This window comes from Macaca nemestrina, chromosome 16 (assembly GCF_043159975.1).
Source record: "Macaca nemestrina isolate mMacNem1 chromosome 16, mMacNem.hap1, whole genome shotgun sequence".
In the NCBI taxonomy this organism is placed as follows: Eukaryota; Metazoa; Chordata; class Mammalia; order Primates; family Cercopithecidae; genus Macaca; species Macaca nemestrina.
This window is the reverse complement of record NC_092140.1, coordinates 80158620-80230708: the sequence shown is the minus strand read 5'-3', so window position 1 is coordinate 80230708 and position 72089 is coordinate 80158620. Positions and strand designations below refer to the sequence as shown.

At 38.2% G+C, this 72089-nt stretch overlaps 2 protein-coding genes across 8 annotated transcripts in view; one reads left to right on the top strand and one right to left on the bottom strand.

Moving 5' to 3' along the window:
- Positions 1–9651, top strand: part of LOC105490674 (leucine rich repeats and calponin homology domain containing 1) — a 204122-nt gene extending 194471 nt beyond the window's left edge. For 3 of the 5 annotated variants that reach the window (XM_011756543.2, XM_011756545.2, XM_011756547.3), the window contains one exon: positions 1–378. This exon is cut by the window's left edge and continues 1533 nt beyond it. Coding sequence is in view for 2 of the 5 variants with exons in the window: in XM_011756544.3 (XP_011754846.2) it covers positions 7340–7450 (111 nt within the window). In the remaining 3 variants the exon portion in view is untranslated. Of the gene's footprint in view, positions 379–7339 lie in introns of those variants that run through there. The other 2 variants (XM_011756544.3, XM_011756546.2) reach the window with 1 other exon arrangement.
- A 14881-nt stretch (positions 9652–24532) lies between these two features.
- LOC105490675 (esterase D) lies at positions 24533–51680 on the bottom strand. 3 transcript variants are annotated; one of them, XM_011756549.2, is made up of 10 exons: positions 51616–51680; positions 47392–47439; positions 45336–45410; positions 41053–41141; positions 37960–38058; positions 36344–36468; positions 35183–35302; positions 33617–33715; positions 31240–31407; positions 24533–24779 (listed from the first exon to the last, which is right to left on the bottom strand). In XM_011756549.2, the coding sequence occupies exons 3-10, from the start codon at positions 45401–45403 to the stop codon at positions 24699–24701; spliced, it is 849 nt and encodes a 282-aa protein (XP_011754851.2). In that variant the 5' UTR covers positions 45404–45410; positions 47392–47439; positions 51616–51680; the 3' UTR covers positions 24533–24698. The 3 variants fall into 3 exon arrangements, with proteins under 3 accessions (XP_011754851.2, XP_011754850.2, XP_011754852.2); XM_011756548.2 differs by lacking the exon at positions 51616–51680 and adding an exon at positions 51117–51259; XM_011756550.3 differs by lacking the exon at positions 51616–51680 and adding an exon at positions 50718–50742.
- Positions 51681–72089: the final 20409 nt, after the last annotated feature.

Here is a 72089-nt window from a genome sequence, read left to right as displayed (position 1 = left end):
TCTAGTTTATTAAGATGCAAACAGCCCTCATAGATGGCTACTAAGAAGAAAATCTTATTTTTCTGAACATTTTCATGAATCCAGGGGACTTGAAAATATGGAAGACCCACATAGTTAGAAGAATATATTTATAAAGATTCCTTGCTACTAAGTCAGATCAGATTTGCTAACAGGAAACATTCTTTACATGACAATATCTTGAGTTATGTGAGTTTTTTTTTTCCTGCCGACTTTGTGTTGATTGGTGAAATACAGGGTATGTGGAAGTTATCTAATTAACCTCAGTTGTATATGAATAACCCACAGATGTACTGAATTACTTTTGGTGCTATCTTGTACTCTTCAACCTGTAACACAATAAAATCCCTTTGTACAATGTCTAATGAGCACCCTGAGCCATAAATTGCCTAATAAACACATTTTGGGTGATTATTCCAAGTTTTTACCAACCCATTGATACATGTATTAATGAGCTCTCAGCATTCCCATCCAGCTCTGCAGTGCATTGAGGCTTCTTTTTAATGGTCACCACTGTGGTGGTTTTTCCCTTCTTTCTGGGGAGAAAATGGGGAAAAAAAGAGAAAACTTACTGGGTTGCCACCTTAAAATAATATCAATAAAAACTGAGTAGGACACTCATGTAAGAGTAGATTTAATTTTCAGTGTTGACAGTTCAATTGAAACATGTTAAGGACAAATTAAAAGATGTTTATATTTTAATTCTGGCATCCAAAGTATTCTTTGGACACACTTTGATTTTTTTGTGTCATTAATTTGTCTGTACTCTAATGCGCTGCACTTCTTGGGATTTATTGGATATTTTTTCATTAGTAGTATGGTAACTAGCAGAACACAATTAATTTAGTCCTTTAGGCAAAAATTTGAATGAACTGTTCTGTCCATTGCCAAGCCATTAATTTCTAATCAGAATATTAAGCTTCTCTGTGGTTTTTCTCCAAGGTACCCGTGCACCAGCCCATATGCTAACTGGATGCCTGCAGATGCCTGCCCTTGCAGCTTGACTGGGGATACCTGGCTGACCTCCTTAGAGTCTGAGAAGTAGGGATGTCACTGAATGGTTTATTGTGCTTACTAAATCTCCTCCTCACAAGAAAGACCATTTTTTCAGTATTCCCCTCCAATGTCAGATAAAAGGAGCCAAGTATCTATTTACATCTTGTTTTTGGAATAGCCAGTTGTATTCTTTTTCTCCAGTTTCTCCAACTGGTGGCAACTCTCCACTCAGTGTCAGAATTTCCAAAATGTGTGACACCTAATTTCTAATCATCTTTTCTATTTGTGGATTTCTGGTTTGCTACTTTTAGGGGGAGACACTTATGAAATGGGGCTGGTGGGAAGGGGCCCTGCAGAACTACAATGTATGGCAATTGAGTATAAATTTCATCAATGAGAGAGATAAATAAAGGCACTTGATAGCCCGCTGCTATTTGTTTGTAAGAAATTAAAACTAGTGCGTGGTGAGCTGGGTTCTCTCTCGAAACCCATGTAGATGCCTGATTGAGTCATAAGGACAAAGGGTTTTTTTGCCTTTGCCTATGGGGAAAAAGTAGGGATGATATTTTAAAATTTTAGGAAACTGAAAGTTGTTTTGGATTAGGTGACAAATACTTTAATATGATTTTATTTCAGAAGACTTGATTTTTAAGAATTAGGCTTCATATTTCAAAATTGGTTCTCAATAAACAATCAATTTGGTATATAGAATGTGCCCTTTTTTTCTTCTTTAAGGTGGTCAGAGTCTAGTTTCCTGGCTTTTGACTGCAACTTTGTACATTTTTGTGTTCATTCATTCATTCCATAAATACTGAATGAGCAATCTCTGCAAGGCCCTGGGGATAAAAACGTCACCGGGACACATGACCTGGTCCTCAAAAAGCTTACAGTCTGTACCAAGAGTCTCCAAGCTTGTTTTGTAAAGGGCCTAGAGGAAACATTTTAGGCTTCTCGGGCCATGCAGATTCTGTTGGGATTACCCAGTTCTGCTTGTGTACCATAAATGCAGCCATAGACGATACATCAAAAATGGGTGTGGCTGTGTGCCAATAAAACTTTATTTACAAAAACTGGCTGCGGGCTGGATTAGCCTGCAGGCCATAGTTTGCCAACCCTTGATCTAGTGGGTCCTTAGACAAGTAAAGAGGAATTCAGGTGATAAGGACCTGTGGTGGAGCAGGTACAGGATTCTGGAAAAGAGAACTGACCCTGATGGGGAATAGGGCACCATGAACACATCCTGGGATGGTGGTGTTTCTGCCGAGACTTAGTGAAGTTGTAGGAATAGCCAGGTGGAGTGGGCAGAGGAGAGGGACTGGGGTTGAGGCATATGTGTGTGTAGAGAATGAAGTTTTCTAGGGAGAGGATGGACTAGACGGTAGCATGGTTGCAAAGTAAATAATCCAGGGAGGAGCAACAAGAAATCTCTGTAAGATGTTGGATGGTCTCCATTTCACACTGAAGAAACTGATGCAGGAACTTAAAGCTCTCATACATTAAAGTAACGCACAGATAGTTTTAAGGCTCAAACAATATAGTGCCAGGATTTTATATATAAGAAGCAACCTGAACAAAATGAAATATGCTGGTGGGATGATGCCATTTTAGGCTAGTGGCTGGCTTAGAAGTAAGTGTGTATCTCTTTGGGATCATAAGAAACTGTAGAAGGAGGAGAGCCAGGCAGTGACGGCTCATCCTGTTCCCACCAGGTGTTTGCTGCCAGGATAAGATGAGCTGAGTGTCAGAGCGAACCCTGACACTGAATTGAGGATTCGCTGGTCCCACCTGACATTGAAGTTGATGGGACTTGCCATCAAAACACTCCAGGGGCCACGGGACCTCTTCCTAAATCATGACCACAGACCTAACATATTCACCCATTAAGTAAGGGATTTATGGGAAGAGGCATAGTGTTATGTAAAGAGCCCTGGCTCTAAGATACATGTGGTTCAAACCCTGGTTCCAGGACTTACCAGCTGTTTAATGTCAAAAAGTTACTTCAAGTCTGTCTCTGTCTTAGTTTTCTCATCTGTGAAATGCAGATATTAATGTCTGTCTTGCAGGGTTATCATAAAGAAATCACCAATGCAAATCGGTAGTGTTGGTGCCAGGCATGTAAGAGGTAGCCCAGAAGGTTTTGAAAGTTAGCGTTTAGTCTTTATGGCTTGTTTTTTCCAACTTCTTTTGCTGTGGCTCAGAAGGGTGGATGAGGCGATATGGGTGAACCTAATAGATTCTACCGTTGGAGAAGTAACTTGAAGCATGAGTTCTTCAAAGACGGTCAGAAGCATTATTTTATGCAGGAGACTACTTCATGACTCTGCTCGGTACTTTAAAAAGAAACTCAACAGAAAAAGCCCATGGGCAAACTAAGAGTCTGCAGTCATGTTCTCAACAAAAATCTCTGGGATCCTATAACAGTGCAACTTAAATTCATTTCAAGTCAATATAAAGGTACAGCTGTCTCTGCTGTAAGTCCGTTATGAACAAGGGGCCGGCTGGAAGGGCCACTTTACCTGCCTGATCCTTAGAAGGCCCTTCTCTTCTGAGTCATTCCTCATCCAGCTGTAAACCTACCATGATTCCTTCCTAATTCCAGCTTCTGTGCACACTTCAAGGATCACCCACTCTGTGGGAGATGCAGTGTCCTGGCTGGTGTGATGGCAATGGCCCTGACCCCTTCTTGGGACGCCTCCTGGTTGGAAGCCTCCCCTTGGCCATCCTTCCAGCCAGCACCTCAAGGTGTAATTCCCACCAGAGTCTTCATTCCAATCCTGTGATAGAATAACCAGAACGTCCTTGCTTGTATAAGGTTTCTGTTTTCCTGTGCAAGTCTTCTTACATCCCTCCAACCTCAGCAAAGTAATCTGAGGACACTTCTGGGCTTCCTCAGGAGATCTGAAAAGAGGCAGGAAGAATTCAAGGGGTACCTTTTTATGTCTTCTGTTTACTCCTCATCACTAGCCATACAAGCAGGAGGGAGGATCTTGGACTCTGCACCTGGCTTGGAATGTGGAGACCGGGAAGGCGAGAAACAGTGCTTGAAAAAACAAGGGCCTGGGAAAGAGGGTGCCCTTCACCTAACTCAGTCTGTGAAGTGTCCAAGTGTCCTATTGGCAGGAGGCTGGGGCCTCGATACCTCTCCATCCCTGTTTCTGTGGAGCCCCCAGCCTTTCCCTCACATGGCCTTCAGCTCAGGACCCTGAAGGCCACTGGAGCCACTGCTCATCAGGCACTGGGGTCAGTCTCTCATTGGAGGACACATGCCACTCTCTTTTCAGGACGCAGGATAGGACACCTTGCTCCATATAAGCTGTGTTGTTCGCAGAAATTAGGCTCTATGGAAATACTAGTGCTAGAATTCAGGCACATTCTAGACTACACATAACTAAATGCCAAGGTTGAAAAGCAAAATGTCTTGCTGCATTGCCTGAAGCAAATCCCTCATTCAGCAATTTCTATTCACATTCCTTGCCCAGTGGTCTATTAATTTCTTAGTGTTTTTCCTGCTGATTTGTTGAGCTTATGTGTCATATAAAACGCTTTGTAATTTTTTTTTTTTTTTTGAGATGGGGCAAGGCTCTATTGCCCAGGCTGGAGTGCAGTGGCATACTCATAGCTCACCACAGCCTCAAATTCCTGGGCTCAAATGATCCTCCCACCTCAGCCTCCCAAGTAGCTGGGACCACAGGTGCACACCACCGTGCCCAGCTGGTTTTCTTTGTTTTGAAGAAATGGGGGTCTCACTATGTTGACCAGGTTAGTCTTGAACTCTTGGCCTCAAGTGATCTTCCAGCCTCAGCCTCCCAAAGAACTTAGGTTACAGGCATGAGCCACCATTCACATTGTTTCCTTTGTAATTTGATGCAAACACTTTTTTATTTAAGTGTTACTTATCTTCTCATTAATCGGGTTTGTTTTTTTAACACATGGAAACTTTAAATATTTAGGTAATCAATTGTTTTGCTCTTTTCCTTTGTGACTTTTTCATAATGCTTTTTTTAGCTTAGAAAATCCTTCCCCATCCATTTATCAGAAAAAAAGTACTAAATATTCACCTTTGTTATTGGGAGGAGTGTTGTAGATTTTTTTTTTTTAACATCCAACTCTTTATTTCATTTCAAATTGATTTTAACATATGGTATGAAGTGAAGACTTATTTTACCCAAGTAATACCTGGCACCAGGAGCTTAACTGTACTTAGCAGCCATTTGCAATTTCCTGCAAAGCCAGATGTCGACTTGGGTGCTGTCAGAGCCTATAGAATGAGGAAGACATGTCTTTGCCCTTGTGGAACCTGCCTTAACAATGAAATGCCAGATTCAAGTGATTTCACAAGCCCATGGCAGATGGTGCCAGGGGAGGCTGAACACTGTCATCTGGCCACAGACATCCCTCACCATGTCACAAAAGGAGGCACCATCGTTAACAGCCTGGCTCACAGCTCACAACTCAGTCAGAACTCCCCCATCCTTTCTCAGGTTGATACTTGGCTAATAAATTGTCAGGCAGCATGAACCTGTATGCTCACCTGATATGCCATTGACAAGATAATCCTAGTTTGATACACAGCAGTGACATGAAATCACGGTTAAAATTGTCGTTTAAAGAATCAACTGTCTTCTGTTGACATGGGGCCATCTGTTAAGGCCTAGGTTAAAGTCTGAGGTTCTCTGAATTTGCTACAAGTAGGGAAGTAAGATGGTGAGAGAGTAAGACCCACTGACAATTGAGACAGTGGAACAAGTTATTGGAGATGTCATGGCATGTCCTTTGAAAGTTTTTAAAGCCCAGCGTGCCTGTGTCTGTGGTAATTTTTGGAGAGTTGTGCATTGAGGCAGCAAGAAGATCTGGTTCCTCAAGCAAGTGTCACGTGAGAGGAAGCCCTTCCTTGCAGAGCACACCAATTGGCTTCCTGCTGAACAGTGACTCCATCACCTGGGGCTGGATGCAGATCCCACTGAAATTCTCCTTCGAAACAGCGCCACTCGGCCTTAAAAAGAAGGAAATCCCGTCATTTGCAACAACATAGATGAACCTAGAGGATATTATGCTAAGTAAAATAAGCCAGGCACGGAAGGACAAATACTGCATGACCTCACTAATATGTGGAATCTAAAAAAGTTGAATTCACAAAAGCAGAGAGTAGAATGGTGGTTACCAGGGGTTGGGTAGGGAGGTTGGGATAGGAAGATATTGGTCAAAGGATACAAAATGGTGACTATAGTTCATCATAATGTATTTTGTACTTGAAAATTGAGAACAGACTCGATTTTAAGTGTTCTTACCAAAAAAAACAAGTATCTGAGATAATGCATATGATAATTAGCTTGACTTAGCCATTCCACAATGTATACTTTTATCAAAATATCATGTTGGACACCATAAATAAATGCAATTTTTTTTTTTTTTACCTGTCAAAGAAAAGAAAAAAGAAAAAACAAACATTGGGCTGTGGAAAACACACTGTCCTCAAGTAGATAAGAGAATATTTGCCGTGGTGTCTTTTCCCAGCCAAGGAGACACACCCTGGAAGAAGTTCCCTTGAAAGATATCAGATCAGGGTGAAATAACAATGGTGGAAAATTACTTCATTGTGTTATTCTGTAAACTGGTTTGTGGAGCATGAAAGGTTCTACACACAAGAAGTGACTCACGCTTATTGTTTTTCTTAAATAGTATGTCCTGGACATTTCCCAAGAGCAAAAATGCAACATGGGAGAGTAGCAGGACATTTGTGCTTTTGACAGTTTTATGAAAGAGTCTTGAAGGGAGGCTATTGAGGACTGTAGTTATAATTACCAATTTATAAAGACTGTTCATAAACCACGAAGAAAGGCTGCCAGTCCACCCACTTGCCTGCGTTCCAGAGGTCACAGGAAGTAAAATGAACTCAATGAAGGTGTATGGTCAGTATAACAATGTGTGATCGGTACAAATGAGTATTTGAGTGCCTTTAAAATGTGTCAGGGGCTATTTGCAAGTTTGCTTTATAAGAATAGAAGCTATTATATTCTTGATGTGTGCTCTCTGACTCCAGCTCAAGTTATTTAGTGTAAAGCTTTCTTAAATATTTAGATCTGCAGACTTCATGGTGATTAGGAGCCTTTTTGAAACAATCTGCATGTGTGAAAAATCATTATTTTATCTGCAAACATAGAAAAGGTCTTTGCAGTGGGTTGAAAGCAAAGGAAGGAACTTGGCTTAGGTGATCAAACAGGCATACTACAGAGTGTTCAACCTAACTTTCGTCAATGATGTAGCAGGATTTTATGATGAGAGTACTATCATCTAAAAATTGATGTTTTATTCTTTTTCCTTTTAGGAAAAGCTATGTCTACCCCACCACATCCTTGAAGAAAAAGGCCTGGTCAAAGTGGGCATTACCATTCAAGCATTACTAGACATCACCGTAACGAAGGCTCTATTCACATGAAACTACCCCTTCTCCACTGGGGGCTCAGACTCTGCTGTCATCCAGGATCCTGAACTCTGCTCCAGGCACCTGTTTAACCCTCTCTCCCACCCACTGCCTGTCACTTCACTGACTCCAGTTACATTGAAACAATTTTCAGTCTAAGGGAGGATTTTCTACCTTTCAGAGCCGACCTCCGACTTTAAGACTTGACAGGTATTTATCTTGAAACCAGAGAGGGAGCTGGAGAAAAAAAAAACTGAGCAGCACATCAATGCCTTTTCCACCCTCCTTCATCCTTTCCACACTCACCAACTGCCATTACCAAAATGCCAAGCACAACCGTTTTGCAGCAAGATGCATTCGTTTTATTAAAACCAAACTCATCATGTATTTAGTCGGGGGTGGGGGGAGGGGGGAACAATCAGGTTTTTCACCACCAAATTTTTCAAGAAGTTTCTTGAGACCATTGCCTTTTAAAAAACTATTTTCGACATACAAAATATTTATATAAATATTATTTATTAGTGAGTTGTTATTCATCCTTTGGATGCAAATTGTAAATTAGGAAACTATTTTATTACTGCTTTTTTGTGGTTAAACACTTTATTTTAATATTATAAATATTGAGTTATTTTCTATCCTCTTTGGTGTGCGGTAGTTTAGGTCTCAGTAATCATGTTTCTGGTGTATATGATTCCAAAAAAAAAAAAAAAAAAAAAAGCAAAAAACAGGTGCTTTTGGGACACAACTTCTCTGGGGAGGCAGTATTGACACTTTGGTTTGTGGAACGTCAGTCTTATTTATATTTCTGCATTCCATCCAGTTTCCTACATTCCAGCAGCCCTCTGTCCCCCAATATAACAAACTGACTAAAATCAAGAGAGCACCCCAAAGTTATTTGTAAATAGCTGTGATGGAAAAAAAAAAGACATATTAAACTTGAAGATAAAATGTGAACAATTATTTTTTGGATTCATACTTCTTTTGCTATGCACAAAACATTCACGTTTTAACACAAAGAAATAATAAGTGTTAGCGTCATCTGTCTTGAAGTATACTTTTGCACTGTAACTTGGGTTACATTAAAGAGAGCTTTGCACCAAAGGTAGATAATGAAGAAATGGTATAGGAAAGTGGAGATGACGAAAAGTTGATTGTTGAACCAAAAAGGATTTGAAGGGAAGCTTCGATTGAGTATCCGAAATTACTTAAGGCACATAGGACCTGAATCAGGAAACCAGCACTTCTTACAACTGCCAGTTTTAAAAGAGGAAATGATTCTGAGATGTGCTTATGTTATTTTAATTTGGTGGTTGGTGGTTTTCCACGTAGTCTGTAAAATCCTGCAAGATTCACAGTCTCTGGTGTGAAACCTCAGAAGTGAGACATTGTGAACCTGTGGGCAGTACCACCAAGGCAGGCTAAGGGGAGGGTGCAGTAAGTGGAGTTTGTGAGGCTGAGTGGCTGAGGAGGGAGCAAGTGCAACAAAATAGGGCTAGAGAAGAACCAGCCAAGGAATGGAACCCATGCTGCTCTCAGAGATTCACAGATGGCTTCACGGAACACGGCAGCCTTCTGCAGGCAGTTCCACGCATGCGCACTCACGCTGCAATCACAGCTGTCCCAGGAATTAACCTTTCTAAGTCTTGCGAATGCTGACTGCACTTTCACCTCCTTGAAAAGCCATTAGAAGTTTTTAGAGCAGCAGCAGGCACAGTTTGTAAGACAAATGTAGAGGGGGACGCAAGAGAAAAGGCACCACCAGGAGGAGGATTCAGTGTGCAGTCAGCACAGACCAACATCAACCAAGACAACGGCTGCCCTCCGCTCTTGGGAAGATGGGGGGAGATTTCTGAAAACAGAAATTTGGATTGGCAGCTAGCAGTTATTTCCTATCAGATGTACTGTGCACTTTAACCTAACTTAAAATGTATTTTAATATTTTTCTGTACTGCACAAATACCTGTTTTGTCAAATAGCATAATGATGTAAAGAAACATTTTGGACAAAGAGTGTATACAATTTAAGCAACATTCAAAAGTTGACTATATAAGTAGGAATTTAGCCTGCTGCACCTTCACGGGCATTCAGAATGCGGGGTCCTGAAATATTTTTTTACGTGTATATATGGTGGCATGAAGCTCTGTAATCATTGTTTCGAGAGACTTTTTTTTTTTTTTTCAAAATTAAAGTATTTCTTTTGATATTAATTTTTATTATTTTCTTGAAGTTGGCTGTGTAATGTAAATGGCTTCAGTCTTCTGTAAAATTGCTTTTTTTTCTTTTAAATGCCGTCCGTGTATGGCTAAGACATCTTCAAGATCCTTGTACACTGTTTATATGTGCAATAAAATGCATGGCCAGCTGACAGTACCATCAGTGGACAGAATGTATATAGTGCAAATATCCTTCCTTTATTATTTAACAGCCATTAAAACTTCAGATTTGTACAAACCACTTTGTGATTGACTTACCCATCAAAAAGGTTGACCCTAGTCACACACACACACACACACACACACACACACACACACCCATCATAGGGTGTCACTGCTGAAAGAGATTGTAGCAATCATGTAATGTATATATATGCATCTGTGCACATATGTATATGTATGTATGTGTGTATGGAGAAAGAATATATAGTAATGCATCATGTGACAATCTGATAAATGTGTCAGGTGATTTCATCATTGTGCAAACATCATAGAGTATATTTACACACTTAGTAGTATAGCCCACCACACACCTAGGCTATGTGGCCTGTTGCTCCCAGGACACAAACCTGCTCAGCATGATACTATACTGAATAATGTAGGTTGTTGTAACACAATGGTTAGTATTTGTGTATCTAAACATAGTTAAGCATAGGAAAGGTACAGTAAAAATATGGTATTATATAATCTTAGGAGACCACTGTTGTATATTTAGTTCATTATTGACCAAAGTGGTGTTATGTGATACATGACTGTATATTCATGTATAGCTATCAGAAGAATGACTCCAGCTATCTGTCGACACACACACACACACCCCTCACGATACTCTTTTTTTTTTTTTTTTCCTCCTAAACTAAAACTTATAGCATAACATAACAGGAGTAGCAAATTTGCTATGATGGATTTGGGGTTCAGGTGACGCCTACCTGTTTTTTGGGCATATTTGAGAACACTTAAGATTCCTTGACCCGTGTTGTAAAAACCACAGAATCTGGGCCTCCCTCCTCAACTGTGATATCTGACACCCAGAGAATGAAGTGGTAGCCTCAATTATACCACTAGATCTGGGCCAGTCTTGTTTTCCCTATATGGCTAGCCTACCTTGGGTAGAGAGCAGCTGCCTTCAGAAATTCAAGTGAAAATAGTAACAGATCATTTCCATGTTCTCACCCCACCCCACATAAAATATACACAGACCGGATTCCGCTAGCCTGAGCAGGGCCTTCAGGGAGCAGTGTCAGGGCCGTTGCATTTAAGATCCTCCTTCATTGAGTTAGGACACTCTACACATAGCTCATGGTGTTTTCCTTTGAGCTGCTGCAACTGTGCCAAATCCCAAAATCTTAGATGTCCCTCTACATACTACAGAAGTCCAGCTCTTCACAGACACTTTCCATCTTAAGCTTGCTGGAGCAACAGGGAGATGTGTAATTCATTGAGTAGCTACTGTGGGTCAAGTGTTATATCTCAACTGTGTGCCCCATTAGAACAAGGCTGCTTGTCTGTTTTGTTCTTTGCTGATTCGCCAATGCCTAGAACAGTGCAGCAGTGTCTACTGAAGAGGTGAATTAAACTTTACATACATTAACTCAAAAACTTACATAACCCTGTAAGGAAGAGATTTGTAGTGGACACCATGAGACTGTCCACTTAACACCACATACTCCTAGGAGTAGGAACTACTCCTGCCTCATATACCACAAGGGTTTGTGGCCCACACATAGCGCTGCCCACCTGGCAGAGGCTCAGCTAGGTCAGGTCTGTACCCTCACTGCACAGAAGGACTTCCCAGCAGAGCTGACTCAATTGAAGTTCCTAAAGTCAAAAAAAAAAAAAAATTCCTGGGCAATTATTGGAATGTTTAAATGTAGAAAAGCAAGCACATGCACGTGCTAAAACCTGATCAACTGAGTCTATCTGGACTAGTTTGAATGCTAAGACATATCAAGGCCAAACCACAAAGCAGGATAAAAGGGATTTACTGAAGAAGCAGCCTCTACTTTCAATGCCATTTCTCTCCTTGAATTTAATTCAATATTACTATATTGTTGTTTTATTTTGGAATCTTATCCCTGTTTATCAAAGTGATGCATGCTTAATATAGAAACTTTGGCAGGTAGAAAAGAAGTTGGGGAAAATTGTCCAGAATTCCACCTTATAGGGAATGATTAAACCTCTGAGATATTTTCTTTGAGACATCTTATATATTTTTACATACTACAACTTTACATATTGACCTTTTTTCTTGTTCATATTAGATTTTATAAATTCCCTGAACCCCCCCAAATCCCCACTGGGCAGTATTGTTTACTATAGGCAAACGTGGAGTTCCCTGGAAAGGCACTGACAGAATATTTTGGAGGCTTCCTTTACAAGTATACAGACCTAAAATAAAGACATGGGCCCTTAGGTCTTTGAGGGGCACTGGGAGCCAGCTTTGGAGTGAGGGAGGTACTGCAGGAAAGAGAAAATGGCCAGTAGAGGGTGTGTTACTAAACCAGCTCCACAGGGAGTGACTGAAGCCCCGCCCTGCAGGAAGCTCTGGGAAGTGGCACAGAATGTCTCATACCACAGAGGTATCCCAGCCAAGATCCCAAGAGAGAACTGACGTATTTACACACACACACAAAGAAAACTTCCCTCAACAACACGCCTAGAAATGTGTAATAAAATAAACACATACTTATTTTAATGTTTTATCATAAGAAAATTAGGGAACTCCCTACAGTCTCTAAAGAGGGAGCTAAAACTGCAGATAAAGACAATTCTAAAAGCAAGGACAGATTACCTATGGGGGAGAAAAGTACGGCAGCAGATCTCTCAGCAGTACAATCAGAAGCCAATCAATGATGATCTGTTTAAAGGGCTGAGAGAGGCCGGGAGTGGTGGCTCACACCTATACTCCCAGCACTTTGGGAGGCCAAGGCAAGTGGATCACTAAAGGTCAGGGGTTTGAGACTAGCCTGGCCAAGATGGTGAAACCCTGTCTCTACTAAAAATACAAAAATTAGCCGGGTGTGGTGGCGTGCACCTGTAATCTCAGCTACTTGGGAGGCTGAGGAAAGAGAATCACTTGAACCCTGGAGCAGGGGTTGCAGTGAGCTGAGATTGTGCCACTGCACTCAAGCCTGGGTGATACAGTGAGACTCAGTCTCAAAAGGAAAGAAAGAAAAGAAAGAAAAAGAAAGAACAGAAAGAGAAAAAGAAAGAAAAAGAAAAAAGAAAGAAGAAAGAGAAAAAGAAAGAAAAGAAGAAAGAAAAAGAAGAAGGAAGGAAGGAAAGAAAAAAAAGAAGGAAAGAAAGAAGAGAGGGAGGGAGGGAGGAAGGAAGGAGAAAGAAGAAAGAAGGAAAAGAAAAAGGGAAGAAAGAAAAGGAAAGGAAGGAAGAAAAAAGGAAAGAAGGAAAGAAAGAAGAGAGAGAGGGAGGAAGGGACAGAGGGAGGGAGGAAGGAAGGAAGGGGAAAGGAAGAAGAAAGAAGGAAAGAAAGAAGAAGGAAGGAAGGGAAAAGAAATGAAGAAAGAAGAGAGAGAAAAAGAAAAAAGGAAGGAAGGAGAAAAGGAAAGAAAGAGGGAGAGAGGGAGGGAGGGAGGGAGGAAGGAAGGAAAGAAAAAGGGAAGAAAGAAAAGGAAAGAAAGAAGGAGAAAAAGAAGGAAGGAAGGAAGAAAGGAAGGAAGGAAGGAAAGAAAGAACTGAGAGAAAATTACTTAATATTTTGAGACAAAAAATTCACTATCAACACACTTTCACTGAATGATGTATTTCAGGGTGAAGGTCTAACCCCACACCCCCCCCAAAAAATCAGTGGCCAAAAGATAAACATGTAACTATGTGTGCATATCCAAACAAACATTGGCTGTACGTTAATGATATTAATGTCTAATTTAGGGTAGGGATTGCTGAAAAGCAAAACAAAACAAAAATAGAAAGAAAATGCTGGCCAGGCTGAAAACCATGGCGCGAGAACTGCGTGATGAATGTACAGGCTTCAGTAGCCAATTCAATCAACTGGAAGAAAGGGCATCAGTGATTGAAGATCAAATGAATGAAATGAAGCGAGAAGAGAAATTTAGAGAAAAAAGAGTAAAAAGAAAGGAACAAAGCCTCCAAGAAATACGGGATTTTGTGAAAAGACCAAATCTACGTCTGATTGGTGTACCTGAAAGTGACGGGGAGAATGGAACCAAGCTGGAAAACACTCTGCAGGATATTATTCAGGAGAACTTCCCCAACCTATCAGGTTGATCTATCAGGATGCCTATTAGGATGATCACTGATGTGTTCCTGTCCTTTTCAGTCCGTCACTAAGCCCCGCGGATCCTCCCTCAGAAATATCTCTCAGTCCCAGCATCTCCTCTTCCTCCCTGCTACCTTAGTGCCTGCCCTCTTCGGCTCACCCTGGGTAAGTAGTCAATGACTCATTTGTCACCTTGTCTCCCTCCTCTTCTTTCTCCCTTCTCTGCTGCTACAATAATATTTAGAAAAAGCAAGTCTTGGCCGGGCGCGGTGGCTCACGCCTGTAACCCCAGCACTTCGGGAGGCCAAGGCGGGCGGATCACAAGGTCAGGAGATCGAGACCATCCTGGTTAACACGGTGAAACCCCGTCTCTACTAAAAATACAGAAAATTAGCTGGGCGTGGGGGCGGGTGCCTGTAGTCCCAGCTACTCGGGAGACTGAGGCAGGAGAATGGCGTGAACCCGGGAGGCGGAGCTTGCAGTGAGTCAAGATGGCTCCACTGCACTCCAGCCTGGGTGACAGAGCAAGATGTATGGAAGGGAGGGAGGGAGGGAGGGAGGGAGGGAGGGAGGGAGGGAGGGAAGGAAGGAAGGAAGGAAGGAAGGAAGGAAGGAAGGAAGGAAGGAAGGAAGGAAGGAAGGAAGGGAGGGAGGGAGGGAGGGAGGGAGGGAGGGAGGGAGGGAGGGAGGGAGGGAGGAAGGGGGGAAGGGAGGAAGGGGGGAAGGGAGGGAGGGGAGAGAGAGAAGAGAGAATGAGAGAGAGAGAGAGAGAGAGAGAGGCAAAAGCAAGTCTTATCATGTCTCTTCCCTACTGGAAACATATTCAGCACTTTACTATTACTCACACAATTGATTTTGGTGCCATGTTTGCCCTTCCCAGACTGTTCCTGTTTTACGTCTAACACCGTCTGCTGCAGCCACTCCAGTCTCCTCTTTCCAGGTGGTCCCATGTCCTTGTTCCCTGTGCTATGCCTGCTGCTTGGAATACCCACTCACCTCTTCTTGACTTCATGAAGTGCTACCTGGCCTTCAAGACAATGTGTCCTTTTTGGTGAGTTTTTTTCCCATCCCCTCCAGATTATTGCTTCCACCTTGGTACCCCTGAAAAAATAATCTGTGTCTGCATTTTAATGTTCATTTCTCAACAAACCTCTTTTATCGAGCTCATATTAGACAAATACTAATTTCAATGGGGAAAGAGCATGAAAAGACCCCACAATAGTTCATTTTTCTTATAGGAATCCAAATAAGGGAAATCATGGATATAAGTGATGAAGAAAACTAAATACAATACCCAATGCTTATCAAAGGGTGTGATGGTTGATTTTAGGTGTTAACTTGACTGGATTAAGGGAGGCCCAGATAACTGGTAAGGCATAAGTTCTGGGTGTGTCTGTGAGGGTGTTTCCAGGAGGAGACTGGCATTTGGGTCAGTGAACTGAGTAAATAAAACCTGCCCTCACCAATGAGGGCGGGCACCACCCAATCGACCGAGGGCTCAGATAGAACAGAAAGGCAGAGGAAAGGTGAATTCTCTGTTTCTCCTGAAGCTGGGACACCCGCTTCTCCTGTTCTCCAGAACTCCAAGTTCTCCAGCCCTCTGCTAGAACTAGGATAGAAGGAGACCCAACATAACATCCTTTTACACCCAGAAGTAAAAGAGAGAAAATGACAATAGGACCTACATTACAATTGGACCCCAAGACTTGCACCTACAGTCCCCCAGGTTCCCAGTCTCTGGCGTCAGACTGCGAGTGACACCATTGGCTTCCCTGCTTCTCAGACCTTCAGACTTGGATTGAGCCACACTACCAGCTCCTCTGGTTCTCCAGCTTTCTGATGGCCTGTTGTGGAACTCCTCAGCCTCCACCGTCACACGAGCCAATCTCTCTAACAAATCCCCTGTCATCCATCTCTCTCTCTCTCTCTCTCTCTATATATATATATATATATCCTATTGATCTTGTTTCTCTGGAGAACCCTGAGTAATACAAGTGGCTACTACCTAATTGGCACTGTTCAGGAGGTGTACAGGTAGCAATGCCTGTAACTCTTACAACAACCCTGTGAGATAGCATCTACAATCATCCCCATCGCACAGGGAGGCCAGTTGTTCAAGATGTCATGAATACTAAGTGGCATAGTTGGGATTCAACTCCTGGAGTTTGTCTTGGAGCCCACACTTTTAACGATGATGCGGTAACCTCTTGCTCTATTTACCAAGTCACTGACCAAATATCTAATAACTCAAAAAAGATGAGTAAATAGCTCAAGGCTTTATTTGGGTTATTTCATTTGATCCTCTATGACCCTGGGATGTAGGTCCCACTGCCATTATCTCTCTTTTACTTATGTGTGTAAAATGATGTTATGGTTATAGCAGAGGTCCCAAAATAATGGGCGCTCTGTTCCACCACCTTCCAAAACAAGGTGCTCGTTCATCGCAAAGAGGATGCAAATCCCACTTCTGTCCAACAGGCTCTATGAAAAATACAAGAAGAGGTGAGGAGGCCAGAAATTTTCAGAGAAAGATGTTGGAATGCTGTGCATTTGCCCACCTTCCCCTCCCCTGGGAATGAGGAGGGCAGAAGAGGAGAGGTGGGCAAATGCACAGCCTGTGGGGTGGCAGGGCAAAGAGACCAGGCGGGAGGACAGGTTTCTCCAGATGTGGGCCCTGCAAGAGGGAGCTGCTACCTAAGGCTGCTTTGAACTGTACTGGAGAGCACTGTTTTTTGTTTTTTTTTTTTTTTTGAGTTGGAGTCTTGCTCTGTTGCTCAGGCTGGTGCAATCTCAGCTCACTGCAACCTCTGCCTCTGGGTTTAAGTGATTCTCCTGCCTCAGCCTCCCCAGTAGCTGGGATTACAGGCATTCACCTCCATGCCCAGCTAATTTTTGTATTTTTAGTGGAGACGGGATTTCGCAGTGTTGGCCAGGCTGGTCTCGAACTCCTGACCTCAAGTGATCCACCTGCCTTGGCCTCCCAAAGTGCTGGGATTACAGGTGTGAACCACGGTGCCCGGCCTGGAGAGCACTTCTTGAGGGCTAGACGAGAACGACTGTGACTGTGGCAGAAAGGTTGAGGGAGGATTCAAATGGTCACAAAGCCCTTAGCCTGGTCTTTTTGCCATGATCCAGGTCAGAATGACTACGTAAGTCTGGAATATTTGCAGGATTGTCTTAGAATTCATGCTTGAAAATCAATCATTCCAACATCCGGGATATCCTCTCTGCTTTATGTAGCATGATATGGGCTGGAATATTTTATCTTTATTTTTGAGACAGGGTCTTCTTCTGTTACCCAGGCTGGAGTGCAGTTGTACAGTTGTGGCTCACTGCAGCCTTGACCTCCTGGGCTCAAGCAATCCTCCCACCTCAACCTCCTAGGTAGCTGGGACTATAGGCACATGCCACCATACCCAGCTAATTTTTTTTTTCTATTTTTTGTAGAGACAGTGTCTCACTGTTACCCTGGCTGGTCTCAAACTCCTGTTTAAGCAACCCTCCTGCCTCAGTCTCCCAAAGTGCTGGGATTGCAGTTGTGAGCCACTGAGCCCGGATTGTTTTGCATTTAAAGCAGGGCATGTTCTGTAGTCTGTCAGGCCTTATTTGAATATAACTAAGAAAATGGGTGATACACTATTCATCCTAGAAAACTTTTTAAGCATGCATGGTACATTTATTGTGCTTCTCCTAAAAGAAGCACTGGGTGGCAGTGTTTTCACTCAAATGTGTTCAGAAGAGCCCCCAAAAGGAAAAGGCTTTCCTCTTTCTGGAATATGAATCCCATTGAACCAGTAATGACCAATAAGGCAATCTGCCTTCAATCAACCACCTGAACAGCCTAGGGTCAATATTACAACTCTAAATGCACACCCACACACACACACAATCATACACCCCAAAACCAGAATGCCCGAAATAATATCTGGGATAAATTGGAAAAAAAAAAGTCTCACTTCCCAGCCCCATGCCTCATTTTTAGGGATGTTTGAATTTTTCCAATAAGCCCAATAAGATGAAAATGTTACTTTATTTGGCTAATTGAGTATACCATTATCATCCAAAAAAGAAAGTGCTAGGACTCTATTTTCTTTCCGTACTATCACCAGAAAGTGAAGCTCATTAAGTGCCGTTAGAGACAGAGGCTGCCACCTGGTGCCAAAGAGACACAAATAAAATTGAAAATTCACTGGTCATGGATTGGAGTCCCAAGGTTGAGCCAAATACAAGAGTATAGATTCCTTTAATTTAAAAAAAAAAAAAAAAAAATCTCTGATGACCAAAAGACATTTTCTCTTGGACTAGCAGGGCTATGAAAGGATGAGAAATTTACAAACTATGTTCTCTCCTTGAGGAAAATATTTTATTTCTATAGCCAACCATTCTTGGTACTGGCAGAGTAGAAACTAACAGCGCAATAGATATTCTGTGTGTTGGTGCTCACAATGTTGTCTCCGCTTACTCAAAAAGTTGTGGTTTAAAAAGTAAGTTTAAAAAGAAATTTGGGAGGCGCATTTGCCACACACGCCCATAATATAAGACTTTTAATTTATAATCGTATACATTAGCATCCCAATATGCTATGTATATTATAAGACATGCACAAAAATAGAAATTTTAACATGAGAGGATGAAATAAAAGTAAATATAGACAGAAGCTCTAATCCGGTCCATTGGATGGTCTTGCACACTCCTGAAGGACGGCATGGGTCACTTTGAAGTTCAATGGCCCCAATGCATCTAGTCACTAACATCTGGATAAGATGTCAGAGATTTCATATGGGTATCTTGTCTTGCTACACAGTCCTGGGAGTTAGTGTAGGAGTTTTTGTTTATTTACTCTGCTTTCCAATGAGGAATTGGCCTTTGAAAGATGCAATGACCTTCCTGAAGTACCTTTGGGAGGCAGGACCTTACAAGGGTTTCTTCTCCTGAAAGTCTCATTATTCACACAGTAAGCTATGTTAATTCTATTTTTTTAAAAATTCCAATGTGTTTTTGAACCAGAACTTAAGTTCTCAGAAATACAAACAAAGTAAGAAGCATGAAGATGTGTTTCTGGACCTTGGCACAGATGAGTGTAAGCACTGTTCTTTTCGATTTTCAACACTTATTAAATAAACATTAGTGTTTAAAATTAATATTTTACAACTGAAAATATACATGAATAACTTTTTCTGTAAAAATGATATCATCCACCAGAAATAAAGCTTTTCTGGCTGTTATTCTCAACTCTGGTGCCCTCCTCCTCTTTCCCAGAAGCAACTCATTATTTCCATTCAGACCTTTTCCCATGAAATATATTTGTACCTATAGCAAAATACATATTGTTTTGATGGCTTGTGAAAATGTAAACAGTGTCAAATTATGTGCATTTTTCACCAACTTACTTTTATTCTTAAATGTTTGGGGTTGTTTTCATATTTATCACAAACAAGCCTGCAATGCATGCCTTTACATAGGCCTCCTTTTGTATATCTTTCTCCACAAAGCTGCTGAGAAATAATTTGGAAGCACCGTTTACAGAAAGTCCCATGTTTTCCTCGCTGATTTGAGACATTGCCATTAACATACACTAAACTTCTGTGTGGGTCTGTGGCAGGACTTTTCTGATGGATTGAACTCTTCTGAGTCCAAACCCGTTTTAATGATCACAGCCTTATAATCTGTCTTGACAACTGGCAGAGCAATTTGTTCTCTCTCAAGCTGTCTTGGCATATTTTTCCATATAAATTTTATAATTAGCTTGTCAAGTTCCATGAACAACTTTGAGATTTTGATTAAGATTATATCGCATTTGTAGATTAATCTGGGGTACGTTTGTAGCCTTAAAATATTGAGAGTTTTCTTCCATGAATATGATACTGCTTTCCATTTGTTTAAGACTTGCTTTATTTACTAGAGGTCTTATACAATTCTCGTTTTAGTTCTTCCTAGGTAGTTTTTTGTTGCTGCTGTGAATAGGATCATTTTAAAATAATTTTTGTTAAACATAGACTTATAGAAAAATTACAAATTTTGAGATATTTATATTGTTTCTAGCCACTTTACGAAACTCTTACTGGTTCTAAGACTTCGTCCTCCATCTCGACTGTAGTAGATGCTTCTTATGTCATGGTCCCCTGTGCTGCTGTGGCCATTGCTGCATCTTTACTTGCCCCCTCCCCTCCCCCCGGCAACCTCTGCCAATGTCTTCTTAGCTACTGCTGTTGCCATCTCCATCACTGGAACACCAACAGTGACATTTCGTTTCTTCATCCAAACCCCCAATTCTTCAGATTATTGGAGACTAGGCTTCAAAAATGAAAGCTTTTTTTTAAAAAAATCTGGCTGTTTTAATTTTAAAGTAGCTTTCATTTCAGAAAGTTGATAAAACAATGTAATCTGTTACATACTATATATACCCAGTGAGCCTAAATACAAGACAACCTTGAACATGAGAGGATCTGCATTTTTCTTTTTCTTTTTTCTTTTCTTTTCTTTCTTTCTTTCTTTCTTTTTTTTTTTTTTTTTTTTTGAGATGGAGTCTCGCTCTGTCGCCCAGGTTGGAGTGCAGTGGCACGATCTCAGCTAACTGCAACCTCTGCCTCCTGGGTTCAAGCGATTCTTCTGCCTCAGCCTCCCGAGTAGTTGGGATTACAGGCTCTTGCCACCATGCCAGGCTAATTTTTGTATTTTTAGTAGAGATGGGGTTTCACCATGTTGGCCAGGCTGGTCTCGGACTCCTGACCTTGTGATCTGCCTACCTCGGCTTCCCAAAGTGCTGGGATTACAGGTGTGAGCCACAGCACCTGGTCTGGATCTGCATTTTTCTAATGATAACATCCAAAAGTTTGGCTAATTCGAATACATTTATGCATTTTAAAATATATAATTCATGCCTACTTGTCACAGTTTTTATATGTGTATTTTTAAAATATTTGAGAGATGTCAGCTTGGAAATATTAAATATTCTGTTGTAAGATTTTATGACATGGTTTTATCTTAACTCATTTGCTTCGTTAATATCAGTAACATCACTACAGCCATTTTTTTGGCGGAGGGAGGGGGTAGAGTTTCACTTCGTTGCCCAGGCTGGAGTGCAGTGGTGCGATCCCGGCTCACTGCAACATCTGCCTCCCGGGTTCAAATGATTCTCCTGCCTCAGTCTCCCGAGTAGCTGGGATTACAGGTGCCTGCCACCACACCCGGCTAATTTTTGTATTTTTAGTAGAGATGGGGTTTTGCCATGTTGGCCACGCGGGTCTCGAACTCCTGACCTCAAGTGATCCACCCACCTCGGCCTGCCAAAGTGCTGGGATAACAGATGTGAGCCACCGTGCCCAGCCTACAGCCACTTTTTGCAGCAACTTTTCACATCACCTTCACTTCTAAGTGGTTTGAGATACAATATTACTTGAATTGATAAATGATGCAGCCACTGGAAATTATATTCCCCAAGATAAGTATTGTTTGTAATAACATCAGGGTTTTTACATTCTTCATGCAGTAGTATATTTATGATCTTCACAGCGTAACTACTTAATATACTTTTAATGTAAACTTTATTGAACTATAACACATATTAAAAAGTTTATAAATCTTACATGCATGGCCTGATGAATTTTCAGTGAACATGCTCACGTAGCAAGCAACTGGATAAAGAAAGATAGCATCACTAGTACTCTCTCCTGCCATGCTCCAATTGCCTCTCCCTCAGAATGCCCTCCCCCAGCCCCCTCCATTGCCTTGCTATGTGTAACACCTCCTGACTTCAATATGAATCAATTATGCCTGGCCTAGAATCTGACATAAAATGGCACCAGGTTATTTATATAGCACATAATTTGGTGTCAGGATTCTTTCACTTCAGATTATGGCTGAGACCCCATCCATGTTGCTGCATCCAGTTATAGTGTTCATTTTATTCATGTAGAATATTCCATCGTATGAATATGCTCCAATTGTACTAATTCTGTTATACATGGACATTCAGGTTATTTCTAGATTTTGGCTATCATGAATGGTGTTGCTCTAAATATTCTCATATAATCATAATGTTCCTGTTAAGTACAGAAACATGCATTTAAAGGTTATAGGAGACGTACTAAGTAGGGTCTGAAGCCTCACCAGACCTTAGCAGTTTACTAAGGTTGAGCTAGACTTTAGCGGACCCTGCCAGTGTGCACCTTATTAGCAGTGTAATTCAGGTCGCCCTGTATCCTTATCAACATGTGGGATTTTCCATTGTCTGAACTTTAGCCATTCAGGTAGGTGTGTAGTTTCATTTCATTGTAGTTTTTATTCATACTTCCCCAGTCTTATTAAGCACATTTTCATGCATTCATTAGCCATATTTGTCCTATTTTGTTAAGTACAAAATTTTTTTGCCAAATTTTATGTTTTTAAGAATTCGTGAGAGTTCTTCATGCATTCTAGATACAAGTTATTTGTCAGATATATGTATTGCAAGCATCTGCATCTACTTTGTGGCTTGTCCTTTCACTCTTGATGGTGGTAGTTTTACAGTATTACGTTTCTTCAAGAACATAATCTTCACAAGGGTGTTACATTGAACATAACCCAGGAAATGTCAGATTCCTTTACCTCCTTTTATACCTGATTGTCAGGTGACTTCTAGAAACACCCTAAACAAGCATTGGGAGTTAATGTTTAGGTTATTTATTATTAATTAGGTCACTGAGATGGAACCTTCCAATGTAAGAGACATTGAGATTGAACTCTAATTGGGGAAACATGTTACATTTAGGCATTGATAAGGACTCATCCCTCCCCAGGCCAGCATTTGCAGCACAAAAAGGCAAGCTCAAATGTATTGGTTTATTATCCTCAACAGTCATTTCTGTGTTTTAACTAAAGGTCTTTCTCTTTACCAACATTAGCTATTTTGTCAGCAATTACTTAATGAATATTTAAATGTTTTGCATTTACCATGCAAAAAAGCAAAGCAACTATTTTCTTACAATGATAAACTAACTTAGCTAAGTTACGGCCCCCTGTTATTCAAATACTAATCTAGGTGTTGCTATGAAGGAATTTTGCAGATACAATTGAAGTCCCTAATCAATTTAAAGAGGAAGAGACAATCCAATGGACCTCACTTAATCAGAAGGCCTTAAAAGCAAGACTGAGGCCTCACCAGGAGAGAAGAAATTCCTCCTATGGACAACAGCTTGAGCCCATGTGCAGAGTCCATCCTGTCTGTGCCAGTCCCTTCCTGACTGCTGCTCTATGGATTTTGGACTTGCTTAGCCAGCCCTCATAATCAGGTATGCCGATTCCTCATTTTTTTTTTTTTTTAATCATAATGTATATATTTCCTACTAGTTTTGTTTCTCTGGTGTAAACCTCAATTTCAAATGATCTTAGGGACAATACAATTGTTTTTCTTCACAAATAAATTACCGGCATGTAAAATGTTTATGAATGATCTTCCTTATTAGAAGACACAAGACTGTTCAGATGACAATCATTTTGTGTATAGCTCACTCTAGGGCTCAACCTTGACTACTGATATTTAAATAATACTAATTTTATAACTTTAAGAACCTAATGTCATTTTCTTCAATGCATTACCATAATATGCATTCCTATTGAATGTTTACAATTTATTTTTTAACAGAAAAAATAAATATTTTTAAAGCAGCCAGGCTTTACTGGCTTCTATCATGTTTTACTGGCTTTTATCACACTTCAAAAAGTTTGTCTATTAAGTTCTTAAAGAAAAACAATTTGGTATTTACGGAGACATTACTTTTCTTGGTGAGCTCACCAAGTTAAATCTCTGCTTGCGACTACGGGAAAATATTCATGTTTACAGTAACATGAAATTAATGTTTCCTTGTTTAGCCAGTTTCAGATTGAATCTTATTTAATTCTTGAGAGCCTCAATACACCCAAAAACCAATGTTCACAAATATATTAGGCTCAATAGGTAAGAAAAGATAATCTGTCTTCTAATATCCCACAAATAGCTGTGTAATGATGGGGAATTCATTTAACCTTTCTGAGCCTACCTCCTTATTCTACAGCTAAAAGTTATTAAATACCCACTAGAAATCAAGCACTTGCTAGACACTAGAGATACAACAATGAAAATGACAAAGACAGTCCATGTCTTCAGAGGTTTAAAGTCTGGAAAGGTGAGGAGTCTGGGCTAAATTACTTTTTTTTTTTTTTTTTTGAGACAGAGTCTCACTCTGTCACCCAGGCCGGAATGTGGTGACGCCATCTCGGCTCACTGCAAGCTCCGCCTCCCAGGTTCACGCCATTCTCCTGCCTCAGCCTCCCGAGCAGCCAGGACTACAAGCGCCTGCCACCACGCCTGGCTAATTTTTTTTTGTATTTTTAGTAGAGACAGGGTTTCACCGTGTTCACCAGGATGGTCTCGATCTCCTGACCTCACGATCCGCCTGCCTTGGCCTCCCAAAGTGCTGGGATTATAGGCGTGAGCCACCGCACCCGGCCGGGCTAAATTACTTTTAAGTCTTTCTGTTCTGGAGTTACTACTCTATACTTCAAATAGGATTACATTCATATTCTATGACCTGGGATTAATACAAGAATTTCCAAACGACACTGACAAAGCTATAGAGCATTAAAGATTTCCTATGTGAACACTTGTAAAATAACTTTTAACATCAGAAGTAGGTTTTATATCTTTATTCAGAGGTGATTCAACTATAGAATAAAGCCCTTTTAGCATTACAAAATCCAATGATTTTGAACTTTTTTTTTTTTTTTTTTTTTTGCTCAGCAATACAGTTGCATTTTACTTTTATAATCCTGAAGAGATTCTCTTATTTGGAGTTTTTCATGCATTCAGGTATTTAGCATGATGTCTGATGTGGTCAGTAATAAAGGTTGCAATGAAGTAGTAGCTATGATCATAACCCTAGAAGACAAAGAGATGATAAGACATTTATCTACCATTCAGAAACATCAATATTAGGAACATTAAATATATCTCTAAGATCATTTAATTTGCTTACAAATAGTCATAACATTAAGGGAAGTATGAGGAACGTTTAAAATTAAATCAAGGTTATCATATTTGTACTTTAACATTTTCACTGTACATTAAAAGAGCAGCAAAAATACGAAGGAAAACTAAACACTCTGCCTAGCTTCTAAACATAGCCTAACTTCTAAATGCTGCCATTAATATGTAAAGAGAGGAAGTAACACATTAATTAAATATGCAGAGTAGACATGTCATATCAACACTGTAGAGTACATTAAATATGTAGAGTAGACACTATCATATCAACCAAGATGAAAAGAATCAGGATTTAGAGACCTTAGAAACATGGGCAAGACATTTCAATTCACAAATGCAGCACATCAATAAGTCAGTGACTATTAAAATACAAAATAAGCACACAAACAATATAGAAAAAGAACACAAAAATGCCCAAATGTTCTATCATTGTTGGGAAGTCAAACATCAGCCATCATAAATCATGTTAAGAATTCCTCCTACACAGTAAATGCATGTCATATCTTTATTTGAGGAAAAAGGAATAATTAATTAAGTGCTGACATCCCTTAGCAATATATCAAATTAGGTAAAAAGTCAGTAAACCTTTGGAAAACTACATGAAACTGAGAAAAATGTAACGTGCTAAGCAGTTAAGTTGAAAGAGATTTCTATCTATCCAGTCATTTAAAACCACTGTTGTAGTAAATGAAGAAATAATCCCTTTCTGGTGACTCTGACACCTCTTCTGAGTATAAGTTAAAAAATAGTCTTCCAAAAAAAATAATAATAATAATAAAGTATTAAGGTGGTAAGAATTTTCATTATTTTTTTTTGTTGCTGTTGTTCAACTTTTAAGTTCAGGGGTACATGTGCTGGATATGTAGTTACATAAGTAAATGTGTGCCATGGTGGTTTGCTGCTCAGATCAAGCCATCACCTAGGTATTAAGCTGAGCATCCATTAGCTATTCTTCCTGATGCTCTCCCCAACTCCCAACGCCCTTTGGCAGGCCCCAGTGTGTGTTGTTGCCCTCCATATATCCATGTGTTCTCATCATTCAGCTCCCGCTTATAAGTGAGGGCATCTAGTGTTTTTTTGTTTGTTTGTTTGTTTTTTGAGATGGAGTCTTGCTCTGTCACCCATGCTGGAGTGCATGATCTTGGCTCACTGCAACCTCCACATCCCGGGTTTAAGTGATTCTGCTGCCTCAGCCTCCTGAGTAGCTGGGACTACAGGTGTATGCCACCATGCCCAGCTAATTTTTTTTTGTATTTTTAGTAGAGACGGGGTTTCACCGTCTTAGCCAGGATGGTCTCGGTCTTCTGACCCCGTGATCCGCCTACCTCAGCCTCCCAAAGTGCTGGGATTATAGGCGTGAGCCACCACGCCCGGCCTGGTATTTGGTTTTCTATTCCTGCATTAGTTTGTTAAGGATAATGGCTTCCAACTCCATCCATGTCCCTGCAAAGGACATGATCTCATTCCTTTTTATGGCTGCATAGTATTCCATGGTGTATATGTACCACATTTTCTTTATCCAGTCTATTGTTGATGGGTGTTTGGGTTGATTCCATGTCTTTGCTATCGAATAGTATTGAATAGTACTGCAGTGAACATACGTGTGCATGTATCTTTATAACAGAATGATTTATATTCCTTTGGATAGATACCTAGTAATAGGATTGCTGGGTCAAATGGCATTTCTGCCTCCAGGTCTGAGGAATCACCACACTATCTTCTACAACGGTTAAACTAATTTACACTCCAGGTGGGAAGAACTTTCTAAGGGTATCAAACACCAGATAATTTATCTCTATCTACAATTAAAATACAAAGTTGAATATACTGAAAGAAATGAAAGTCTAACAAAGTTTTTTTTTTCCAGTTTTGAACTAGTGAATGGTCACTGATGGGAAAAAATGGGAATTTTTCTAAGCACCTAAGAAATAAAAATAGAGCTAATAAAAATATCACTGACGCTTCAGAGAACAAGGCAAATCCCCAAGGTTTTGATGAATCAGTAAATGTTCTCAATCTCTCCCTTCCAGAGAGGTATTAAATGTTTATCTTGGGAACAGCAGTTAATTAAAAGTTCTAGTTTAAGATCAAGGTAACTTAAGTCTTCTAAAGCAATCTGTCTTCTATCATGGAAGTGAATGTGACAGGAATGTTGTCAAGATTAAAGCCGAGCCTCGTAATTACTTGGTGTCATGTCTCTCAATGATTAGACTAGTCCCAGCTGGCTAGTTAAATTTAGAGCTAAATTACAGTTTCCTATATAAAAAGGAAATGTAAAGAAAAGCATTTTCGCTCCATATAATTCTTGAATTGTTAAGAAGTTAAGGCCGGGCGCGGTGGCTCAAGCCTGTAATCCCAGCACTTTGGGAGGCCGAGACGGGCGGATCACGAGGTCAGGAGATCAAGACCATCCTGGCTAACATGGTGAAACCCCGTCTCTACTAAAAATACAAAAAACTAGCCGGGCGAGGCGGCGGGCGCCTGTAGTCCCAGCTACTCGGGAGGCTGAGGCAGGAGAATGGTGTGAACCTGGGAGGCGGAGCTTGCAGTGAGCTGAGATCCGGCCACTGCACTCCAGCCTGGGTGACAGAGTGAGACTCCGTCTCAAAAAAAAAAAAAAAAAAAAAAAAAAAAAGAAGTTAAACAGGCCTGGAGTTTTAGGTCACAAAACCTGTAAAATGTGCGAAGTATTATCTGCCATTTTTCACAGATCAAAAGATGGATCTGATAGAAAATGGGTACAGATGCAGGGAAACAGATACCTCAAAAGACATGTGTGACCAAGTTCCAATGTGACTGAGTATGCCATATTTTTATCCTTAGTTTCTTGTGTGTTAAGAGCCATCAGACACATATGAATAGCCATCATTATTATTAGAGAAGTCCCAAGGTAAACCCAGGAATATACTGTAAGACAAGACATCTAAAATCCAAAACAAATGACCATAAGCTCCATAATGATAAAGATTCACCTATATGAGAAAGAAGAAGATGCCTGCCATTGAGGGCTCAAGAATTTTAAAAAATATCAACAAAAAGGCAATAGAACATATTTGAACTATTGGTATCCTGCTTAAGTTATACAATTTGAGCTAATTGTATCATCCCTGACTAGGGATTCTGTTTATCAGTCTTATTAAATGGGGATGGCTTCTTTAATTAAATTCTTTGACGAATGAGTTGGTATGATATGTTAAGCAGCTTGTGCAAATGCCTATGTTTAGTGACACTTGAAGGGGCCTTTTCTCCTCTACCTCACACTTTAAATGGAAAATCCTTGGTAGCAAAACTCTGACTCCTGGAGTATAAAAATAAATGAACACATTTCGTTCTTTCATTCTTCACTCAACTCTCAAAAAGGAAGCAGTGCTCCAGCAGCTATGATGGATGTTTATCCTAACAGGCAGTGTTTTCTTATATATTTTCCAGACCCAACTAGAAAAGCTTGGATAAGAATCCCCAGGTTATTAAATCTCTTCAGTGTATAAGGAGGAAGACTTTGCACTGTATTCATTTAACAAGTATTGAGAGTCTCTGTGCTAGATAACTATGCTAAATAAGCATTGGATACAGAGATGAATGAGAGATCTCTACATTTCTGGGATTCTCTGTCATGTTCTTACTCTTCTCCAACAGGCCGATGCAGAGGCTAAAACAGCCTCTCAATCTTCAAAAAGGTCCTGAGCCTTAAGGAGGTAGTATAGCCTCTCCTTCTATTCCACAAAAAGAGAATACTGTTTCTGGAAACTTCTTCATAGTGTAACTCCAGTAACTAAAGATAAGACATACTAGGCCCTTCTTTTTCAGACTAAGATTTGATCTCTGTACACTAGATATCAGAATTCTGTTATCTGGTATTTTTTTTAAATTTAGATTGCCTGAAGCCAAAATAGAAAAAGAAAAAATTATGTAAATAGCCAAATAAGTATCTATGGTCACATAGCTAGTAAGTGTGGAACCAGGACTGGAACTAAGGCTATTTGACTGCAAATACTGTCCTGCTGTCATTTATCAAGTCATTTTCAGGCAGCATGATGTGCTCCTGAGGAGCAAAGGAATGGAACTAGAGAAATAATTCCAACAATCAAATAAGTTATCCCCAAATAAGTATCCCCAATAATAATAACCAAATAGCATCCCCAATGCACTAACCCTTCCCTCTAAAATTTTTTTTTTGACATTCGACAGAGTATAAATATAATTTGTGAGCATTTAACACCATTAAAAAGAGGTAAAGGAATGTAATTGGGTAAATCATGTGCATGATTGTAATTACTTTCTTTCTTCTCAGATCATTTATTTATATATATCCCCTATTATTTTCAGCTTATTTTTCACAGCTTCTATCCCACAAGAAAATACAGTTATACAATACTTGTAATCAAATGATAAAGTAGGTGATAAAACTCTCGGACCCAAGGTAATCTTGGGTCAAAGCTGGTGAGAAAATCTGAAAGTAGACTCTCTGGAGCCACTACTTAGGCATGTTCATTCAGTTGTTGATTCAATTACAACGAATCTAAAGGAAATCTGCTTCAAGCTGTGTAGTTCACTCTTAACCTGATCATGCTGGAAGTAAAGTGAATAGCAAACTGCACCTGAATTCAAGATTGTGACTCTGGTGCTTTGAATACTTTCTTACTTTTTAGAAGAATTGAATGGTTCGTCTTGACTCCTCCTCATTAAGTATAGCCAACTATGTGTTCTAGTTGCTTGGGATACAGGCATTTTAGAAACAAATAAGTTGACTTATTTTTCCCTCCAAGAATGTCATCATGTTCTGACTCTGCTGTTTTCATAACAAACTTGAGAGATTTTCAGACTTTGTCGGCAGGCAGAAACATTGTAGAAACAACAGAAATTTTGGGCACAGTCTTTGGGGAAGCAAATTAGGTATCCAACACGGGTACTGCCAAGAAATTAAGGTCATTTGGAAAAAACATGGTTTGGTATGCACTTATAGCTATAGTTACTGCAGTAAAACGTATTACTATATTTATAGTCAAATTGGTATTTGGATTTCTCAAGGCTGGTTGTTGACCTAAAATTTAATTGTGATGGTAAATGTTCAAATAAATCTGAAACAAAGTTCTATTACTCCAGGATGGACACTAAGAGACAACAAGGTATATATAATGTATTAGTTTTTGACATTTTCCCACACTATATATATATATATATATATTTATATATTTATTTATTTATTTCACATGTGCAAAATATCTCTGTAAACAGGAAGACTGCTCAGATGCACAATTTCTCCTTGTGCTAGCTCTAATTCCATTCCTTTGCTCCTCAGGAGCACATCATGCTGCCTGAAAATGGCTTGATAAATGACAGGAGGACAGTAGTTGCAGTCAAATAGCCTTAGTTCCAGTCCTGGTTCCACCACTTACTAGCTATGTGACCTTAGATAAGCAGGTTACTTCTCTGAGCCTGTCTCCTCATTTGTAAAACATATGGACAGGAAAGAAATGATATCTCATTTGGTGGTGTAAGAATTAACAATGAGTTAATGCTGTGAAAGCATTTTACAAACTGTAATGTACCACATTACACAAATCTAGATTTATTTGAACATTTACCATCATAATTATATTTTAGATCAATGTGCCTGACACATTATCCTTAAACATGGATAAAATTTTATTTAAAAATCATGATCATGTATAATTTTCAGTGCTCATTTTTCACTCTAAAATATTTTAAATTATATTCTGAAGCTTATGAATTTTTCTTAAAAATAAAAGCAGAATTTCCTTAATTAGGACTATAGTAGCAAATATAGAATTAGGTGAGTAGTGGACGATCAAAAATATTTTAGTTAAAAAAAACTTGCAAGCCCATTGGGATTCAGCAATTATTCTTAAACAACTAGAAATACCAAGTAGCACAACATATAGATTAGTATGCAAGTCAAATAATATAAAGCACATGTGTGATAAATAATACTTAACTTCTGAGACTAAAATATGTAGTAATGTAGACTAAAATAAGGAGTAATAGGGGTAGATGTTTGTCCTTTACTACTACTGCAGCAAAGGTATCTGTGTAAAGAAAGATGTATGCGCTAATGTTGAAGATTAATCATCATTCAAGCATTAAACATCTTGTTATTTACTGGTTTGATGGAAAACAATATTTTTCACTGCCAAAAGCTTTCCTATTTCTATCAAATTTAGTGTTAGATATAATTAATTTTATAGGCAGGCTTTCACTTCAAGTGTCTGAATATAATTAAAAACTTACTAGAAGTAGCATTTTATATTCTAAAATAAAGTTAAGAAAATACCACAGAATCCTAATTTTTCATAGTTACATTATCTAGATCAAGCTAAAGTTTCCTAATACTTGCCTCTTGTAATCGAAAAACAACGGGGATTTTCTTTTCTGTACAGGCAGCTATGAAGTTATCAGGGAGTAACTGTCCATCTAAAAGAAACTGGTCATCTTTTCCTTGATCAATTAGTATGTCCAGCTGAGATCCTGGATAGGATTTCACAAGATAGGTAGCATCATATGCCTGTAAAAAGAGAAGTAACATTGAAAAATAAATTCAAAGATATTCTTCATGAAATACTATACTAGTATCAAACAGAAATTTAAAGTTATTTAAGCTCTTAGGCTGATTAAATCAGAAATATGCTTTTAAGTTGGTTCAAAACCTGACTTGCCAGGCTTTTATTTACAAGGTCTTTGGAATTCTATTTTCTAATAATAGTCTCTTCCCTACTTTCAAGCAGTCCTAGACTAGTGGCAAGAATCCCATATCTCAGGCATTCTTCACAAAATGGCCTTTTTCCTTCTAAACCTTTAATATTCTTAGTCTCCTCTTGACTCTAGTAAGAACATGATTTTTTTTCTTCATAACTCCTTCCACAAATTGGAAATTAGAAGCTTCTTCTAACTCCATGATCTTTTTCCAAATATTCTCTATTTCAGATAATCTTTTTTTTTTTTTTAATGTCTCTTCTTTATGGCTCTAATTCCAGACATAAATACATTCAGCCTTCTTTTTTGCTGTTGAACAGCAACAAACCTCTGCTATCTACATAAGCTTTCGGAAAGACCTGGTATGAATAATCTGAATCATATCAACGTCATCTCAAATTTATTATCTGAGGAGCTGCCACTAGTTACAATTTTATGTTTTATCATCCACCTTGAAATATTCTTAATTATTCATATATATTCATTAACCACAACTTTTATACATTGACCAAGACAAATGACCATGAAAAGATTTGTCTTCTAAGTATCCTGCTTTTGAAGACTCTATTTCCTTTCATCTTAAAAGAGTGGGGTCTGACTTCTTCTAAATTCTATGATTTCATAATTCTACATGGTTTTCTGATTTCAATCGTAAATTAAATAATACCTTAAACACAACATAATTAAGACAGTAAAATGTACTGTCACTTGGAGAAAAGTACATTATCTAGATTCCTTTTTAGGTCACCTGTACCTCTACCTCTCACCTTCTCCCTCCAGTTAGTTGGTCTTTTACCCAGTTCTTCTGTTAGACCATAAGCCCCTGGTAGATGTGAAAGGGTCACCATTTTCGTGACAAAACAGCTCAGAACTTAGCATAGACTTTGCATCTGATGAAGACTCAAAACACTGATGTATATACAATGTCATTTCTCAAAGAACCTAATCCTAAATCATTTCTAGCATTCTTCAAATGTAATAAAAATTCAAGCCTAAACAAAACTGTAATCTAGTTACTAAAGGATGAACCCTTTATTTAGTTTGAATTTCAGTAATCATCCTTAAATAAAATTTGTTAGAATTTCAGTAATCATCCTTAAATAAAATAAGGGTTCATGTAGGAATGAACCCTGAACACAGAACTATACTTTAAATACTTTAAGACAAACAAGTTGTATTTTTTTATCCATTCCAGTATTTTCTGCTTATTAACAATGCACATGATGATGAGTTCATTTGCAAAGTATTCAAACTCTTGGTGAAATTTGTAAATGGCCCATTTCTGCATAAGAGTAAAATGGTTCTCAGGTAAAAGGGTCATTTTTATTTCCACTTGAAAGCACCTGTTTGCACGCTTGAAAAAGTAATCTTGCTGTGAGAATATTCACATAAATGACATAACAAAGTATCTATTTTTAAAGACTCTTATGTCTGGAATTTAAAATTGAGATCTGAAATGCTGAATTTTGAAAAAAAAATACACAAAGTAATTTAAAAAGCCAGCCTTCTTTGCTTCTATTACACAACTGAGCATAAAATTAGTAAGAGGCAAGTCCAAATTTAGTAACACAGGTTGAACATCCCTAATCCAAAAATCCAAAATCAGAAATGCTCCAAAATCTGAAACGTTTTGAGTATCTACATGATGCTTAAAGCTCATGCTCCAAGGAAATACTCATTGTAGCATTTTGAATTTTTAGATTAGGGATGCTCAACCTGTAATATGTGGTATTTTTTTGGTTATGTTAATTTAGAAGTTATGTTAATTGAGAAATAAAAATATAAATTAACCATTAGTAGAAAAAAAATGTAGCCCCAGAATATCTGCCATGATTCAATACAATTAGAAAGTAGGGTTTTTTGTTGACATATATATATACATATATATATATCTTTTGCTAAGTTGTCTCAGCTCTAGAGCCCTAACTTGAGCAGGGTAGGAATATAACGTCTGTGATATGTCCAGCCTTTTAAACAAACTTGAAACTTAATGAGTATTAAGATAGCCATTCAGTACCTACCTTCCATTTACTTTGATCTGTTCCCAAATATCCACTAAAGGCTTTTTTGCCCCAGGGACAGAGTACAGGGTTGCAAATTGGAGCAAATGCTGACACAGACTTCAGAAACAAAAGAAATTTAAAAACAAGTTATACTTTGCTAAATTAAATATGAATAGATATTTGTAGCTTACTTAAAAATATAGAATTTACTTGCAACTTGCTTAAAAATTCTGACTTGCCATGAAAACCCTGTGAACAATTTTTCTTTTGATATATTGCCGGCTTAGATTGCAGGCCTTTCCATAATACATCTTTTGTGTATTCTATTAAGAGAGCTAATAAATATAGTTGCTAAAATAATGCAAAACAATACATTGTAATTTAATTAAGATACAAACAGAAGTCTATGTTCAGTGTTTCTGCTTTTTTAGCACTGAAAATTAATCTATAGTAATATAAAACAGTTCATGCTTACCTTAGTGAACATGTTACTAAATCTGACACATGATTTCTCTTAAACAGTATCAACAAAGCAGTGAGCAATGCCTTCCAATATGACAGAATTTTTAATACACCTCTGTGTTCTATACAATGTTCTTTTTCACTGGATGAAATGCAGAGATGGGATCTCTCAACTTCAGAGTACTCATCAATGTAAATGTTTAGTGGTATCTACTAGCTTTTTTAAAGGACAAAAAAATCAACTAAGTTTGCTTTTCTACCTCAGACATGATAAATAGACTGCCTTAAAAATGGAAATAAAAATGCTTACTTAGAAAGTCCACTGTCATGCCATGAATTAGTAAAACTTCATAATAAAGCGTACCAAAAACAAAATATTTGATGCCACAGCAAGAAACTGCTATGAGAAATATTTTCATTTCTCAGTAGCACACCTAAAATAATCAAGAAGTTCTTCCTAAGAGGAGGAAATGAATTAAACCAATCTTAAGGGCATGAATAGCCCTGCAAATTTAAAGGCAGAAGAAATTTTAAGATGCTAGTTGCTTTAACAGTTCCTTATTCAACTCTTGTAACATGCTGTTCTGCACAGTATGACACACTACATATGGTAGTTACTTCAAATTTGACTCTGGGAAAGGCTGAGAGTGATGTTTTTTAATCAAGCTGCATTTCAATTTTCATTAGAGGCATTAAGAACAGAATTCTTAAGTTTCTACAAATCATATCATTTACCTCAGAAAATCAAAGTCAACTTTACAAAGATATTCCTGGTAAGAATATAAATGATAGATCCTGCCACTGTAACATTAATCAGTAATAATAACCTTTAGGGGAAAAAAGTGTGTTCCAAACTACAGTTGGAATAAAAACAATGAAAGGAGAAGCTACATTTTACAATACTTTTAGTAGGCCAAAAAGAAGGCACTCTTGCTGAATTCCTATGCTTCTGATTCTGTAGCTTATACTCTATGGTCAAATTAAATACCCACCCATCAAACACCCCAAAGTTCTCAACACTAGAAAGTTTAGTTCCAATACTAACAATATTATAATTTTACTCTTTGAAGGTTCCTAATATTCAAGAGAAATATTTATCACTAGAAGTTTAGATAACCTTACTTTGTATTTTCCAGGATTTTTTAAAGCACAGATCAGAGCTCCATGGCCTCCCATGGAGTGGCCAAAAACAGACATCCTTTGGGGATCCACTGGAAAATTGGCATTTATGAGTTGGGGAAGCTAGAAAAAATACAATAGTGTGACAAAAGATATCAAAGAAAATAAGTTCAGACATTTTCAAAGTTATATAAAATAATTACACAATCAATATTGCCAAATCATAATCTTACAATGGTTTGAACTAGCAACAATGAAAATAAAACAAAACTAAATCCTCAGGTAGACCATGGTTACTAATATATCTCTGGGAAATATATTGTACAGATTTCTTAGAAAACACTTTAGGAAGGTGAAGCAGAAAGAACCTTTAAAATGTTCTTAAGTTTTGACCTAGTAATTTCACATTTTGGAATATATTCTCAGGAAAAGTCCTTAGGGAGATATTCACAAAGATAATCAATGCAGTCATATTTATTAGGGTAAAAATAGATACAAAACCATAAATATCCTATAAGAGGAAAAAGTAAATTATGGCATATGACAGAATATTATGCAATTATTAAAATTAGAACACTGGAAAATATTTTTAGATATAACTTATAAAAAGAACAAAATAAAGTTTAGAATTATGTGAAAACTAGTCATAGAAACAGTCTGGAATATATCAAAACATAAGTGTTTTGGGGGCGTAACAGAATTATGGGTAATTAAAAACTTACATTATTGTTTCTAAGTTTTTATGGTATACATATTAACAATGAAGATCATATAAAATTTAGAAAATGCATAAACAGCATACAAATATTATTAATAGAAGTAACGCTTTACCACTTATGTTTTCTAACTAAGCCTTGGCTTATCACTATAAAATACATCCAAATGAACCGGCTGCCAGGCAAATTAAAGGTTTTTTTCATACACCATTTTCTTGGTTATTCTGGGTAGTATAAACAGGTCTCAATATATAATGATTAAATCCTTTAATTGTACTTACTGTTAATTTAAATTGCAGTAAATAGGACTATAGTACTAGTAAACTTTGGAATTCTTACTAATAACTTTTATACCCTAGTTTAAAATCCTCAGGATTGTAAGGACTCTGTGTTCAAAATCAAACTCTTGGCAGTCATCAGTTAATAATTACAATACAAATTAAATTACCTCCTCCGTGACATAAGAGTACATTCTGTAGTTGGTTTTCCAAAGATCTTCAGTAGCATCAACATAAAATCCAGCACCAGTGCCAAAGTCCCAGCTCTCATCTTCTCCTTTAATATTGCAGCCACCTATAACAAGAAACAATCTTGTGGTTTCATCTGCTCTGTAGTAATGGCCCATGTTTAATAACACACTTTTGGATCAAGCTGCAAGTCCATTTGCATGGGAACTGTTCACCAAATGTTGTGAGCTCTCTGCCTTTTGGAGTACATGATAGGATTATACTTCCTGCTCCTCTTGCTCTTGAATGGGACCATGTGACTCGTTCTGGCCAATGAGGTAAGACATGACCTTCCAAGCTGGAGTATTCAGCTGCCAAGGTAAGGCAAACTAACTTTCTTTGTTGATGAAGTTTCTTTCTTATGTACTTTGAACATATGCTTCCTTACTCTGGTTTACCTGTCAAAAGGACTGATATCTTCTTTTTATCTTTCAGACATGTGTTGTGATCCCTTCCCTGATGACCCTCTCTCACTACCAGCACTTTTTAAATTCTCTTTACAAAGGAGTGGGGAGGGAGATGCTTGTGCTCAACTCACTATCTTGAACTGAAAATGTTTTCTAATACGCTTTGTTAATGGACTCATTCCATCACATTTCCCTATCTATCCAACCTCCACTGGAATTTTCTTATGTTTCTTTTTAACTTGTTACATTTTATTTTATATACTTGCATGTGGTTAAAAATCAACCATTGGGATTTTGAATAGAATTACAGTAACACGAAATTTGAAGACAGGACCTTGTCTTAAGATTCATTTTATCCATCTAGAAACACAGCATTTTCCCATTTATTAAAGTCTTCATTTATGATAACAAAATTTTACAGTTTCCTTTTTATATATCTTTCTATTTTTCAAGTTTATTCCTTGGTATTTTATATTTTTGATGCTATTTTGAATTAAATCTGTTATTATATTTCTAACCAGATACACCTTGTTTTTGTATAATATAGCCTGTGAAAGGAAATATAGTACTTGCCAGGCCAGCCATATAACTTCCCTAGTTTTACTGCCATTTAAATTCTATTTCCTGAAACTTCTAGAGTCATAAAACAAGTTTTAACTGTCTGATGCATTGAGTTCTCACATATTTGATACTTTCATTTCTCTAATGTAAATATTCAAATCATTTATACTAAAACTAATACTTGTTTAACTGTATGGTTGATGTTAATAGAGATGAAAAAAGATGTAATTATCATGCAACAAGACATTATACCTCTGGAATAGAAAAATAATTTCCTCTGCATTACACATTAGTATTTTGACAGTAGTACCAGTATGACATATGAATTGAGTTGCTTAATCTCTGCTTTGAAGTATCTTAATCTGTACAATGGGAGTAGCAAAACTATCCTCTTTCATAAGAGCCATGTCATGAGTAAAACTTGAGGAAAATGTATAACATGGTATTTTGGAGTCACGATGCCACTTGAAAGGTTAATAGAGATAACAGCAAAAATATAAAACAAATTGTATAATGTATATATCATACCACTTATAACACTCTTAAAGATTTAGATTTTTATAAAGGATATCTGGACCACAAACACTTACGAGGGCTGGTATCTGGAGCAATGACAACAAGACCATGTTCTGAAGCAGCTTGATGATAACCAGATTTTGATATAAAATTTTGTTCTGTGCAAGTTAAACCTGAAGATAAAAAATATTGTTATTGGGCACACATGGACATAAAGATGTGTACCATTAGCATTGGGGACTATTAGAGCAGGGGGAGAGGGAGACAGACAAAGGCTGAAAAACTACCAATTAAGTACTATGTTCACTACTTGGGTGATGGAATCATTCAGCAAACCTCCATGTCACGCAATATGCTCATATATCAAACCTGCACGTGTACCCCCTTAATCTAAAATAAAAGTTGAAATTATTAAAAATAAATTATCTCATGCTATATTGTGAATGGTTTATAAGCTTTAAACTTTTTATAATGCAGGAAAACAAGCTCACTTGATATCATTAAAAATATTTTTTTGCTTTAGAAATAATTTTGAGTAAGACACTAAAATTCACTTTTTGACAAAATTTGTAATAGTATTAACCTAAGAACTGTGTTAGCTTAAGTGATCCCATAACTGTCCTTTTAAAATCACTTATTGGCCGGGCACGGTGGCTCACGCCTGTAATCGCAGCACTTTGGGAGGCTGAGGTAGGTGGATCACGAGGTCAGGGGATCGAGACCATCCTGGCTAACACAGTGAAACCGCATCTCTACTAAAAGTACAAAAAAATTAGCCGGGTGTGGTGGCGGATACCTGTAGTCCTAGCTACTTGGGAAGCTGAGGCAGAAGAATGGAGTCAACCCGGAGGCGGAGCTTGCAGTGAGCCGAGATCGTGCCATTGCACTCCAGCCTGGGCAACAGAGCAAGACTCCATCTCAAAATAAATAAATAAATAAAAAATAAATAAACCACTTACTAAAGTTTCAATTACTAAAATCCTTTGGACCAGCAGTGTTTGGGAATTCAGAAATTTTCAAACTGTAGATTGACAATATAGTGCATATGCCCAATATTAAAACAACCCCAGTGAAGTGTTATCAAATATGCTAATTAAACATCACACTATTCCTGCACCAAAACATAAATATTCACAGTAAATAAGCAAATATGATGGTCCTCATAATACAATTTTTTTTTTATATACAGATAGTTCTCAGCAACAAAATTTAGCTTGATCATCTTTGTATTCTTCACTGAACTAAAAAAAGAGTAATGGTGACCATATGCCATCCTTAAATTGAGTTTTAGCCTCAGTTTTTAGAAGTTTCTGTTATTTTTCCTAGCTCTATGCTTTTCAGTCATAAGATAGAGGAGATGACTTAATTCTTTTACTATAGGTATCTAATACTACAATGATATGAGAATGGTGAGGAATGAACTAGCCATCGATTTTATTTATCATTTCACCAGTTGAGAGAGATTTGGTTTGTTTATACTTTTTGGCTATTTTAGTGTGCTATGAACATTCATGTGCAAGTTTTTGTGTGGACATGTTTTCAATTCTATTGGGTACACAGCTAGTAAAGGGCTGTTTCAATGGTCACCTTCACTTGAGAAAGATACAAATCACTACACACGAACTATCTTTTAAGATTTCAGTTTGGCTGTTTTGATTTCAGCTAATTTCTTTATTTTAGCAATATAATAATTGTGTAATCTTTCTGTCATTGTTTTCCTTAGACTTACTGGGAAGTAAACTTTCTGAAATTCTTTTGTCACCATTTCTCATGTGCACTGGTCAGGCAATCTTACCTTTACTCAGAAAATCAAGCCTTAATTTCCAAGGTCTATCTTCAGCATCTCACTAAGGAAACTGTCTTGTCATTTGATGTAAACAAACAAAAATTCTGTATTTTATACTTGTAAAGCTCAGATATGTCTTGCTAGATTCAATTTTAGTTAGAACTTAGAGCCCTATTATTAGAGTACCTATGACACAATGCCTCAGTGCTTCTGATCTGGTTATTATTTAGCCAAGAGATATGACTATACTAGCCCTCATCAGCAACAAAATGCAAAAACAACAGGAGAAAAAACTAAATACAGCTCTGGACTGTGAGTCAGAAAACTTGTTCAACTCCGTATTACTGTGTGACCCTGGACAATATTTAGCTTCTCTGGGCTTCATTTTCTTTCTAGGGATTACATGATTTCTAAGATCATTGTTAGCTATACAATATTACGTTTTCTAAGACAATTAAATAACTAATTTTGTTGCTCTTGCTTTTGGCAATACCTAATGCTCTTCTAGCAATCAGTGCTCTTCAATCACAAAAATGTTTTCTTGAGTTAAAGTCAGAGATGTACTTAATCTTTACCCTTTAAGATGAAATATTTATTATCATTTTCAAAGACTGGTATTTGGGACTTGTCCTTGATGAAACACACATGAGGGAGGATTTGTTAAATCAAAGTTACAGGAACCAATTTGAAGGAAACAAAATTAAAATAGTACTCTGTGACACAATTTAGTTGCTAGGATTCTCTCCTCATAATGTTTGCTTCTAAAGATGAAGTACCAACGTTTTGTGAAAGAAAAGTTAGCATAGAGGTTTCAAAACTGCAGGTGTCAAAATCTTACTCTTCACAATCTATTCTACAGTATTTAATAGGAAACACTGATTAAGAGAAGCCTTAGGGTTCTTTTGTGACTTTCCAGGTTGTCAGAGAAGCTCTATGGAGTACAATTAAAATATTTTAGAGAACACTGTATGAAGTTATTTGACTTCTTACAATAGCTGATTTCTAATTAGAGTATCTTGGTGTCCTGATTTCACCTAATACTGTTCTAACGGACTAGTAAAGTCTCTATAAACTCCAGAAATGCTTGGGTAGGTACAAATTAAGTAAATAAGTTGTCTAAGCCCTTGCTATCTGAGTACAGAACTTTACATTACCTGCTAAATTTCTTGGTCTATTGGAAAAAGTGTAATAAGTGAAATAAGTGTAATTCAGAAGGTTGGAAATTATTCTGAGGATAAAGTAACAGAGTAGACTACAACAGGCCCTTAAAGTCATTCATAAATAGCTCAAAAAGCCTACCAAGTCAAAATAAAAGGGTAAGGTAAGCCAGTGAAAAAGAAAATAGAAACGACTCTATAAAACTCAAATGCATAATACTTACCCGAGAGCCAATACAGTGCAGGGCACTTTTCAGTTTCTGCCTTTGGTGGTAAGTAGACAGCAAATTTCATTTTGCAGTTCAGTTCAACACTAGTTTTAACAGAAACAACGACAAAATATTAATGCTCCTCATTAATCAATACAGAAACAAAATAATTTTGTACTATATAAAAAGTAAGATATATAGTAAAGGTCCAAAATAAGTTATTTAATGTTCAAAATAAGTGGTTCCACCAACATTTAAGGAATATACTTGTCCTTTAAAGAAAGAATGTGGTCAATTGAGCATACTGATCTAAACCAACCTGAGCCCATACTTTGGATGGCACTGTCATTTTGGGCAAAATAAGTGAAAAAATAAATGTAATTCATTGTGGCACTTATTAAAAAATAGTTTGTTTCTAAAGAAATGTACGAAATAACAAATCATCTTTTATAAAAAAATGAATTCTTGAGATCTTACATATTTGTTCATGTGCACTAAAATGCAACACATCCTTAATTCCCTCTTTCATCACTAATATTTTATCACAATCTAGAAAAGACAATTTTGATGAAAACCACAGGCATTTTTCCAGTAAACAGTAATTTATGCAACAATGATCCCTCATGGCTTTATTTAAAACATCATATAAATGGAAGTAAACTCTTACTACTTCAGAGTAAACACCTATCTTTTTAATCAAAGTTATATGTACTAAACAGTTTAAAGTAAACTGTAACTGTAAATAGTAAATACTTCCACAAACTTTGTTATGAAAAACTAGTTTTTCCCTGCCCCAACCTTCTCATTTGCCATATTCCAGAGATAATTAATTTACCTCTTTTAGCTGATTTTTCTGGTATTTATGTCTCTATCTAAATAATATGACTTTATTACTGCTTCTAGATTTTTCAGTTTTTAGTTATTGTCTATTGACTTCCCATTAGAGAAGGATTTTACTTAACTTTCACCTCCCTGTCTTTGCTCTCTGCATGCCCCTACATTTCTCCTTCCACTTTCCTATCATATATAATTTTGGTTAATCAATATTAAGAAGTTATAAATGCTATTCAGAGATGAGCCATGTACTATATTAGAATTCCTTTCCTTTTTCTTTCAATTTTTTTTGTTTTCATTGAGCTAGTAATTCTCTCCTTTTTGTTACTGGTTGTCTTTCCTTGTTAGGAATAGACTAAAGGCTCTATCATGAGAAGTTTTCTGTATGCTCCCTTCCATTCTCTGCATATTGGTGATTTTCTTTTTCCACATTATTCTAAGCAACTTTTCTTGTTGATGACTGATGGCACAAAAAAATTCTGACAGCTGTTTTTAGGTTTTCAACTTTTGTTAGGGAAGTTGAAACATTTACTTTCATAGATTACCATATCAAATCCATATTCAAAGCAGGGATGTTATCAATACGCAAAATCAAGAGACAGCATAATCTTGTTACAGGATAGTTGGTGCCTTACGACCTTTCTTGCACACTTAAAAATTTGTTAAGAGGGTATATTTCATGTTAAGTGTTGTTATTACAATAACATTTTTAAAAGAAGACCTTTCTCAAGCAGTTGTGGAATAAATCAGGTCTAAAGTATGTTCAACAGTGGTATGATTAACACTTATGTAAAAGAAAAAAAAAAACAAAAAACAGGATTATCAAGTAATCTGAAACCTCTGTCCCTATCATGTCATTAAGATGCCGCTTAATTACCAAAAGAATACAATCTCATGCAGAGAGATTGGTGTGGTCACTCTATATGTATTACTAATTCAATACCAAACTCCCCCAATCCTGATGGGTTTCATAAATTTCCTCTCTAATAGAGTCAGTTCTATCAATTTCATCTACATTAAAAATATCTCTTCAGACCAGTACTGCCAAACAGAACTTTCTACAGTGATATTAATAAAAATGTTCTATTTATGTATTGTCCAGTACAACAGCTTCTAGTCATGTGACTACTAAGCACCTGAAATGTGGCTAGTGGGACTGAAGTTTTATTAATTAGCTAATTTGATGTAAATGGCTGCATGTAATTGCTGGCTACCATATCTCCAACTTTTGACCTGCTGCTTTCTAGTTGCTGCCTTAATATGGCCCCTCTCATCTGGAAATTCTTTCTCTTCTGATCTGTTTTCTTGGATTTTATGTCTTCAGCTATCTTGCTTTAGTCCCTCATTTTGGTGAAGCATATTATTCAGTTGCTTCCAAATTGCACGGGAAATACACTTTGAGACCTTTCATAGATGAAAACATCTTCATTCTACTTTCACTTAACTGACAACATGATTAGACACAGAAGTTAGCCTTCAGAATCCTGAAAGCACTGCTGCTCTGCCTTCTTGCTTCTAGTAATACCGTTGAGCTGACCTAAACCTTTGAAGATTCTTAATCTACTTTCTCTTTATCTCAATGTTTGAGAATTTTCTTTGTTCCCAACGCTCTAAAACTTTACAATGTTGTTGGTGTAGATCTATTTTCATCCATTGTACTAGACAACTTTTTAAATCTGGCAACTTCAGTTCTGGGAATTCTTGAATTATTTCTTTATTATTTACATCTATACCTCTATTTCTGTTCTATTTTCCAAAATTCCTAATTTTTAATGTTGGATTTTTGAACTAGTCCTCTAGTTTTCTTGTCCTTTCTGATTTATTGCTTTTATCTTATTTCACTTTCTAGAATGTTCAACTAACCCTTCTATTGAGTATTGTCATTTCTACTATCAAAATTTAAATGTCTGGGCTTTTTTGTACTTGAGGATTTATTTATTTTATTTTTTTTTTTTGAGACAGAGGTTCGCTCTTGTCGCCCAGGCTGGAGTGCAGTGGTGCCATCTCAGCTCACTGCAACCTTTGCCTCCCAGATTCAAGTAATTCTCCTGCCTCAGCCTCCTGAGTAGCTGGGATTACAGGTGTGCATCACCATGCCTGGCTAATTTTTGTATTTTTTTTTTTTTTTTTTTTTAGTAGATACAGGGTTTCACCATGTTGGCCAGGCTGGTCTCGAACCCCTGACCTCAGGTGATCTGCCTGCCTCGGCCTCCCAAAGTGTTGGGATTATAGGCATGAGCCACCACACCTGGTCATGTACTTGAATATTTTTAATAGCATCCTATAAAGTCAGAGGTCAGTATCTTTTATGCCTTTTATATGAAGAACAGTTCATATCAAATTAAAGACTTTATACAAATGTCTAGTGATCTTTAGCTGCCCACTGCTATTTAAGAGTGAAACACTAAAAATCTAGTTGAAAGCACTGTGCCTACAAGTGGAATTGTCAACCATTGCTTTACTGTAAGGTCTGGTTAGATTACTTTGTTGGCAAATCTCAGTATCTTGAAATCTCTTCCTTTGGGTTACTCAAACTCCCCACAAGGAAATTCTTCTAAAGGATATAAGACTAACTCCCCAAATTTTGAAAGCTAGTGGAAGAAACTCAGTGTGCAAACTTTTATTTAATCTATTTGCAGTATCACAACTCCCACTAATTGTGTCTGATATTCCCCAATACAAACAGTTTACTGTCTCTAGAGAACATACCTCCAATCTTTCTCCAGAGTTAGGAAGAGGCAGTGCATAAAACTGGGACACTCTCAGATCTATCTCCTTTTAAAAACAGACTTTCAATTAATCTTCCTTTTTCTAAGCTCAACTTGTATCCTTATTTTCAGGTGTCCCTGGTGCCTCCAATTACTATGGCTTTATATAAATTGTGTCATTTCAAAGCTTTTTCTTGCTGATGTTTAGAATTTAGCTTTCTAGGTTTTACTGTCAGGTACTACCTCTCCATTTGTATTCCTGCTTCTAAAATGTTATCCTTAGCTCCTGTCTCCTGCTTCTTTATGCCTTTATAGGCATATGTATGCATGTGTGAGTGCTTCATCTCTTTACTTAATGCCCTGTTAGTCAGAGTTTTGGAGGCAGCAGAAGCAAATGCATGTGTTTAGTGTGCCATCTTCCTCAAGAAGTCCAGGTATTTTTCCTACACTTAGAAATCCGCAAAGAAAATGTTTTCAGAATTTTTACTGGCAACATAAACATTTTCATAAAGTTTCAGAAAAGCATCAAGTCAAAGCTTGAAGATACTTCTCTATTAAGGCTCTACCTCACACAATCATATCCACAGCTAATTAAGTCTGGTAAAATTGTCAAACTGATAACCACAGAAAGAGAGCAAGCAAGTTTAAAAGTAAAATGAGGTACTATGATATCTAGATAAAGACTTGTTTTAAAATAGAACAAAATAATCCAACAGAATGAGAGGTTATCTAAAATTATATCTTCTTAATAGTTACCTGTCATGTTCAAAAACTTTCTGCAATCCCCCAAAGCACTTGTTGCTGGAAATCTGCTTCAATGCCATTCTTCTCCTATTAGTAAAGAGTAATCTCATTAATTTCCAGAGAATTAGTTCCTGAAAAACTTGAGATAAAACTAACTGCCTTCAGATAAATTATGTGAACATACAACTATTTTCTACTTAGAATTTTTTTCACATTTTTCTCCAGTAAATAATATTAAGAAACTGATTAACTCTTATACATGCATTTACACGTGTTACTCACTTTTAAAAGCTTTCATACTTTGGTATATCATTACTAATTTATTAACAAGTTTTTTTGTTGTGGTGGACTGCCCCAAATTCTTTTTAAAAGAGGCAGAAAATACATAAGTTAAGTTACCAATTAATTACCTTAGTTTAGAAGGTTAAAAATTGTTAACAGTCTGCCTATCAACTGCAATAAAGTAGTCAAGGAATTGGTATGACTGATTATAGTTGATTTTAAAATGGAAGAAAGATGAAGTGATCATGATTTTGGTAATAATAATATATAACATTACTGAACACTTACGGTGTGATACACATTTTTCTAGATATTAAACCAGATCCAATTACTCATCCCACGAATTTTTAAGAGAAAGTGATATGAAACTTTAAGATCAACATTTATTTCTCCTTTTAAAACAAACCAGTAATATGTAAGTCTGTTAACTTCTTTTCTGTCCAACAAATCTTTTAAATTTTTCATGTAAAAATAATTTTAAACTGACATGTAAAATGACATATTTTATTGCTTTTAATGATAAATATAAGAAAAAAGTTGGAAAACTCATCTTTATCATAAATGCCTATTAAGCAAAGGGAAACCACACTGATCCTGACATGTACCTCTCAAAGAAAGATTCCCTTCCTATTCCTAGAAGCACTGTATTAGAATATAAGGCAGTAAGTCCTACATATTGAAGAAAAAGCTTTAGATATCAGGAATAGGTATTACCACTCTGGCGATCTTCTCAGTGAAATGCACTACTACATGCCAGTCAGCTGGAGCTTTAGGATTACTCTTTCAAAGATATATATCAATAATCTTAAAAAGCTAATTCGGGAAATGTCTTTATAAAATACTTTAAAAAATTAGTTTCAATCTTATCTTTAATGTCTTCAATAAACCCAAATAGTTTTATTTGGAAGACTGGGATTTGAACCCAGGAAGTCTGACATCAGAGGCCCTACTCTTAACCGCTATGCTGTCCTGACTCTCTAGAAGTTCTTTAAATACTCTTTTTTTTAAAAAAAAGACACTGTAAGATAACTGATTCTATAGAATTATGATATTACAATTGTACACAAAGAAATTACCATTTGCTCAGTTTTATGCTTTTAATCTATAAAAGATTAATTCTTAAATAATAAACTCCCATGAGATGCTACTGAAAATTAACTTTAGCTACTGTTAACAATCCTATCTCAAATAATGAACTTAAAGAGATACACACTAATTTTAATATATTAATACATACATATAAGACTAACAAATAAAATTTATTTGCTCCATTATTCCACAAGGAAACCAGATTTACTTAAACTTAGAAAGGACTATATCCACTTTGCAAACGATGGTACACTGAGCATGTATCTGGTACACAGGAGTCTATATCTTTGCTATTCGCCTATTTTAATAAACCTTAAGTTGTCAGTTTTCTCTGCTCTTAAAATTCAAAACCAAATGCTTTTCATTTGGCCAGAAGAAACAAGGTTAAAACACTTTTTAAAAGTTGGTAGAATATTTTTTAAAAAACAAAGCTTTTAGAGTATTTTTTTCTACCCACCCAGTTTAGAAACTACCTTTAATTACAAATCAAAAAAATATGTCAGGCTTAAAAAGAAATATGACTTAAACTAAGAACTAGATATGAAATACTGTGATGTACTATAATATCTGATATGTTATAATGGGTGGTTATATTTTTCAATAGAATTTTTCTAAGTGAAAAATAGCATGTTTTAAAACAAGCTATTAGTGGTATTTTCATTCAATGTTCAGAGTAACATATAAACAATAAAATTACCTGTCCAACTGCTGATTGCTTTTTGCTTGTACCAAATGGTAAACGATTCTGAAAAAAAGACCAATGGTTTACAAATGGGATACACTTTTCACAGGAAAGATTATACAGAGCTTATATATACACAAGCATTCTCAATAGATATTTTCTTCTTTTGAGGTAGGTGACTGTACACCCTGATGGGATACCACATCACCACTTAATCTAATTACCTTAATTTCCCATAACCTAATTATTTGCCACAGGCCACCTTAATACCTATTTTGCCATAAGGCTTGGTGGTACTTGGTCAAAACCATCTGTTGAAGTAAAAGTACTATGAAAGTTTTTTATCTATTTAAATCAGTAAACAAAGTTTTCAAGTGTAATTTTGAAGGATGAGATGTAGCCAACTGCTGAGTGAAGAAAACAAGAGTCGGGGCTAGGTAAGCAGAGGAAGATGGATCTATCTGGCTTAGTTGTAAGTCGAATTTGTAACATGGGGATAAAAAAGGAGGGAAGAGATGAGGACTGAAGGACTACTAGGGTGACTGGAAAGGATGTGTAAGAAAACTGGGCTTATGAACGATTAAGTGACTGATATTCAGTAAGAAAAATTTACATGGAAACTCACATAGTATATATCATGTCACTTGTCTGATAGGTTTCATTTAGGCTCTAGAACAAATATATATTTAGGTTCTAGAACAGATTTTGTGGGAGAAATAGGGTGACAGAGTAGGGTGGAATACCAAAAAACCAAACAACACCTTTCCTCCTTCCCCCCCCCAAATAACAAACAACAACGAAAACAGAAAAACAATTTCACAGTGCCAGTGGGAGTTACATAATTTTTCCCAAATGTTAGTGAACATCAACATTCTTTGGAAAAGAAAGGGTCTCTCAGTGCATAATACATCCATTCCCCTAAAGGCCAAACCTTATTGTTCTTCCCTTTATTTTTCATTTTTATTTTTTGGACACAAGGTCTTAGCTGTGTGGCCCAGGTTGTAGTACAGTTGCATAATCATGACTCAGTGTAACCTAGAACTCTAAGCTTCAAGTGTGATCTCCTACCTCAGTCTCCTGAGCAGCTAGGATTACAGGTCCACACCACACTGGAATACTTTTTTTTTTTTTTTTTTTTTTTCCGGTAGAGACAGGGCTCTTTACTTATTGAAGTTAAATGTCATCCACCTCCAGAAATCTGAGTTCTATTTTTATCCTTCTTCCCTGTGTCTCAAGTTTTCCATATATCTCTACATGTGTTTTTCGTTCCCATTCTCTGATTCCTTGGATTTCGATGTTTCTTCATTTCCAGGGTGTCCTAGTCCACTGGCTCTTAACATCCTAGACAAGTGTTCCCAAAACCAACGAACTACAGTTCCAATAACTGGCTGTTGACCACCACTGTGCTGTTCAAACCCTCTTCTAAGAGAAAACTCAGGATCTGGCTTCTTCCCTTTCACTGTCTCCTCCCACCTCCCTTTTCTTCACTCTTTCCCTAAACCCCATTCCCTAAATTTCAACTACATTTTCTGGGTGAAATAATCTAAATCTGCATCTCTGCAACCAATCTTTCTCAAGCATTAGTACCCATAATGAAATGTCTTGCTGGACCTTTCTACCAAGACATGTGACCAGCTATTAAAACTTATCACGCCTAAAATTAAGCTTCTACATCTCACCTTCAAACCATTCTTTTCATTGCCTCCCTTTTCCAGACTCATGCCTATCTTGCCTAATCCACATTTGAGATGCCTCAAAGTTACCTTCTTTTTGAATTCCCACTGCCATCATCCTAATTATATATAAGAAATTAAACTTAGCCTCTCCCTTTCTTTCGAAAACATCCCACTACGATCAATCCTACATGAAAGCCTAGGGTTTTAATCCACTTAATTTACTGGTCAACAGATCCCTATAAACAGCTCATCTGCAGCCTAATATGGCCTACATGGAATTGTTAGTCATTTTTATTTAGTATTTTTAAAACTGTGATAAAAACACATACATAAAATTTACTATCTTAACCATTCCTAAGTGTGTATTTCAGTAGTGTTGAGTATCCATTAGTCATATGTGAAAACACAGTTCGCCAGCTCACAATAATTAGCAGATGAGAACTGCCTGACCACCCCCTGGCATGCTGCAGGTGGAGACTGCTAATCCCCTTCGCTGTTAGGGAGTAGCTGAGAACCAGAAAGTCGCTGAAATGGAAGACCATGTTAATTGTACACTTTTCTTCAAGTTTAATGCCATTAAAATGTCAAAATTAAAACCATGCAGGATCACTGAAATGTACGAATGAATAAAACTCCATATAAACTTTAGTCATATTCCACCTGTGTGTAAGCATAGTCTTTTTTTTTTTTTTTTTTTTTTTTCCAGAGAGGGTCAAACTCTGTGGCCCAGATTGGAGTGCAGTGGCCTGATCTCAGCTCACTTGCAATCATCTCGGCCCCCGAGCTCAGGTGATCCTCCTGCCTCAGCCTCCAGGGTAGCTGGGACCACAGGTGGCACCACCATGCCCGGGTAATTTTTGTAGAGGAGGTTTTGCCATGTTGCCTAGGCTGGGTCTCTTTTCCTTCATAAAAATTCACATGGCTTGCCCACGTAAGGATTTCCATTAAACTCCGGGGAAAAAAAATTTTTTTTTAAAATATGCCATCTACAAACGCCAAACACCAATGGTTCTAAATATGGTCTATAATTTGGTCCCACATTATTTTTCTGGTCTCACTCCCTATTATGTTAGTTAAACTCAACTATGCATAATTCTGGGATGGCCTGGATGTTGCTATCGCGTGGCTTTACTCAATGCCACGGTACAATGGTTTCAAAGCAGGTTCTGGGGCCAGACGCTCCAGGTTCAAAGTCTGACTTCACCACTTATTACTACATGACACTGGACAAGCTCATCTATATGCCTCATTTGCCCATCTGCAAAATGGGGATACAGTAATACATATTTGATAGGGCTGCTCTGGGAATGAGTTAATTCACGTAGTGCTTAGAACGCTGCTTCTACCACACACACAAACATGAGCTATTATTTTTCCTGCAACCTGAATGCCCTCCTTCCAGGTGCGCTCAATCCCATTTCCCTGATGACCCCATCAGAAATGACTTCCAGTCCCCCACAGCGCTCTGAGAGCATTTTACGACCCGAACAGATTTCGCCAAACTCCGAAGACACGGGTTCCCCTCGGCACCACGAGGTGAGTGCTCCTGACCGCGCCACTGGGTCGTGCCCCGACGTGGACGCTGCCTAGAGCAGCAGGTCCACATTCCCCTGAACCAGGCGCCGGTGGGCGGTAGGAACGCGCTGAGGCCCGCTCCCTCCTTACAATGCGTACACATCTACTTCACATGTTCGCGCGGTGGCTGCGGATCTAGGGAAGTCTTTGTGAACAGGAAAAAGCTGTACAAATGTAGCGGGCAGTAGGTAAACGGGAGCTTCCCCCGGGATGTGGCACGCCCGAGCGCCCCGAGTTACACTAGGTTGGAGGCTCAGAGAAGAAAAAGGGATTAGGCGCAAGGCTTCGCGTCACGGGAAAAGGTCCCTGGCCTCCTGTCATGGATGGTGGCGCTCAGGGCCCAGGGTCGCCGTCTCTGCGCTCGTGCCTGCGGATATCTGCACCGCAGGCCTCAGCGTCCGCCCCGATCAGGCCTAGCCGTGCCGCCGCCGCAGCTGCAGCCGCAGGAGGGCTGACAATGTCCAGGCCTCTACCCGGACCCAGTCTTACCTCCCGCGGCTGAGCGACCAGAAGAAGCGACCCGAAGTAAAAGGCGGGGCTCAAGATGGCCGCCGGGGCCTCGCCTCAGCCCCGCCTACATGACGCCCCGCCCCTCCGGTCCCGCTCACTCTCAATTTTAACTCTGAGAACCCGCCCTTCTCCAGTCCAGTCCCCACGGCCCCGCCGCCTTTGCACTTTGCACTTCCCGGCAGCCTCCGCGTGGGCGTTCCCTCCAACTCCTGTCTTCGCCCCCGTTTCCGCTCTTTGTGGTTACTAGGACCAACGAGGGGGGCGTTTAAGATTAGTCCCTGTCACCATGTCTGGGACCAGTCTGCTATGCGTGCTCAGACTCTTCCCAGAGCCAGCAGCAAGAACCCGAGGCATTAATAAACTTGAGGTCTAGCTTCACTTGACTCGTGCAGAGGGTTTCCGTGTCACTTATGTAGAAACTAGGGCCTAATTTCAACTCTCCCAACTCCTCTGTCCCAAGACTATCCAAGTCACCTACTTGGTAGCTGGAGATAAACAAGAATCCTTTGAAATCTACAGTGGCTGACACACAGCGGGAGCTCCATCAGTTTCCGGTTTACCCCTCACTTCCCTCAATAAAAATTAAGTTGAACTAAGATTTGCTAGTTGATAATTTACAGCAAATCTTTCCTTTTGGTCTCTCTGATTTAAGCAAACTGTTGAGTGTACTTTGCCTCTTGAGAAATTAAATCTGACTACAACAGAGGTAAGTATTTTTCAGCAACGGTTAGACTGACATTGTAAATACACAATCTGATAGCTGGGTCTGGCCTCAAGGGCCTGCAACCTGTGCTATTACCCGGGCCCCCAGAACAGAAGGACACTACATTTTCTCTCAATAAGTGTTGAACCGGGGCCCCACATTTGTGTTTGGAATTGGGCTCCACAAATTGTGTAGCTATGGGAGCTGACTTAAGTGTGGATGAGCTGCCACCCAGGAGATTACCTGCCAGAATCTATTGTGTAGCTCAGGCCCATTTTGCTATAGTGATCTTTGGACTAAATTAACCTGTGGACTGAACCTGTGGATCAATTGGAACTCAGACTGAAAATAAGGTTTTCAGTCAAAATAATGTTTTTATTTTGAGAAAGCATTGAAGTAAATTGTTTTAAACTTTCTTTTTACTATTTTTAAATATAAATAATTGAAAAGGGGATTTTCTTCAGTTTCAAAACTGAAACAGAATAAATGAATACCTAAGTTTACAAGTTCTTTATAACTGATGTTTGAACAAAGAGAAATAATTAATTAAATGATAAATTCACCTAATAAGTGGGCTGCTGTGTGGTGCAGACTAGCCAAAGAACTGCAAGTGTGAAGTTCTTTTCTAAAGGGTTCTTGTGTTAATGCAGTGTGAGAATAATCAGAACTAAAATTTATTTTACCCAGCATAAATAAAATGTTAATAGATCCACAAAAGTCAATTTCTTAAAAATATTAAGAATATATGTAATTATTATTATTATTAGGACATGGAAGCAAAGAAGGCTGAAATCAGAAATTAAGGTTGACATTTTAAAAAATGACACTACCAGTAAAAATGGATGAATATTAAGTACACAAAGAAATAGTCCAAAAATTATGTGTAAATGTGTGACTGAGAGGATTTAGGACTCTTGGTTTGAACTAAAATGAGTAGGAATATAATCTTAAGGAGGCAATAAAAGGAATGCAATGAAAATGAGAAAAAGTCAAATATACTTGAAGCTTGTAAGAAAAGAGATTGTTTTAGTCAGTTCCAGCTTAACAGAAATTTATTCCTCACCATTCTAAAAGTCTGGGACGTCCAAGATCAAGGTACTGATGAATTCTGTTCCTGCTGAGAGCCCTTTTCCTCATTTGCAGAGGAATACCTTCTTGATGTAGTCTCACTTGGTGGGTGGGGTGAGGAGAGCTCTGGTTCCTTCATCTTATTATAAGGCCACCAGTTCCATTCACATGGACTCCACCATCATGGTGTAATTATCTCCCAAAGTCTCCATCTCCAAATATCATCATATTAAGGATTTAGGGTTCAATATTTGAATTCTGGGGGACACAAACATTCAATTCATAGCAGAGATGGTTTCAGAGAGTCTAGAAAAGGTACCATACATACAAAGTAATATAATCTCTTGGGTATCAAATATGCTACTTGAGAAGTGTCTTGTAGCTTTTCCACAGAGTGGAACAGGGTTTCTCAACCTTGGCACTATTGACATTTGGGGCCAGATGATTCTTTGTTGTGGAGGCCTATCCTGTGTATTGTAGGATGTTTAGTAACATCTCTGACCTCCACTAGCTAGATGCCGGTATCACCCCTAACAAGCTTAGGTACCCAAAACATCTCTAGACATTGCCAAATGTCCATGGAAGGAGGGGTTGGGGGACAGGAGGGTTGCAAAATTGCCCCTAGTTAAGAACCACTGGCCTAAACATTTTTCAAAATTATCTTAATTTTGATTCTATTCTTATCTAGTGACATTTTGGAAAAGAATAGCCTCCATTGTTATTTAATAAATCAGAACTTAGGTTAAAAATGCTTTAGTCTCGGGTGAGTCTAGCTGAGATGATACATTTTCCCGAAGACTTACCACCTCTGAGTATAATATTCACCTTACAAAATTGAGTTTCTGAATGTGTACTCTGAGGACCACACCTTGGATCATGGGAACTGAACCAACTACCGAAAACTTGTGTCCCTATGCCACTGTTCCATCTTGTAGCCCTATGCCACAGTTCCATCTGGACTTTGTTATCTCAGTTCTAACTGCAGAGTGCAATACAACAAGTACAAACAAGCCTTTCAGGCTCATGCTCATATTGGCAAATGTCCAAATGTCACATATTTCAATTTTATTTATTTATTTATTTATTTATTTATTTATTTATTTAAGATAGGGTCTTGCGGTGTCACCCAGGCTGGAGTACAATGTTGCATTCATAGCTCAGTATAACCTCAAACTCCTGGGCTTAAGTTATCCTACTACCTCAGCCTCCTGAGTAGCTGGCACTACAGGTGTGTGCTAGCACGCCCAACAAATTTTTGTATTTTTAGTAGAAATGAGGTCTTGCTATGTTGCCCAGGTTGGTCTTGAACTCTTGAGCTCAAGTGATCCTCCTGCTTCAGCCTCCCAAAGGGCTGGGATTATAGGCATGAGCCACTGTACCCAGCTGCATCTGGCCTCAATTCTGTTAACTTTTTTTTTTTTTATTCTTAAATCCTAAAAGCTCTATTTCTTTTTCACCACACATTCAAAAAAATCAAGAGTTAGTATGTGATTGCACAGAGCTAGACCTTTGTGTTAGCCATTATTGTTAATTTTGTTAGCATGAGAACTAAAACTACAGATTTTTTCCTATTCAAAGTGACTCCTATTCTTTTATCACCTTTTGCTCAATTACAGTACTCTTACAGTTTCTTAACATCCTACGTATTTGTTGATCCACAGTTTGTCAGTTTATTCATAATTTTCAAAGTTCCATTGGTAGCTTATTAGAACTAAAATGAACTCTGACCATCTGTTAATCATTGGCACATATGAAAACTGACAAAAGGCCAGTTCACTAACTTTTGGTTAATACACATAAATCTCCTTTGGTGTAAGGTTAGTATTTTGCTAGTGAGACTACCTATGCTTTCATGATCCTTTTCTCAATAATGCCAACTGTTTCTTTAGGTCATTTCTAAAATGCCTCCTAGTCACTTACACATTCCCCAGCATACCTTAAACATGCTTCTCTAATTACTTGTAAACATGGAGAGTGAAGTAAAATGAACAATTTCATAGACAATAAGGCAACTAAAAAGCTCTGAGATTACCATTATAACCATGGCTGGGATTTTGCTAAAGGAAACTAAGAATTTAGAAGAAAATTGGGGTTTTATGTATCCTCCAAAAGTCAGTCGCTCTAGATAGTATATCATTATCTTTTTAGGCTGAGAACTAGGACAACTTCCTTGGTTATAAAGAATCAGCTGTCAGGTGAAATCCCCTGCAGATATGCCATCTTGGCCTTACTGCAAGGACTATTATATCCACAAGTCACCCCAAATTTCCCTCTCTCTTTGCCTCCCTACATGAAAACAATTTAGAAATTCCATTTTCTTTGTCCCATATCTTCCCTCCCACTCTCGCTCTCTCAGTAGACAGATAGATGGATCTATCTATCTATCTATCTATCTATCTATCTATCTATCTATCTACCTACCTACCTACCTACCTACCTACCTACCTACAGTCATGAGTTGCTTTATGCAGGGATATGTTCTGATAAATGCATTGATAGGTGGTTCTGTCATTATGGGACTATCACAGGGTATACTTACACAAACCTAGATGGTATAGCCTACTGCCCACCTAGGCTATATGGTATAGTCTGTGCTCCTAGGCTATAAACCTGTACAGCATGTTACTGTACTAAATACTGTTGGCAACTGTTACACAATGGTGTTTGTGTATCTAAACACAGCTAAATACAGAAAAGGTACGGTAAAAATGCAGTATTATAATCTTATGGGACCACTGTAGTGTATATAATAAGTTATTGAACAAAACATTGTAATGCAGCACATGGCTGCATCTGTACACACACATGCTCAAAATATTACTGTTAAGAAACACTTGCTATATGCTAGGCACTATAAATGAAGATGGCATCACTACCAAGTTATCCCTCCAGGTTCATGATCTGTAGCTCCCTCATAATTCCATCCTATGCTGAAGCTGTGTTGAGCTACTTCCCTCCTAATCATAATCTAAACACCCCATACTCTTATACCATCATGATTTTGCACATGCTGTTCCTTTTGCCTATCCCACAACACACCGGTCACCATGCACAATTTACCTTACAAACTTACATGCTTTTCATTTCCCAGCTCAAATACACATTCCCCAGGGAAACTTTTTGAACTGCTTAGATAAAGCTAAGCACTCTTCAGTGCACCTTTAGCCCTTATGCAGCCACACCTCTATTGTGGCACCTGAGATTGCATTGCAATTTTGAATATAAGGAAGTTTGTGAAAGGCAGGAGCTGAGTCATATTCTAGCTCTAATACTTGCAAATCCTAGGCACACAAGTGGCTTTAGAATTTGTGAAAGGTTACTATGGTCTGGGTATTTGTGTCTCTCCAAAATTCCTATGTGGAAATTTCATCTCTAATGTGTTGGTGTTAAGAGGTGGGGCCTTTTAGAAGTGATAAAGTGATGAAGGTGGATGCCTCATGAATGGGATAAGCACCCTTATAAAAGAAGCCCTTAACCGACACTGACTCTGCTGATGCCTTGATCTGAGACTTTCTAACATCCAGAACTGTGAGCAGTAAATTTCCGTTGTTTATAAATTATCTAGTCTAAGGTATTTTGGTATAGCAGCCCAATATAACTAAGACAAAGGTTTAAAAATTATCATGTTTTCAGGATTGAAATAAATTTATTTATTGTTTATAGAATGCAGAAGTAAATTTTTATTTTCTTTCCATAAAAGAACATGAAGGAAACAAAAGCTTAGCATAAAACAGTGATGCTATCCATTTGTTAAATGGTTAACATTTTGACAGATTATGAAATCAACATTTTAAAATATCCCTTTTGAGTTATTCAACAAAGCTGGATGCAAACATTATTGTTTAAATTGCTAACATTATTCTCTTGTACTTTTCCCCCTAATTGCAAATTTGTTTTTAAATTTCTTAGTTTGATTTTCTCACAGACACATGTACTCAGTCTATTCATAGAAACATTTTCCTTGGGTTTGCATACTAATTTATTTCATAACCTAAAATAAAATTGTTTTACAGTTTTGAAATAAAGCAATTTACCCTTTTAGTTTAGGGATTAAATACTGCTTTAAATATTAAATCATAAAACAGATATTTTTTAGAGGGAAGTGATGTTCTAGTTACCTACTGCTTTGTAACTAGCCACACCAGAGCTCAGTGGCTTAAAGTGGTAATTTATTATTATCTCTCATGGGTCCAGGGGCTGACAGACTTAGCTGGTGCATCTCATTTGGGTTTCTTCATCCAGTTGCAGTCAGATGGTTGCAGGTTGGGTTGCTGATAGATTCTTCAGTTCCCTATCTGCTTCTTGGGCTGGAATGGCGGGAACAACTGGAGGCTGCTGGAGCATCTTCTCTCTACCTGGCTAGCTTGGGTTTCCTCACAGCATGGTAGTCTCAGGGTAGTTTGACTTCCTACATTAGGTCTGGCTTCCCCCTGTCAAGCATTGCAAGAAGCCCAGGCAGAAGCTGCAACACTTCTTACGACAGAGTGGGTAGGGAAAACTCTATTTTTCCTCTACTCTCACACCACAGCAATTGTTAACACAGAGGAAGTCTTCTGTGACCAAATGTGTGGGTTTTGTTCCCCACACACCAAGCAGCAGACACCAGCAGACACTAACAACATGGCAGCTTTAGGGCAGTCAGATTTTTTACATGGTGACCCAGGACTCTAAAGGCAAGTGTCTCAAGAGAGAGGCAGAAACTGTGTGGCTTTTTCTGACCTAGTGATGGAAGTCCACACAGTGTGGCCTATTGGTCATGGTAGTCACAAACTACCTAGAATTCAGGAGAGGAGACTGGATGAGAGAAGTGTCAAAGAATCTGTGGACACATTTTTAAAACCACCACACTTACTTGGACATTTAGACCATTATAGTTTTGTTTATTACAACAGCACAGCAGTGAGTATAAGTGATATGGTTTGGTTCTGTGTCCCCATCCAAATCTCATGTCGAATTGTAATCCTCAGTGTTGGAGGAGGGCCCTGGTGGGAGGTGACTGGATCATGGGGACAGACGTCCCCCTTGCTGTTCTTGTGATAGTGAGTTCTCACTAGTTGTTTAAAAGTATGTAACACTTCCCCCTTCTCTCTCTCTCTCTCTCTCTCTCTCTCCTGCTTTGCCATGTGAAGATGTGCCTGCTTCCCCTTCCTTCATGACTATAAGTTTCGTAAGGCCTCCCCAGCCATGCTTCCTGCACAGTCTGCAGAACCGTGAATCAATTAAACCTCTTTTCTTTGTAAATTACCCAGTCTCAGGTAGCTCTTTATAGCAGTATGAGACCAAATTAATTCAATGTGTGTATCTTTGTGTATACCTTTGTACACACAGCAAGTATTCTTACAAGGTATATTTCCTAGAAAGAGAATTGCTGCTGCACAGGGATTGGACATAGTCTTAGAAGTGGAATTACTAAGTCAAAATATATTCTCCTTCTTAAGCTTCCCAACACAAATTGCCAAAATATCAGCTAGAACGCTTACGCCACTTAACATCCCTGCCCACATGTCCTGTTCTCTTTTTATGCTCCCTTCATTCGGCAATGTTCTTCAACAGTGGGACACTTCACTTTATTTTTATTTATTTATTTATTTATTTATTTATTTATTTATTTATTTATTTATTTTTGAGATGGAGTCTCACTCTTTCGCCCAGGCTGGAGTTCAGTGGTGTGATCTCGGCTCACTGCAACCTCTGCCTCCTGAGTTCAAGCAATTCTCCTGCCTCAGCCACCCAAGTAGGTGAGACTACAGGTATGTGCCACCATGCCCGGCTAATTTTTGTGTTTTTAGTAGAGACAGGGTTTCACCATATTGTCCAGGCTGGTCTCGAACTCCTTACCTCGTAATCCACCTGCCTCAGCCTTCCCAAGTGCCGGGATTACAGGCATGAGCCACTGTGCCTGGCTCCATATATATATATATATATATATATATTTTTTTTTTTTTTTTTTTTTTTTGAGACAGTTTCATCTTGTCACCCAGGCTGGAGTGCAATGGCGTGATCTTGGCTCACTGCAGCCTCTGCCTCCTGGGTTCAAGTGATTCTCCTGCCTCAGTCTCCCAAGTAGCTGGGATTACAGGCACCCACTACCATACCCAACTAATTTTTGTATTTTTAGTAGAGATGGGGTTTCACCATGTTAGCTGGTCTTGAACTCCTGACCTCAGGTGATCCACCCACCTCAGCCTCCCAAAGTGTTGGTATTACAGACGTGAGCCACTGCACCCGGCTCGCTTCACATTTTGTGGTGGGAAACCTGAAGCACATTTTGCTACAAAGTCCCAATAGGAACTCAGAAATCACAAAGAAGTCTTTAACGCTAGTTATAATTCTCTAATGGGATATTTTGATGAATGCATTATCTTTGATGTGCACAATATATTAAAGATAATAGAAAATTCTACACCTAGACTTCACTACCTGCCATTATCTCCCTGCCTTCAGTACAGTTGCGCGTACAGAATGACGCTATGGCGCTATTTTCTTATATAGACAGTTAAGATTTAAAAAATGTAACATTTGAAATAGCTGTACATAATATTTATAAAGTAATTCAGTGACTGGTTACAAAGTCTCCTATAAGTATTTCTCTTAGCACTAACAGTCTAGATAAAAGTTTGTTTTTCCTGATAAATGAGCATACTTCTGTCCATCAGTTAGAACTATGAATTGTACTTTATTCTTTGTCCTGGTTTTTAGGATGCTCAGAATCAAGTTTTACCCATTACTGTAGCATTACAGTATTTACTTTAATTACAATGTTTAAATAAAGGTTTTCTTTTCTCCTCTTTTACTTCTCATTTCTCTCTTTCTGGGGATATGTTTGGCTTTTACTGCAATTAATTGTCCTTCAATCATTTTTAGAAGATGAAGCAGGAGGGTCAAATTATAAATTAATTGATAAAAGTTATGTCTTTAATTTGTAATACAGGTGATTTAGGGGCTAGGCTGAATATGTAGTGGTTTTTGTGTATGACCTAGAAGCAGTTTAAAAATTCGAGTGTGGGTTATTTTGCTGTTTACTTTTTGTGCTTGACAGAGTAATCAAAAGCTTATTTTAGGTTTAATCTACTTTTGTTTTTATAAACTATGTTTAATAAAACATCTAATGGCTTATTTTATAGCACAGAGCTAACTATAGAAGAGTTTTTTCACCTTTTAACATTTTGCATTGATAAAATATGACTCTAGGTTGACACCTTGAGATAATCTATGCCTCTGATTCTCTGTTTTTGAGACATGATTGTATTTGAGATCTTATTTTTTTATTTTTGTTTTTATGTGTTAGTTTGAAAATGTGACATGGGAGGCTGCTCCAATTTCCAAATATCATGGGAAAGTAGAATTTACATTTCATAGTTACATATACATTTATTTTGCTACTGATTTAATTTTGTATCTCTTCTACAAATATTTTATGAACTATGTAAAATCAGTTCTGACTTTCACTCACTAAACTCAAAAATACTTTCTCAATAGCTGGTGATAGTCGTGCACTTCTATAGTCCTAGATACTCTGAAGGCTGACGGGGGAGGATGGAGTCTATCTTGGGCAACATAGCAAGACCTCTTTTCTTTTTCTTTTTCCTTTTCCTTTTCCTTTCTTTTTCTTTTTCCTTTTCTTCTTTCTCTTTTTCTTTCCTTCCTTCCTTCCTTCCTTCCTTCCTTCCTTCCTTCCTTCCTTCCTTCCTTCCTTCCTTCCTTCCTTCTTTCTTTCTTTCTTTCTTTCTTTCTTTCTTTCTTTCTTTCTTTCTTTCTTTCTTTCTTTCTTTCTTTCTTTCTCTTTCTTTCTTTCTCTCTCTCTCTCTCTTTCTCTCTCTCTCTCTCTCTCTTTCTTTCTTTCTTTCTTTCTTTCTTTCTTTCTTTCTTTCTTTCTTTCTTTCTTTCTTTCTTTCTTTCTTTCTTTCTTTCTTTCTATCTTTCTTTTAAATTATACTTTAAGTTCTGTAACACATGTACCCAATGTGCAGGTTTGTTAACGTAGGTATGCAAGTGTCATGGTGGTTTGCTGCACCCATCAACCCATCATCTACATTAGGTATTTCTCCTAATGCTCTCCCTCCCTCAGATCCCCACCCCCTGACAGGCCCTGGTGTGTGATGTTCCCCTCCATGTGTCCATGTGTTCTCATTGTTCAACTCCCACTTATGAGTGAGAACATGTAGTGTTTGGTTTTCTGTTCCTGTGTTAGTTTGCTGAGAATGATGGTTTCTAGCTTCATCCATGTCCCTACAAAGGACATGAACTCATCCTTTTTTATGGTTTCATAGTATTCCATGGTGTATATGTGCCACATTTTCTTTATCCAGTCTATCACTGATAGGCATTTGGGTTGGTTCCAAGTCTTTGCTATTGTGAATAATGCTGCAATAAACATACATGTGCATGTGTCTTTATAGTAGAATGATTTATAAACCTATGGGTATATACCCAGTGATGGGATTGCTGGGTCAAATGGTGTTTTTGGTTCTAGATCCTTGAGGAATTGCCACACTGTCTTCCACAATGGTTGAACTAATTTACACTCCCACCAACAGTGTAAAAGCATTCCTATTTCTCCACATCCTCTCCAGCATCTGTTGTTTCCTGACTCTTGAATGATCGCCATTCTAACTGGCATGAGATAGTATCTCATTGTGGTTTTGATTTGCATTTCTCTAATGACCAGTGATGATGAGCTTTTTTTCATATGTTTGTTGGCTGCATAAATGTCTTCTTTTGAGAACTGTCTGCTAGTAAATGGCAGAGCTGGGATTTGCTTCTGTTAGTTGAAATTCTGAGTTTGTGTGCTTAACTGCCATTCCATACTGCTGATAATAATAATCTTCATCAATAATAATCATGATGAAGGTACTGATCCTATACACTATTTTTCTTATCAAAGCATTCTAGACTGAACAAATTAATTTCCCCTAGTCACAGCTAATGAAACAACAAGGAACTAATTTTAAAAATATAAAAAATTAGGTGCAAGAATATGGCTTTATTTTTTGTCACTGGGCAAAGTAAATTCATTCATTGTATCTCTGGATTTCTAGTTATACTATTATCCATTTATTTATTCTTTCACCCACAAATAATCATTGCTTGCTTACCATACGCATAGTGCTTTTCTAGATACTGGAAATAAAGAAATAGACAAGTCAAAGTCTCTGCTTTCATAGGGCTTACTTTTTCTTTTTTTCTTTTCTTTTGAGACAGGGTCTCACCATTGCCTAGTCTGGAGTGCAGTGGTGCAACCAGAGCTCACTGCAACCTTGACCTCCTGGGCTCAAATGATCCTCCCATCTCAGCCTCCTAGGTAGCTGGGACTACAGGCACTTGCCACCATGCCTGGGTAATTTTTTTTTTTTTTTTTGTAGAGATGGGGTCTTGCTATGTTGCCAGGGCTGGTCTTGAACTACTGCATTCAAATGATCCTCCTGCCTTGGCCTCCTGAAGTACTAGGATTATAGGTGTGAATGACAGCCCAAGCTTACTTTTTCTAAAAGCATGGGAAAATACCATTATTTCTCAGTAAAACAAAATTGTATGTATATATTAACTCAGTTAACAGCATCAAATATCTTTGCATAAAGTTAATTTTGTCTTTACAGTTTATAAACTGATTCACAAGGAGATACATGACCTTAGTCAAGGCACTGGTACAGCTAGAAATAAAGCTTAAGGTTAGATTGCTATGAAGCCAGGTGATCTGGCTCCAGCTCAAATACTAGATAAACCTAATTCCTTGGAGCAGAACAAAGCTTGCAAAAAAGCAATATTTGTCCCACAAAATGGAACCTGATTACTGTTTATAAATGTTAACAGCTTTTAGCCCACACTAGTTGTACTTGAGAAGACACAGACAAAATGTCTCAATAATTATTAAATTCTGACCTTTTCCAGTCCACCTCCTACTAAAGTAATTCATGTAACCTGGAAGTCAGCAATGTTGCAGAAACCCTCTAGAAGCATTAAGCTGTGAATAAGAGACAGGATTAAAGAGCCAGATCTAAAAGTGCTTTCATTGAAATCAATAAGGTCCTTCTAATCACAATTCATATGTAGTAGCCATAACACTCCCCCAACATATGCATTAAATTTGACTACATTAGCAACAGCAACAACAACATTTCTGCATGAGGGAAAGACACAATAAGTAAAATAAAAAAGGAAAAAACAGAAAAAGATAATAAACTCAAAGCATAAATTAAAATTTAACTTCCCTTAGAAATAAAGAGGTCCTAGACATCAAGCAGAAAAAGATCTAGAAATAACCCCGTAGAAAAATGGCAAACAACATGGACCTTCACAGGAAAATGAATGCAAGTGAGCCTTCAAGGTATGAAAATATGCTCCACTTCACTTATCATAAGAAATACAAATTAAAACCACATTGAGATACCATTTTCTACCTATTAGGCAAAATTTGAAAAGTTGACAACACACTGTTGGCAAGGCCATGGAGAAGCAAATTCTTTCACACACTGTTGATGGAAGCACAAGGTAGAAAAACACACCACAGAAATCAAATTACGATATTTGTCAAAATTAAAAATGCATTAATATTTGGACCCAGTACTAGTGGAATTTTTCTTACAGATATGACTTCAAATGTATTAAATATTATACCTCCAAGGTTATTCATTGCAACATTGTTTGTAACACCAAAACAAGAAAAACAACCTGAATATCTGTCAATAAAGGTCCATTTAAATATACTAAGGTACATTACAAAATGGGATTCTATACAGCCTTATATAAGAATGAGGTAGTTCTGTGTATAGAAATATGGATCAATCTCTAGTTTAAAAAATGTGAGGTATGGATCAAGTATAGATGTATGCAGTATGCTACTTTTTATATATAAAATGGAAATAAAAGATATTTGTGTTAGTGGATACTGGAAGGATATACAAAATCTAATAAAAAGGGCTACCTATAAACATACTATAGGGAGTGGACATGAGGGAACAGGAAGCAATAAGATTCCCAATTTTATTGGTTTTAGTTTTGAAACTTACAATGTTTTTTAAAAGTTCTGCTCATTCATAGCTGAATTAAAGACTATGTCTAAAGAAAAATGTGGCCTTGTGCTGTTAAGAATATGTGCCACAGAGCTGTCCATTTGATTTTCTACTTTAGATGAAAATGAACATTTTATCACACCCATTATCTTTTGTCTTTAATTTAGAATAACCATTCTTTGTAGTCCAGCTTTTTATTCTCTCAGAAGAAAATAAGTGATCGATTCAGGAAATGGATGCTACCAGCTATCAAAGGACATATATTTACTTTTAGCTATATTCTTTTGTCAACTTCTAAGTCTTCTATTTCCCTGACTCTTGAAACTTTTGTGAATGAATTGTTCTCCCAAATGTTAGATTAGCAAAAGAGTATATAAGTACTGAGAAATATGGATTTTCTGAAAAATAATTGACTGTTGAGAAAAATGCTTGTTGTATGCATAGGAAAAAATGCTGGTTTGTGTGCATAGAGGAAAAATGCTGGTTTGTGTGCATAAACCATTTACTTCTCTCAGTTCTGCACCTGGCATTGTGAGCCCACGTTATAATATAAGAGAAACAAGCAAAATGAGCAAAGTCTGGCTAAGCATGGGCATGAAAGGAAAGACTTGGGTCACCAGCTAGAAACATTAAATGAGGGAAAAAAAAGATGTCCACATCATCAATAAAATACCTAAGAATAAGCTGCATCATAAAGTTGAGAAATCAGTAAAAGGAAAAAATATAAAACACAAAACATTACTGAAGCTATTCTCCTGGGAAGAAAAACAGATAATTAAAAAAATGCAAATTCCTTCTAAATTGATTTACAAGTTTTGCATAATCCTCATCAAAATTCCAAGGGTATTTTTGTGGAAATTGGCAGAATGAGTCAAGATTCATCTGGAAGAATAAGAATTGAAAATTTACCACCATTTTTAAAAAAAGCCAAAAAACAAAAATGAAAAATGAAAAATAATTGATAGCTAGGTACTAGGACAAATAGAGACAAGGCAAATGTAGTAATACATAATGGAGGGTCCATGTGATGCATAGAGGGTGTTTAGTGTACAGTTCTTTCAGTTGTTTTTGATATTTGCAAATCCTCAAAATGAAACAGGAAAAAAAGTCTGCCACAGCTCCCTATTCTTATTACATCAAGTTGAAATGCCTCTGCCTGGCCTTTAAAGAAAGATTATAGTTGTGCTACACCTGTCCAACCTTATTTTCTGCTGCTCCCTATCAGGCCATCTGCTGTAACCAAGCTATTTCTCTCATTATCCCTCCCTCCTGCTATGCTCATTTTCTCTTCACATGTTTGCTCTTATTGTTTCTCCTGCCTAAGGTGCCCTCATATTCCCTCCTCACCCATCCCACTCTTGCTAGTCCACACTGACTTCCTGTTATAATTCCATGGAAACTCGATAGATCCTGCCTCACATTGTTCATTCTGGTCTACTAGTCTGTTCTCACATCATTGTAAACCCGTTCTGATGCTTGTGTCATTTAGCATGTAGCATAATATTGAGCAGCAGATGATCAATAATTTCTAGTTGGCTGGTTAATTATTAATAACCATTGTTATGCGTTTATCATCCAAAGTACCACCAGGATGGCTATAAAGTAGAAAGGAGAGTTTTATTGGTCATATCAGTTTGCGTGCTGGGAAGAGACAGTCCCTGGTGTGAGAAGATGCTCTCTTCTCAGAAATGGGAAGGAAGAGGTTGCTTTTACTTCCCAAGAGTCTGTGCTACTCAATAGAATCATACATACTGAGTAGGTTTGGGGAAAATCTGTACATATTTACAAGGGGAGTAAAGTGCATGCACAATGGGTAAACATATGTAACCTACAGTCCATGTTTGCCTTGGGGCAAGGTTTTAGTATTAAAATGGGGTGGAATTTGGCTCTTTACATCAAAATATGTACTAGAGGATACAAAACCAATTTGTGTGCGGTCTCTATAAGCTGGCCGAGACTGGCTTGGGCTTTGCAGTTGCTTATCAGGAAATGGTGTTTCTAAGGCCAGTCCTCTGTCCAATCAGAATTGTAGTGTTCTGGGTTGTGAATCAGAGTTGGGGAGGGTCTGACATTTTGCCTGATAGCTCCTATTGTTAGGGAGTTTAGCAAGTGGTTTTGTTTTTGTTTTTGTTTTGGTAGTTGTGGGAATTTAGGAAGTTGCATGCTGGCTGAGTCCTGAACCTTCGGCTTGTAGGTAACTTTTGTTTCTTTAAACTTAGGGTCCATTTTAGTTGATAAAGGGGCATCTATTTTGGTCTCTGAGATCATAAACTCAATTTTTGAATGAATCTGTTTCTTTTATACAGCATAGTAGCACAGTGCCTACCATGGTTATGGTGTCTGCCCCCATGGAAGGTTTTCAGTAACTTTTGGATAAAATTGTTTTTGCTCTCTCTGCCTTCTCTATTTGAATACCCGGTTGTCTATACATTATGTCTACTGAATAGGCCAGGTTTTCAGTTGCCGTATGCTACACAGAAATAACAAGCCACACATTCACTAGGAACTTTGTGAAAGTTAAAAGTTGGAAGCACTTTTCCCACTTGTGTCTAGAAGGGATGCTTGCCTGTGGTTATACTGAAATGAAGTTTAGATTTTGTATTAGTTTTCTATTGCTAATGTAACAAATTATTTATGGCAGTGGCTGCTGCCATCATGCTGGCTGCAGCAGGGAAGCACGGCTGGGGCTGCATACTCCATGGAGCCGGTGGGAGCCCTGCCCCTTCTGAGTTGGGGAGGCAGCTCTCTGTGCTGCTGCAGCCTCCCAAACCGCAGCTGCAGACCCAGGCCTCCTGCTCTACGGAGCAAGCAGGAGGCCCCGCCAGGAGGGCATAGCTACAGCCGCCCAGGAGCCCTGCCCCTTCTGAGTTGGGAGGGCGTGTGCGCATGGGTGCAGCTGCGACTGCCCTCCCAGGCGCAGGACCCGGGCATCTCTGCAGCCTGCACCCTCGGGAGCCCCAGGAAGGGCTCACCCCCTCCGTCCTTGCAGGCTCGGGGGTGTCTGCTCCCACTGCCTGGCTTCTCTCCACTCCCGCCTGCTCTGATCTCAGAGCCGGGTTGGGGCCAAACCCCGGGGCCACGAATGGCTGTGGGAGGCAGACAGAGTACTGGGTGGAAGAGGGCAGATCCCCAGTGAGGCCCCTCCTTCAGGCCAGGGAGGGCCTGAAGATTGCCGTCCTGGCTGCCAATCCCTGCAGGACTGGAGTTGGGTCTCATGGTGCCTCTTCTGGGCTGCCCATGGCCGCCCATGGACCAATCAGTGCACACTTCCTCCTCTCTGAGGTCGATAAAAGCCCTGGGCCCAGCCAATGCAGGGCCGAAGATGGGCAGACAACTAAGAGAGCGGAGGATGGAGAGATGAGGAAGGCAACCAGCAGCTGCAGGGAGGAGTATCCTCTCTACTGAGAGCCGCAGATAATGGGAGGGCCAGAGAGGAGCTACCCTCTCTGCTGAGAGCTTCAGAGACCTGCAGAGACGTTGGAATGACTTGCCTGAGGAGAAGAGCCACCCTCTCCAGGGCCTCCTCTCTGCTAAGAGCTGAACGTTTGACTGGACGACCTGCCTACAGAGAAGAGTTACCCACTCCTCTGAACTGTTCTAACACCAAATAAAACTCTTCGTCTTCAACCTTCACTTGTCTGCATACCTCTTCTTCCAGGACATGGGACAAGAACTTGGGCAAAGGTGCTGTGGTCACAGTTCCAGCCAGAAAAAGTGACACCCCAGTGATCCTGTAACATCACAACTTAGTGGCTTAAAACAACACAAATGTCGTGTTTTACAGTTCCAGAGGTTAGACATCTGAAATGAGTCTTTAGGCTAAAATCAAGGTGCCGGAGGAGCTGCATTCATTCTGGAGGCCCTGAAGTGGCCACTTATGTTTCACATTCTGGAACATTTGAGAAGCCAAGTGTGGCTGCTCACAGCTCAGGAGTTACAGAAAAGCTCAGAGAGATGAGGGTTGGGCAGGTTATGTAGGAATTTCTCAGGCATTTACTCTGCATAAGATGAGGAGCCATTGGAGGCTTTTGAGCAGAAGATTGCTTTTTGTAAAGGTCACTCTGGCTGTTGTGATGTGAACAGATTTTCTGGGTGGGGTAAGAACAGAAGCCAGGGGACCAGGAAGGGAGCTACTCAGTCATTTATGTGAGAGTTGATGGTGGTTTTGGTGTGGGGTGAGGGGTGATGGATATATTTTGGAGACCAAGCCAACAGGACTTCCTGATGGAGAAGATATCAAATGTATTGAGAGAGACAGACACACAGGCAGAGAGAGAAGAGAAGAGAGGAGAAGAGAAGAGAAGAGAAAAGAAGAGAGAACCTAAAAGAAAAAACATTTGAATTCTTTCTTTGAACTCCTGGAGTGAAGGAAGGAGTATGGAGGATGGAGTGACTTATATCAAACTGTTGATGTGAAGGAGAAGAGAGTGAACAGCTGTAAAAGGGACCCCCCCATTTGGCTGTGAGCTGTTGTATATTTGAATAGTTTACAGTGACAATATGTTTTTATGTTATTTGTATATCTTCTGAAAAAGTTACAGGCAAGACTGACAACTTTTGCAAAGGACACTTTTTGTTTCATTTAGGCAATGTGTGCAGTTTTACCATGAGCTTTGTCAGAGATGCAGATTAATTCAGACAAATATTTAGTATCTACAATTGGCAAGGAGAATGCCATGTGCCATGGAACCATCTGATAAATATAGGATTATAAAGAAAAATGCAATCAAGAATGAAACAATTAAATTTGTTATTGACTCAGGAGATTGAGATGTAAATGTAATTGAAGTTAATAGATTATAATTATAGATCATTGTGCATTTTTTAGAAGGAAGAAAAGTTTACTGATTGAAATGAAAATAGTGATCAAACCATAAAAAGTGCTTGAAGAGAGAGAGGTACGGGCTGCTATTTTTTTCTCCAGCAGTCCAATAATGCTGTATTATTTGGTGAACTCAGTATAGACGTCAACATTTTTCACATTGATGTGGGAGTAGAGCTAATTAGGCTGAATATGGTTCTATAGATTCTTTTTCTTAGGATATCAAGCCTTTCCTTGCCCCAGAGTCTTTTCTAGTATTGAATACAATTTTTGAAACTTCACATATGTAAAAATAAACTGAATGCCTTTTTGAAATTAAGATTTTGCTAAGTCTATGAGCACATGCATACAAAAATGCCTTAGGGTTGTTTAGAGGACTAAATGGAATAATTTTAGGAAAGAGCTTTGTAAGCCTTAAAGTGCTACACCAACAGAAGGCATTATTGTTTTTATTCTTGCTCATCTAGTTTTGAAGAGTTTTGAGAGGTTCTGGACAAGTGGATTTTCTAGATCGGTGTAAAGTACCCATTTGAGTACTGTTTTTTTAAAAAATAATAATTTGAATGGACACATTCCTACTGTGTAGTCTAAACTCCCATTGAACGTTCTTTAATCTTGTGGCTCCTTTATTCTTTCTCATTCTTGGGTAGTGAAAGTCAGTGTCTTCACTTTATTTTTCATAGATCCACAATCCCCTATCCAAGACTCTTGGGGCTATATATGTTTGTGAATTCAGATTGTTCTGATTGTAGGAAGGTAATCTGAACCCCAAACCATGCTTTCCTCATAACATCTCCAGCAGGATCTTGAACGTCTCCCAGGAATCATATACTTTCGTATTTCTGAATGGAAACATAAATAATTACATCAAGTGGGATAATTAAAATTATGCATATTTTCCTATCAGCTCAGGGCAGGTTTTGTCAAAATTACTTTAGGTCAGATCAGGTTTTGCTACCAAATCAGTTAGTCAATATTTTTTAGTTTTCAGAACTTTTTGGCTTTGGAGTTGAGGATAAAGGATTTTTGGAATTGAGGTTAAAAGATTGTGTGCCTGTTGTATAATAGTTTTTAGAGGGCATCACACAACAAGTTCTCCCCTCTCCAATTCATCCTTTTTATTACCAAACAATTTCAACATTATTGTATTCTCTACTCCTGCTCCCATTGCTTTAGAAAAGGCCCTGGCCTGTACATTTGCAACTGTTGATACCTTCACCATCAATTCCTTTACCTTTACAGTATACTTTCCATGGTCCTAGTTATCAAAGGTACAAATCTGATTACATGTTTTTGTTTTGTTTTGTTTTTGTTTTTGTTTTTTTTACTATTTTGTTTAATGGCTTATATTGACCACAGGAGAGATTCCTAACATGAAAGTTTGCAATTTAGAATTGTCTTTGATCTAGCCCCTACCTGTACAGTTCTACCTTATCTTCTGCTGTTCCCTTCTCTCTCTCCTTCACTCTCAATGTAAGACTTTAGGTTCACTGAACATCTTCACTTTTTCAGCCTCTGGACTTACCTGTTACTTAATGCTTTTTCCCTCATGTCAGCTAAATGAATTTGTATTTGTTGTTCCTGATATAACTCCAAGACCTCTTCACCTACAAAAGATTCTCAGACCTGTTGAAGTAGAATTCATCATTCTCTTTTGTTCTTTTTTTGGGTTACCTATGTGTTTTATATATATATACACATATATATATACACACACACATTTATGTATATGTGTATATACACACACATATGCATGTGTATATATCTACACATATATATATACACACACACATATATAAATTTATGCCCATGTAGTATAGCATTGATCACACTTCTGCAGATTTGTACTTTTGCAGATTTTATTTACCTGTTTGTATTTCCAAGAAGGCTGTGGGCTTCCTGAAGGCAGGGACCATGCCTTTGCCATTGCTATCTCTGTAATTCTCAGCATTCTGCTCAGTACCTGGGTGTATTTTAAATTAACATTAGTTGAAGGAATGAATAACTGGGGTGCAATTCTACCTTTAGGTCTATGCTTCCCGAAAAGTGGTCCAAGGACTAACTGTTGTAGAAACACTAAGGTCTTAAAAAAAAAAAAAAAAAAAAAAAAAAAAAAAAAAAAAAAAACTTCAGATTCCTGGGGCCAATTCTAGATAGAATCCAAATAGAATCTCTGGGAAGGGGGCTCTGAAATCTGCATTTTAAACCAGTTCTCCAGGGATTCTGAAGATTGAGAATTTAGCTTTGGGGACCTTTGAAGAATGTGAGATTTGTTGCCAAAAATGAAACTGTTAGGCCTAAGATGCTTTTCTTCCACTTCCCCACCCTACTTTGTAGTTTTACTGCCTACACCTTGACCATGGTGGTCACTTACCTCAGCTGTTCTTTATTTCCTGTTTAATCTCCATTTTCCAATCTTATTTTCTAATTTATTTTGCAATGACAAACAATACAACAGTAATTAATAGCACTTCATCACCCTATCCTCACAACAACTCCAGGGCACATGGAACTTCAAGTTTGTAAATTGCAGGCAACATACTGTTGCTTATTATACCCATAGGCTCTGCTTCTATTAATGTCATCGAGCCTTGGAGCAGAGCCTATGGAGGTATTAAGGACAGACTTGAGTCTGTGGGTCTTGATGAAAACTACTTTGGCTACTCAGAAGCTCTTTTCACTCATTTCTCTATATAGCTCTCTTCTGGAAGGCTGAGATTGCTTGATAGCTGATGCCCAGCCAGTGTCAGCCAGTGTATAAAACTTTCCACTTAGAAGGGGATTATTCTGCTCAGGGATGGCTTAACTGGGATGGAACGCAGCCTCCTTCTGCTCAAGCAGACAGGACTGATAATCTATTATATCATCAAAGGACAGATTTGAAAAGGAAATATAACTTCTTCATTCTTCCTTTTTATTACTACTCTAAATAATGACCCTGAAAATTTGTTTTTCCAAATGAAATAAGTTTGAGCCTGACTTCCTCTTTGTCTCCAAAGGTCAATGGAAGGTCCCATTGTGGTCACTGTTGCCAAGGAGCTCACACCGTTACTTTACAAAAATCTGAAGGTTGTAGTCCAGAAGCCTTGAGGTACTTATGTAGTGGGAGGCTGGGAGGCTCACTGTCTGTGTGTCAGGCTCAGGCCTGGAGCTCTTTTGCCAGGGGGTCTGATTTTCTGTCCTCTGCCGTTCACTGACAGCCTGATAGAGGCCTTACAAACCTTCAGGGTCCCAGATGGGGGTGAGTGCAGTGCTTTCTCACTTGTCAAAGTTCTTAGCTTGTACTTTTCCTAGTCTCAGGATAACCTTGGGGTCAGGATATCACCCCCAACTTCAGTTAAAGCATTAGT

Coding starts and splice junctions, on each gene's coding strand:
- LOC105490675 (XM_011756549.2), bottom strand. CDS start 45,403: ATGGCATTGAAGCAGATTTCCAGCAACAAGTGCTTTGGGGGATTGCAG. Junction 35,303..36,343: donor ACTCTTATGTCACGGAGGAG/GTAATTTAATTT, acceptor TATTTTTTCTAG/CTTCCCCAACTCATAAATGC. Junction 33,716..35,182: donor AAAATCCTGGAAAATACAAA/GTAAGGTTATCT, acceptor TTGTTTCTGAAG/TCTGTGTCAGCATTTGCTCC.